General features: G+C 32.4%; 6 protein-coding genes and 1 long non-coding RNA gene across 8 annotated transcripts; 2 read left to right on the top strand and 5 right to left on the bottom strand.

Annotated features, from left to right (window-relative positions):
* Positions 1–1,861: 1,861 nt before the first annotated feature.
* On the bottom strand, positions 1,862–3,024 carry LOC108478846 (uncharacterized). Its single transcript, XM_017781301.2, has 2 exons — positions 2,412–3,024; positions 1,862–2,310 (listed from the first exon to the last, which is right to left on the bottom strand). Exons 1-2 carry the CDS (start codon positions 2,651–2,653, stop codon positions 2,082–2,084), a joined length of 471 nt encoding a protein of 156 aa, XP_017636790.1. The 5' UTR covers positions 2,654–3,024; the 3' UTR covers positions 1,862–2,081.
* Positions 3,025–3,162: 138 nt separating this feature from the next.
* LOC108479887 (equilibrative nucleotide transporter 1) lies at positions 3,163–5,625 on the bottom strand. The gene is made up of 2 exons (XM_017782727.2): positions 4,947–5,625; positions 3,163–4,186 (listed from the first exon to the last, which is right to left on the bottom strand). Exons 1-2 carry the CDS (start codon positions 5,479–5,481, stop codon positions 3,456–3,458), a joined length of 1,266 nt encoding a protein of 421 aa, XP_017638216.2. The 5' UTR covers positions 5,482–5,625; the 3' UTR covers positions 3,163–3,455.
* A 20,218-nt stretch (positions 5,626–25,843) lies between these two features.
* On the bottom strand, positions 25,844–28,248 carry LOC128285106 (uncharacterized). Its single transcript, XR_008275518.1, has 3 exons — positions 28,165–28,248; positions 27,607–27,693; positions 25,844–26,120 (listed from the first exon to the last, which is right to left on the bottom strand). It is a non-coding gene; the product is annotated as an uncharacterized LOC128285106 (long non-coding RNA).
* Positions 28,249–33,290: 5,042 nt separating this feature from the next.
* On the bottom strand, positions 33,291–37,333 carry LOC108477187 (benzaldehyde dehydrogenase, mitochondrial-like). The gene is made up of 11 exons (XM_017779656.2): positions 37,108–37,333; positions 36,853–36,990; positions 35,842–35,984; positions 35,607–35,760; positions 35,283–35,512; positions 35,013–35,102; positions 34,588–34,761; positions 34,369–34,506; positions 34,064–34,201; positions 33,915–33,976; positions 33,291–33,820 (listed from the first exon to the last, which is right to left on the bottom strand). The coding sequence occupies exons 1-11, from the start codon at positions 37,160–37,162 to the stop codon at positions 33,547–33,549; spliced, it is 1,596 nt and encodes a 531-aa protein (XP_017635145.1). The 5' UTR covers positions 37,163–37,333; the 3' UTR covers positions 33,291–33,546.
* Positions 37,334–39,270: 1,937 nt separating this feature from the next.
* LOC108476744 (sec-independent protein translocase protein TATC, chloroplastic) lies at positions 39,271–42,990 on the bottom strand. Its single transcript, XM_017779040.2, has 4 exons — positions 42,620–42,990; positions 40,590–40,891; positions 39,840–40,130; positions 39,271–39,675 (listed from the first exon to the last, which is right to left on the bottom strand). The coding sequence occupies exons 1-4, from the start codon at positions 42,891–42,893 to the stop codon at positions 39,466–39,468; spliced, it is 1,077 nt and encodes a 358-aa protein (XP_017634529.1). The 5' UTR covers positions 42,894–42,990; the 3' UTR covers positions 39,271–39,465.
* Positions 42,991–43,699: 709 nt separating this feature from the next.
* LOC108479935 (uncharacterized) lies at positions 43,700–48,982 on the top strand. 2 transcript variants are annotated; one of them, XM_017782799.2, is made up of 7 exons: positions 43,700–43,971; positions 44,285–44,427; positions 44,925–44,974; positions 45,079–45,662; positions 46,748–46,828; positions 47,957–48,019; positions 48,761–48,982. In XM_017782799.2, the coding sequence occupies exons 1-7, from the start codon at positions 43,918–43,920 to the stop codon at positions 48,815–48,817; spliced, it is 1,032 nt and encodes a 343-aa protein (XP_017638288.1). In that variant the 5' UTR covers positions 43,700–43,917; the 3' UTR covers positions 48,818–48,982. The 2 variants fall into 2 exon arrangements, with proteins under 2 accessions (XP_017638288.1, XP_052879404.1); XM_053023444.1 differs by lacking the exon at positions 43,700–43,971 and adding an exon at positions 44,009–44,158.
* Positions 48,983–67,854: 18,872 nt separating this feature from the next.
* On the top strand, positions 67,855–68,927 carry LOC108477570 (zinc finger protein 5-like). Its single transcript, XM_017780102.2, has one exon. The coding sequence runs from the start codon at positions 67,994–67,996 to the stop codon at positions 68,618–68,620; it is 627 nt and encodes a 208-aa protein (XP_017635591.1). The 5' UTR covers positions 67,855–67,993; the 3' UTR covers positions 68,621–68,927.
* Positions 68,928–72,089: the final 3,162 nt, after the last annotated feature.

The raw sequence follows: 72,089 nt of genomic DNA, 5'->3' as shown, positions 1-72,089 counted from the left end.
TCACTCATGTTTATTAAAAACCCTTCAAAACGAAGGCGACATTCGATGTTTGGTGATTGGTGATTTGAGAATCGTGCCCTATTGTGCTGGATTGCGCTTTTTCATTTGTTCAAAACAATCGAAGATTCCTTCGGAATTTCACTCACGCTTTCTAAAACTCTTTAAAACAAAGGAAATACTCGACGTTTGGCAATTCGGGGAGTAGTGCCCTATTGTGCTGGGTTGCAATTTCCCGTTTGTATCAAATAATCGAATATCCCTTCGGGATTTCACTCGTATTTTCTAAAGTGAGGCAATGTTCAATGTTTGGAAATTCGAAGAATCGTGCCCTACTGTGCTGGGTTTTGATTTTTCGTTGGACCAAATAGTTGGACATCCTTTTGTAATTTTCAAACTATAAACTTTCAGACGTCGAAACAAGAAGATTTTGGCAACCAACTCGGGTTACTCAAATGTTATTAAAAAAGAACCACATTTTAAAAATATTTTTTAATTTTAGACATAAGGACAATATCTAATCGATTTGGTACCAATTTTGGGCGTAGTGAGGGTGCTAATCCTTCCTCATACGTAACCGACTCCCGAGCCTGTTTTCTCATATTTTCGTAAACCAGGATCGTTGTTTTAGTAAACCAAAATGTTTTATTAAAATAACCAAATTTTTAGGTGACCCGATCACACCAAAACAAAAGGATCGGTGGCGACTCTATATTTCTATTTTTCAAAAGTCGATTCCCCTATTTTTCATTAAATTTAAAATTTTGAAAAAAGGATGGTTTCGACATCTAGAACTAAGTATTAATCATTACCACTTTAGTCCATTCTTTTTATAACATATCAATACACTTAACTTATAAAATAGTTCAGTTTAGTCCTTTAAAAAATAACAAGAAATCTTTTAAGTACTTGTCTTTTTTTAGCTAGAATTTTCACATTAACAAATTTTATTTAATCAATTTAATAAGCCCATAATTCATACCGTCCACTAGCATGAATATTAGTATGGTCTAATTGTTGTTTTAGACCTCAGGTTAATTATAAATTAAGTCCTCAATTTATTTCTTAATTAAAAATCTATAGCGATTGGGCTTTTACAATTTAATATCTGAATCCTAATTAAACATAATTTCGATTAAATTAACTATCCAAATTTCAATTCACCTATATAATAATTTCGTAAATATTTTATTAAATATTTACGAACTTATTTTACAGAAATGGGGTCCTAAAATCACATTTTCCAACACTACTAGAAATCAAATTGTTGCATTAGTCCTTATATACAAAACTAACAATTTAATATTACAATCTAGTTCTTTTTCATAATCTAAGGTTAAAATCTTTCGATTTCACACCCAATTCTTCAAGAAATAAAAAATGAAAACTTTAAAAAACTTTAACAGTTCTAAAAATTAGTACATGAGCTAACTAAATCAAGACCCTATGACCTCAAAAATATAAAAATTACATGAAAATTACTTAAATTTATTTAGCTAATAATAACCGAATGATGAAAGCTTTAAAAAAATTTTCTCCTTTCCTTCATATGAGTTTTCGGCCAAGGAAGGATGAAAAAGATGAATGTTTCTCTTTCCTTCCACTATTTCAGCTATTTATATGATAATTAAAAATTAATTAAGTTAATAATCATGTTTAGCTTAATTAACTAATCATTAAAATGCTTAATTAATATGCCAACATCTTCCACTATATCATGTTATAAAATGGTTTATTTACCATTTAGAACCTATGGTTAATTACCATTTAAGGCTTCAAGCCTTTTTGGTCAATTAAAACCTTATAACAATTGAACTTTTACAATTTAGTCCTTGTAACCTAATTAAGTAATTAATAGACAAAATTGATGCGCCAAACATCAATATTCTTTTATATCAACCCCATAAATATTCATATTTAATATTTACAGGTTTGGTTTACGAAAATGAAATTCTGAAATCACCTTTTCCGACACTATTGAAAATCAAGTTGTTACAATATAAGCATTATCTATCCGTTTGTTTCTTCCCTCGTATGCTAAATTTTGAATAATGTTGATCGAGTTAGAGCCCTCTCTCATGAAACTACCACCTCCCTCCTCCACAGCACCGAGTTTGACCGAGCTTGACGTCGAGCTTCCGCCCAAATTTCCTCCGGCCAACCCTGCTGGATTTTTTACTTCGGAAGCTCAATAAGCTTGTTGCTATTCGACTTGCCATGGCCAATGGTCTCGCAAATATAACAAATGAGCGGTAGCTGCTCATAACTAAATGAGGCTTCAGGAGGTTCACCACCAGCCTTTCCAAGCTTTTTCTGCCGCATAAAAGGAGTAAGAATGTTCAAACGAACTTGGATCCGTGTATAGTTATTCATATAGTTGCATCAGTTGGTAGTGTCATAATTGAGGAACTTACCCATAAGGTTGCCCATTACACGCCAAGCTCTCTGATGCGAAACCAGGAGGCAAGTCATGTACATGTACCCAAAAATCGGCATGACGGAACTCAATATGCTCTGGATTCTCCCCTTGGATAGTTGATGTATAAAAAAGAAACAGTTGTTGAAAGACAACGAACTCCCGAAACCATCTTCCCAGATCCACCGCATGGGAAAACTGTATCAAGTACAGGCCCGTATCCCCAATCGGTTTGATCATTGCCCCTTAAAGCAGTCTCCATAGTGACAACAAAGTTCTTTCCCTTGCCGGGAAATTAATGGTCCGCTCCTTGAGAAACTTCCTCACCGGACAAAGCTCATAGATGATATCATCCTCAAGATCGACGTCCAACTCTACCACTAATTTCGTGTCCTCCTTCTCAGCCAAGGAAAGATTACTGGAATCCAACTCCATGACAAAACACCACCCGAAAGAACAATGAAGCCTGAACAACTCATTCCGGATAACTAAGAAAAGAGGAGGGAGAGAGAGAGAGAGACTGTTGTTATATTTTACAAAAGAATTTAATTTTTTTCAAAATTTTATAAGTTTACGTTCTATTTCTTGCTTCACTTAAAAACGTAAAATTAAGTTTATTACATGACATGCAAAGAAAGTTAGCAACGAAATGCCAAATATATTGTAATTCCAAAAAAATCTATAAAAAGTTAGTAGCCCAAAAAGAACCCAACAATAAAATTGAATACCAATATCGTAGCTCACTCCGATTTTCCAATTTAAACTCTACAACTATATTTGCTGCAACATCATAGAAATTCAATGGAAGCAAACTAGACTAAAAGCAGATAATAGCCAAATGTTTCCATTTTTTCTTTTTCATGTTTGTAAGATACAGGCATACATTGAGAGCAGATATGCACACTTCAGGCACAGTATTCATCATACAAGTTGAAGAAAAACACTGCTACAAACAACGACTTTTAGATAAACTTTACAAAGGTAAAAACATCATTAGCACAAATTCATAGCCGCCACCTGTTGGAGAGATCTTGACTAATGGTCAGATGACCCAGAACCAAGCTATGACTGATCCTGATGCCAGACCAACTACTAGAAACAACACCATAACGATGCCAGAAGTCTCTGCGTGTTGTATCTGGACAGATTTGGGAGCCATGATCATTAACACACTTGTCAAGTAGCCATTAGTTAGCCCTAGAAGGCAAGTCAGTAACGAGACTGGAAACTCTGTTCGGAAGAGCTGAGGACCGTGCAAGCAACCTATGAAGAGAGGAAAGAACAGTAACCTCACAACACAAGCAGAAATCGCAACCTTTGCATTTTCAAGGAGATAGACTGCAGTCAACGATTTGCCAACCAGGTCAAACACATTGTAGCCTGTTATAAGGAGGACCGGATACCAGTCCTTGAGAACCAATGAGTGCACATCCTCTGTGATGTATCCTGGAAATATTGATAAAGTCACAACATATATGAGGACGATCCCAAATCCATACCACTTGACTGTTCCTACTATATTCCACAAGGTTGCTCTCCAAACAGGCCCGGTCATGGGACCTTTCTCTGCTTTTTCCTCCTTTACAGCCTCAGCCTTTAACTCCTCATAGTACTGCATAATCGGAAGTTTGTGTGCCACATTGTACAAGACTATGCATATGACCATAAACACAATGCTAGTAAAAAAGTAAAGGTAGGCACTCTTTCTTAGGCCATCAGCATCTTGTGGAAATACAGCTTTGGTTAGGATCCTTAGCATTGAAACAAGGACCCCTGCGCCCAACAATTTGACAAATTAAAATTTCATCAGACGAGGAAGCAGCACAGTTCTTCATATAATAGGATCAATACAAAAGATAAAAAATGAAAGAAATGAATTTTGTATCCAGGAATATTCAAGTGAAACTACTGACCACATGGGTACTAATAGTAACTAAGGTTTAATTTCTATTACACCATATAAAAAGCATAGCCATAGACCATATGTGGTAGAGGAAAAATGTTACATGTCGTTCAAGATTCAGAGTTCATAGTGTCATCAAGAGCTTTATTACGTACCTGGCGAATCAAGGCAACTTTCAAGCTGTTAAAGCAAAACATACCTTGAAAACAACTAACATATAATTAAGCTATCCTTAAGTCAAACCACAGGTTGGGCTACTTCAGCTATAATAATTAGTAATTACTGAACAGCTCGATGCCCTTAAGCAAAGTCTTGAATTTGAATCTTATGTATGGAGAAAACCGCATAGAGCGAGCTTACTCCCAAAAATGGAGTCAGACCTGGGTCAACTCTGGACTTAGCCGAGGCTCTTGTTGGTACCGGAAACCGGAGGTAACAGACCAAAACAATTACTAAACAGCTAAATTTCTGAGCCTTCAAATAATGAAGAACAAGTTCCTTAGAAATAGACCAATGACTCCTTTAAGTACCAATCTAATAAACTTCACCAACTTTCAAGAATTCATGGATCAACAAAATTAAATTAACATCCATATCTACAGTTAGTCAAAAATTTGTTCGTTAAATTACCAGAACCGCCGGATCCCGCAACGATAGCCTGCATGTAGCGTTCAGGCAATTCCCCAGCCGCTCCAATGAGCCCACCTTGAACAAGTGCATCGCCTATACCCGCCAGAGCGAGAAGACCGACCGTGACGTAGAATCCGTCATACAATCCGACCCGACCCTTAATATAAACCGCATCCATAACAGGCACGACGATCAGGGAAACCACGAAAATGCCCAAACCAACATTGATCCGCATGTAAGCTTCACTCTTGTGAGCATAAAATACAATGACCAAGAGGCAAGCGAGGCCGACGACCATGTAAACGACGGCGAAAACACGGTCGACGGAAGCTTCTGGGTAGAGGTAGGAAAAGTAATCGACGGCAGTGATGAAGCTATTCCATGGGAGGAGAAAGCCAACGCCCAAAGTGAAGTAGATGATGTAGCCCAGATTGAATTTGTCTTCTGGTTTTAGGGATGTGCGGAGGAGGAGGAGGACGGATTCAGAGTCGGGTTCTGGGTCTCCGCCGATTGCGGATCCATCGGAGAAACCCATTTCTGTTTTTGTTTGGTTTTGTTTTTTTTGTTTTTCTTAAAATGCAACTAAAATTGGAACGTCGAATTACCCTTATTCCCAAGAAACAGGTTTGGTTTGATATGTTGGTTGGCGGAGATTTTTCTTAAGTGGCAAATATGATGTCGTTTTTCTTTCTTTTTTCTTTTGGGTAGAATATCAAAATAATCACTTTTATTTGTTTCAAGTTATATTTTAGTCACTTATGTTTGAAATATTACGTTTTAGTCACTTACGTTATCGTGTTGTAACATTTTAGTCACTGAGCCATTAATTATCGTTAACAATGTAATGATAAGCTGATATGGTAAGTTAAATTATCGTTTCAAACGAAAATTTTAGCTTAAATTCTACAATTGGTTCCTATATTTTTTTATTTTGAGCAATTTAATTTTTTCCTTTTATATTCTTTAAAAAAAATTCATTATCTTCTACTTCTCTCTCCATTTTCTTTATTTCTTCATTTCTTTTATCATAGTTTTTCTATGTTTTCTGTCGAAACCATTTTTAATTTGAAAAATGGAGATTGACTTTAAAATGAAATATGGAGTCGCCACCTATTCTTTTTGTTTAGGTGTAATCTAATCACCTAATAAAACATTTTATTTTATTGAAGTATTGGTTTTGGCCTACGAAATTCAAGAAAACGGGTTCGGGAGTTGGTTACGTACGAGGAAAGATTAGCACCCTCGCAACGCCCAAAATTGGTGCCTAATTGATTAATTAATGTCCTAATGTCGAAAATTTGAAAAGATTTTAAAATATAATCCCATTTAAAAATGTTTTAATGTACTCGAATTGGATATTAAGATTCTATTGCTTCAAAGGAATAAAATATCACATCCAGTACGTTAGGATACGACAATTTAAACCCTCGAAACCAAGATCATCTCATGGTTTCCAAAACTCATGCATTGAAATTTTAAAAGGATATTCGGTTATTTGGTCAAACGGCAAATCGAAACCCAACACGTTAGGGCACGATTTCTCGAATTTCCAAACACAAAATATTGCCTTGTTTTGAGAAGTTTTCAAATAAGCGATTATAAAATCGACTCAAAATGCATTTATTCGGTTTGTTTGAAGTAAAAATGAAATGACCAATTTTAGACCAATAAGTTGGAAATTTCAAATATAATGCGATACTCGGAAATGAAAGGTAAAGTTACAAACATGGAATAATATACATGGATAAAATACTATACAAATGAATGACAATAGTATGAAAATAAAAATAAAAATAAAAAAGCAAATTAAGATACACACATTAGCAATAAGCTCACATCATACATTATGCAAAAACTAACGTTAACATTCAAGGACTTATGAATGAAAGAAACGATTTTAAAAGAAATATAAAGCCAATTAACACAAATAAAATGCAACAAGTTTTAAAACAATGATAAATGAATTTGAAATTAATAATGTGAAAAATAAGACATTTGAAATTATAATACATACAATAATTTAAAATTAATTTATATATAATTTTAAAATAAGTAATAAACGTTAAAGTTTGAAATAGATCAAAAGATAAAATAAATAATATACGAAGTAGTAATGTATAAATGAATTTTAAAACAAATATCAAAAGAAGAAAATTAAAGTAAGTAATATACAAAATAATATACATTAATTTAAATAAATAATATACATGAATTAAAAAATAGTTTAAAATAAATAATATATAAAAATAATAATGTATAAGAGCATTTAAATGAATATTATATAAATTTTAAAACAAAGAAATATAAAAGAGAATTTTAAAATAAATATCTATATAATAAAACAAATAAAAATATATACAAATGCAAGTTTAAAAATAACATACTAAAACAATGTAGAATTGATAACATAATTCAAAATTATATATTAAAACAGTTTTAAAAACTAAATAATAAATAAATTAAAAGAAATAAAGAATTACATAAACTAAAATAAACAAACTCCATTGAGATAAATACAAACTAAAAGGGTAATTAATAAATAAAATAAACCCTTGAAACAGAATTAAGGATAAAACACAATGCGCACAAATCAAAGAGGACTAAAAATACAAATGAACCAAATCTCGAAACAAAACGTTTAAATGCGGACTAATTTGAAATAGTCTGTAAATCCCAAGGAAAAATTAAAAATACAAAAAAACAGAAACAGCGCTTAATCAAATGACAGCGTGAAATATAGGGACTAAGAGCGCAAATATCCCTTCACCGCAAAAACGTGCAGATCCTGAGGGTATCTGGGTCGGGTCATCGGGTATGGCATAACACGGTGTCGTTTTGGCCATTAAAGTTCGGATCCAAAACAGCACCGTATTGTACATGCTATAAAACCCCGAAAAAATTTTAAAATCCTTATTTATTCATACTTTTTGAAAAAAAAAGAAAGGGGGGAGGATTTCTCTCTCGGCAATCCATTTTCGGCGATCGTACCACCGTCCGTCCGTCGCTGGCGACCGCCGTGCACGGCGGCCGGTGGTGCAAAAATGGCCCAATTTAATCCTTTTGCTCTCCACACCTTAGATCTGAGTCTCAAACGCTCAAAAAAACCCACGACCGTTGAAAGAAATCGAGAAAACCATTCGGTTTCCTTGTTTCCGGTCGCCCAAAAAGGTAAAAATAAATGGTATTTTTATATAACTATATATGTATGTATATTATATTCGGTGTGTCGAAACTATCCCATTCTTTTTTGAAATTTTACGTTTAATAAAAAAATGGGGAATCGACTTTTTGAAAAACGAAAATATGGAGTCGCCACCGATCTTTTGTTTTGGTGTGATCGGGTCACCTAAGAATTTGGTTATTTCAATAAAACATTTTAGTTTACTAAAACAACGATCCTAGTCTACGAAAATACGAGAAAACGGGCTCGGGAGTCAGTTACGTATGAGGAAGAATTAGCACCCTCACTACGCCCAAAATTGGTACCAAATCGATTAGATACTGTCCTTATGTCTAAAATAAAAAAAAATGTTTTTGAAATGTGGTTCTTTTTTAATAACATTCGAGTAACCCGAGTTGGTTGCCAAAATCTTCTTGTTTCGACGTCCGAAAGTTTATAATTCGAAAATTGCAAAAGGATGCCCAACTATTTGGTCCTACGAAAAACTGAAACCCAGCACAATAGAGCATGATTTCTCGAATTTCCAAACATTGAACATTGCCTCGCCTTAGAAAATACGAGTGAAATTCCGAAGGGATCTTCGATTATTTTGGACAAATGAAAAAGCGCAACCCAGCACAATAGGGCACGATTCTCAAATCACCAAACATCGAACATCGCCTTCGTTTTGAAAGGTTTTTAATAAACATGAGTGAAAATCTAAAGGAATATTCGATTGTTTTGAGCAAACGAGAAATCACAACCCAGCACGATAGGGCATGATTCCCGAATTGTCAAACACCGAATATTGTCTTCATTTTAAAGGATTTTAATAAACATGAGTGAAAATCTAAAGGAATATTCGATTGTTTTGAGCAAACGAGAAATCACAACCCAGCACGATAGGGCATGATTCTCGAATTGTCAAAAACCGAATATTGCCTTCGTTTTAAAGGATTTTTAGAAGACATGAGTGAAATTTTGAAGGGATATTTGATTATTTTAAGCAAATGGGAAATTGCAACCCAGCACGTTAGGGCACGATTCCGCGAATTACCAAATATCGTATATCGTCTTCGTTTAAGGGATTTTTAAAAGACATGGGTGAAATTCTAAAGGGACCTTCGATCACTTTGAGCAAATGAGAAATTGCAACCCAACACGTTAGGGCACGATTCCACGAATTGCCAAGAATCGAAAATCGCCTTCGTTTTAAAGAATTCTTAATAATTGTGAAACTAGCTTAAAACGCATTAATTCGATTTGAAATAAGACGAAATTAATCATAAAATTTGGATTTTATAAAACCACATTTCTAAAATCAAGTGGAAAACGATGAATGGGGTAATATGTGTACGCATGAAAATACGACAATGGAAAAAATGAAGACAATAAAATTTATTTAATCAACTACAAGAACTTAAATGACTAAGCATAACTAGCTTGGAAATATAATTTGATTTCAATCATGCATGGAGTATGATTAACATGACAATACAAAACAATGAATACAATATGCAATGACAATATGCATGACATAACATGATATGACTACTATTAGATACACAAAACAAAATGCAAATCAAAGACGTAATAAGGTATAAAATCATTTTAAGAACGACGAATAAATGGGCACATGAAATGTAGGTTGACAAATTTGTATATATAAAAAGAACTAGGGCTAGATATATAGTTTTTTGAAATAGACATTATAGAATGAAAGTTTGAATCGAATTGCATGTAAAGTATTTTAAACACAAGTACATTTAAAAAGTTGACACTACATGATGATTTAAATAATATATATAATATAAAAGAATAATAATGAAGATATATGACAAGACATAACACACAAAATAGATTTATAAAACATATGTACATGTAAGTTTATTGTAAAAAAACATGAAATTAATAACAAGATATATATATATATAATTTCTTAAAATAGTCTAAAAATTATGCATAATCTTATATCAAAACATTTAAAATAATAGACTATATATATACAAAAGCAATATAATGTAAAGATATACTCAAACAATAATAATTTTATAATTACAAAAAGAAACAATGAAATTTCCAAAATTATTTCATATATATAGAGAGAGAGAGAAAATACTTGATAACTCACAAAGCAAAAAGTGTTTTAAATAAAAAACTATTAAAGCAATAAGTGTATTAATATATATACATATAAATTTAAAAATAAATACATGTAAAACAACATAGAAATGGTAACATATATAGGGCTAAATTAATTTTATTATAAATTACACAATAGATTTAAAAACAACATGTTTGTATATGTATAGAGGAAAATACATGTATAAAATACACGTATTTAGTAACGTATAGATCAAATACGGATATCTACGAATGTATATACATGCATGATAATAACTTAAAACATTTTACGAGGATTATATGATGAAGTACAAGAATAAATTTGAAAAGAAATCATGTGTATAAAAATATAAGGTTGATAATAGTATATATATATATAAAACTTTAGTACAAACTATATATGTGTATATATATATATAATGGCGTACATAAAACATTTACATGAAATATACAAAACATATTAAAATAACCAATATATGAATGTATGAGTAAATTAGTTAAGATAAAATTAGAACAAGAAAATGGCTGATTTGCAAATAAAATAACCCACAAAGGACCAATGCGCGAAGCGCGCTAGCATATAAGGACCAGAACTAATAATAAACCCAGCTCTAAAACTCAACGCAGAGACATGGACCAATGTGAATTCGTGCGTAAACTATGGGAGAAAATTTTAAAAAAAGTAAGCACACACGCAAGCTGATTTGAACAGGGTGCTAATGGGGAGGGACTGATATGGCAAATAACCCTCACCGCTAAAACACGTGGCTCATCAGGGCAGCAAGCCGGATCGGGTCGGGCGTGACTTTAAACGACGTCGTTTTTCAAGCCATTGTATTTGGTTGAAACGACGTCGTTTTTTGTTTCCTTTATAAGGCTAAGAATGGCCTTCATCCAGCCAGCCCACAACCGAACCCTAGCCCCCCCTTTTTTGTTTCTCAGTCGGATCCTAAGGGTCTCTCTAAGCACTAGTGTCGATCTGCCTTCGCAAAAGAAGACCGGCGGACTCTAGCCCTTGGCGATAATCTCCGGCCTTGAGACCCCTTCTTCAACTTCACATCCGACGAAGCGAAGAGGGATCTATGGCAGATCCATGAGGTAAGATTTCTCCTTTCTTTTTTTTTATTTTAACACGATAATGGACGATAAAAAAAAGAGTTATTTGACAGAAATCCTAAAGCGACTATTAAACAGAAAATCACCTCCAAAAAAGAATTGCTTCTTGATAATGCTTTGTATTGCTTCTATTTTTATGCGTTTGTATTTCAAAATGTATCTACTGTGCGCGTAACCCATTACAAGTGATTCTCTGTAGGCTTTATAGCCGAGAGAAGAAGAGAAAAGAAAAAAAAAACAAAAACAAAATATACAATTTTTTTATCTGTTGTTTTCTTGCACGTATTTGCTGTTGTGGTTTGTCCCTTTCTTCGCAGGTACAGGCGTGCGCTGGCGTGTGTATGGGAGCCGAGCTGGCGTACGGAGGCTTGGCGTGGTCGCTGAAAGCGTTGTACGGCGTTTGGAGTCTGCAGGGGTTGCGGCGCAAAGGAGGGAGGGGTGACCTAGAGTTGCTGGAGCCTTTTGGGCCATTTGGGCCTCGTAACTTTGGATAAATGGGCTAGAGTATTAGTGTTGGGTTTTAATTGACTAGTGGGTTGTTTGGGTCTTTGGGCTTGTAATAGGACATTAATTAATGGAATGTGGTTTTTATTTATTTTATTTTGTTTTTTGGGTTTCCAATGGGCTGGGCAAATTGGCCTGCTTACACGGTGTATAGACTGAAAAAGTATGAAAATATACCTTTGAATAAACTATTTTTCTTTTTGCTATTTTGACTGATATCTATTGCGTTCGTAAGTTTTTCTACAGTATACAATCGGCCTCCCTTTTATAGCCGAATAGAAATTAAAATATAAATGCAAATTTTCCTCATTTTTTTATGCTATTGCTTTGCTGTATTTTCTTACTTTTTCTTCTCGAAGGTTCGACTGACGTGGAAGTGTATGGAGGCCGTACGAGGGCAGTGCATGGGGTGTACGGAGGCTGCTTGGTGGCTACTACAGTGCCTAGCAGAAAGAGAAACCCTAGGGTTGCTGTTTATGAAAAATTTTGGACCATTGGGCTTGTTTTCGTTACTGGGCCACTGTAATTTGGTCTGTTTGGGTGTAATGGGGTAAGGGGTTAAGTTTATTGGGTTCGTTGGGCCATTGTATAATTTTTATTTTGGTTTATTTTTGTTTTTGTTTTCTAGTTTTTTGGATTCTAACGGGCCCGGGCAGATTGGGCCAATTACATTTTCTATTTGTTAAAACTAGTCCACAAACTCGCCTCACTCAAAAAAATAAATTGTTCAAAAAAATAAAAGTACAAGGACTACTTTTAACAAATGGAAAATATAGAAAAACTACGTTAAAATAAATAGACGAAGGAGGAAAACAGAGGGAGAAGTAGAAGAGAATGAAAAAAGAAAAAAGAAAAAAAAAGGAATGTTAAAAGAACATAAAATAAAAAAAATTAAATTGCTCAAAATGAAAAAATATGGGGATCGATTGTATAAATTAAAATAAAATTTCTGTTTAAAATGATGATTTAACATGCCACATCAAATTACCATTACACCGTTAATGACAATTAATGGCTTAGTGACTAAAATGTTATAACTTGATAACGTAAGTGACTAAAACATAACATTTCAAATATAAGTGACTAAAATGTAACCTAAGGTAAACAAATGTGACTATTTTAATAGTTTGCCCTTTTCTTTTTTGCTTTTTAATATAAATACATAGAATTAGGGGTGAGTATTCGATTAGATCAAGTAAATTTTTTTTGAGTTAATCGAGTTGATGAGTCTTATTTTATCATCATAACTCGATTTGAATTTTTTTTCAAATCAAATAGAGTGAAATGAAATTTGAGTCAAGTCGAATCAAGTGAAATCATTCAAGTTAAATTAAAAATTAAGCATGTAAAATTAAAATTTTGTTACAAGATAATTATTTTTATGTTAGAGCACATAAATTTAAAACCATATATATTTGAAAACTTTTTCAAAGCAAATTAATAATAAAAATTACTTTAGTATAATAAACTTGAATCATTACTTAATTTATTTTTATCCCAAAATATTTTTAGAGAATTTTTAACATTCTTTATATATTCTTTAGATTTTTATAAAATTTTAAAATATAAAATTTAGAATTTTTATAAATATTTAGAATTTTAAAATTATTTTGAATATTTGAAAATTATTTTTTTGTAATTTTGTTGAGAGATAAACTAATTTGCTCATTTTCAAAATTGACAGAGATCAAAGAGGTATTTACACTAATATGTTATACTTAATTATTTGAATTGTAAAATTCAACTTGACTCAAACTCGAATTAATTATTCGAATTGACTCAAATAACGTGAATAACTCGAACAACTCAATTCTATTAATTCATATTTTAATTTTTTTATTTTCGAATTAAATCAAGTTTTACTCATGCTTAATTGGGATAAGTCATAATTAATAATGAAAGCGATTTTATTTTTAAGTGTTTATCATGTGCCTAAAATTTAATTAAACTTTTAGTATTGAGTTGATATTATAAAATTTTTGATATGTTTAGTAAAAACGAAGTATTGAATATAATTATATTGTTTGATAAAATAAATTTAATTTTTAAAATGATTTATTTTATTATTTAACATATTATTTGATATTATTTTGAATAATTTTGGATAAAAATTAAATAAATATGAGCTTTAATCATGTTTTTCTCCTCCTCCCTAATGCTGTAATGATAAAAGAAAGTTAAATATTATGAGTTTTTTTATAAAATAATATAAAAACAATTAATCATGAAAGTGATATTGAATTTTAATTCTTTACGAAAATAAAATATTTTCAACAGTAGCTTTAGGTGCCGCCTAATAGGTGGTTGGCTAAACCATTCTAAATTTTCCCTCACTCATCAACTAATCATGATGCTCTAAAAAATAAATTTTTAAGTGGTGTTGCCTAACACATTGGCAGCACCGATATTAATTTTTTAAAAATTACTTGTATTTCCTCTTAAATACAATACAAAAAATAAACGATAAAAAATACTCTCTTTTTTTGTAACTTGACACATTAATGACCCCAGTGTGATTTTTTATAATAAAAAAAACAATAACAAGGGGAAAAAAAACCTGAAAAGGCGAAAAAAATGCTAACATAAAGATTTATCTTTTCTCTACTACACCTCAAAATTTTCTTGGATAATTAAATTACCTCATGTTTATTAAATTTTCTTCTTCAAAAGCATTTAAAAAACATCATGTCAATTTTCTTCAAAAAAAAAAAAGAAAATGTATTTATAGATTCAAAAATGGGAGGGTTTGAGTAAAAATATATACTCAAAAAATGAGTTTGGACAAAAAAATAAGGCCTGTTTACATAATAGGTTGGGCCTTAGGTAAGGCTTTTTTGGCCTGGGCTCGACCTGAATATGCAAAAAAAAAAACTTTTTTTACTATTTTCTTGTTGTTTTTTACTGTTTTATTTCTATTTTGTTGTTTTTCACTATTTTGCTACTGTTTCACTATTATGTTACTACTATTTTGTTATTATTGTTTAGATATTGTATAACTCTTGGTTTATTTGTTAATTTTGTTACTATTTTAGAAGTTTTTGCTTGTTAAGTTGCACCTATCTTAGTGTTATTTAAGTATAAATAAATTTTTATTTATTTTCAATTTTTGGGAAACATTTATTTTAATGTTTTTAGTATTTTTGATATATTATTTTTTGTAAAAATAATACGAATGGTCGAGCCGAGTTTTAGCATTTTTATCTGAACTAGGCTTGGATAAAATTTGAGGTCCATTTTTCGGGCCGAGTCCGGACCTAGCAAACGGGTCTAAACTTTTGGTTAGATCTAGTTAAAACTTGATCCAGCTCATGGACACCTCTATTCATGATTACCATTATGTCAATTTTCCTAAAAAGAGAAAAGGTATTCATTGTTACATCATGTCAATTTTCTTCGAAAAATGTATTCGTGGTTACTACAAAAATAATAAAGGGTTGGATATTCTATCATATTTTGATTTGACTTTTAGAAATCTATGATCTATCGATGTATTTTCTCCCTGCTTTGTTCACTTTTTTTTATCAGACACTTTTTTTAAAAAAATTCATTGCGACACCATAATAAAATTATTGTATTTCATTTCTATCATATAAACCAGAAAATACATGTATTTTTTAAAAAGTTATACCAATGCTGCTAATATGTCAGACAATACCAGTTAAAAAAATATTTTTTTAACTGTATGATTGGTTGAATATGGGGAAAAAGTGAGAGTGGTATCGCCAACCTGTTGGGCGATACCTAGTGTTACTATAGAAAACACTCCATTTTCATAAATAGTCTAGATCCAGTACAATTTTTGTAATTAATCATTTTTATATTATTTTAATAAAAACTCAAATATACTATTTTATTTTAAAAAATATATATATTTAAAGTATGATTTTAAAAAATTAACTTAAAATTTGAAAAAATCTTTTAAATGAAAATAATATTTTAATGGTTTTTCAAACACATCTTTATTTTAAATTTATGATAAGTTACTAGATTTTAAATTATTTATAGGATAAATTGAAGTCTTTTTCATTTTGAATCATGACACTTATCCTTTATTCAACTTTTTTATATGGCTATTGTTGGGAGTTCTTTTACTTGGTCATTCCACGTTCTGTTAAAGCGAGAACGAAGTTTTTGCTTGGGTCGTGGGCTGTTTTAACCTTATGGATGTTTGACCTTTTTTGGCCTATTAAGGAGTGACATGTTTGATAAAACAACAGTTGGTTTTCAGCTAGGATTCTTTAGTTCTTTAACTAGTCAAATTGAGAAGTTTAAAGTGAAGACAATGTTTATCATTATTCTTATCTATTGAGAGAGTTTTGGAGCAGTTGAAAGACTGATTTACAAAGACTTTTATTTGATAAATACCCAGGATAATTTATGGGATAATTTCAAGTTATAAATAGGAGTTTAAAGCTTATTAAAACTCTGTTGGATGGACTCTTATTGATGCCTATGAATAGGTTGCTTGTGGCATTACTTAGAGAGTAGTTTTTTAGTGTCTTTGTTGACAACTTTAATGTGTTCTTATGGTTATTTTGTGACATTCTTTTAGGTATTCTTTGGAGGGTTTTATTGGTTGTATTGTGAGGTATTTGAGAGAATTATTTGTAACAATTTGACTTGGGGGTTGCAAATATCTATGTGTGTAAAAGGTAGTTTGGGCTTTAACCAATAGTTGTACCAAGAAAATTGTTGAATCAAATCATTCTCTGAGTGAGGCTCTGCTGATGTAAGATTGTTGTGTTTGAACTACACTAACAAACATTTCATGTTATCTCTCCTTACTTTGCTCAGTATGTTACTTTGCATTTAACCTTTTTGTTTATTTATGTTCTAATAACAATTGGAATGAAACTATTTTTCAAGCACAAACCAGAGTTTTTTTTTCTATTGGTATCAAAACAGGTTTCAAGAGTTGTTTAAAGCTGATCCTCTATTCGGTTTGCAACTATGGAATTCGTGAGAGAAAGTAGTTTGATTACTCGACACCTATTGCTACTTGATTATAAAAATTATGCATATTGGAAGGCTCATATGAGAGCTTTCATCATGTCTAGTAATAAAGTTTCTTGGGAAGCTATTGAAGATGGATGGAGTCAACCTATTGTGACGGCTGCTGATTGCACCATACGTCCAAAAGATAGAAGCAAATACATTGCTTAATAAAGAAAGACTTCTCACGAAAACTCACAAGCTCTAAATTATATATTTAGTAGAGTTTACATGGAACAATTTAAGATAATTTCTACTTGTGAATGAGCAAAAGAAGTATGAATTACTTTCAGGAATGCAGTTGTCCGAATGTTGAAGTTGCAAATTTTGACTACCAAGGTCAAAAATTTAAAAATGATTGAAAATGAAATCATTTCTAATTTTTATGCAAGATTATGTCCGAATGGTGATCATTTTTCTGAAGATAAATTGGTTCGCAAAGTGTTGAGGTCTTTACCAGAACAATTCACCATTAAAGTCATAGCAATAGATGAGGCAAAAGATATTACCACTTTCAAGTTGGATGAGTTAATAGGCTCACTCCAAACCTTTGAGCTAAATCTAGAAGAAGGAAATCATAATAAATTGACACCTGAAAAGGACATTGCCTTCAATATTCAATCTACTGTTCAAATAAGAAAGCAGACTAGGGAAGCTATTAATGAGATTAAAAAGAAATTAACCTTGCTCATAAAGAGCATGAAAAGATATTCTAAGAAGGGAAATAAATCATGCTTTAGTGGGACAATGAAGACTCAGATGAAGAGGGAGAATTCACAGTAAAAAAATAAGACTATTCGGTGTTTTGAGTGTAAATGGTTTGCCCATATTCAGTTAGAATGTGCAAACACTAAGAGAAAATGGAAAACTTTGGTCACCACTTAGTGTGATAAAGGGATTAATGATGAAGTGTCAAATTTAGAGGAAAAGGTAAGTAACAATGTGGCGTTTACTGTCAAATTTGATGATAATGAAGAAGACGATGATGATATTAGCTCTATTAAACATGCATATTTTCAATTACTAAAGAAGATGGAATTGATTTGCAAAATCAATGAAAATAAACATGGGGAAATGTGTATTCTCAAAAGTGAAAAAGAATATTTTGAAAAAGTATTTAAAAAACATCAAATTATCAACGAGGCCAACAAGGAGCCAGACGAATCCAAAATGATTCTTAAGAAGTTTAGGGGACAAAGTGCAAAGTTGGATAAGATGTTAGATACTCAAAGATTTGAACCATGCCATAATAGACTTGCTAACATTGATTAAGGTAAAGTGTAACACCCCTTACTCGTATCCTACGCCGGGACAGGGTACGAGGTGTTACTGGGCTTAAACACATGCATACAAACATTTTCGGGTCATAAAATTTCACTCCAATTTAAAACTTTCAAACTTTCTCTTAACGTCCCTAATATGGACCTACGAAGCTTAAAACACGCTTTGGAAATGGTTTGGGAATAAACCGAACACTTTAGAAAACTTTAAAAAATTTCAATGCAAATAGGGGCACACGTCCGTGTGGAAGGGCGACACGCCCATGTGTCCTCTCCATATGACCATGTTGAAGGCCCGTGTAGCTTACACGGCCTGAACCTATCGGGACACGCCTATGTCCCTATCCCACGTGGATTTTTTCTCAATTCGAACCTACAGGGGTTTTCACACGGTCATGACACGCCCGTGTCTCAGCTCGTGTATAAAAACCTTGACATTCTGCTTCTAACGTCATCAACTATTTAGGGGCACACGGCCAAGGCACATGCCGTGTACTAGGCTATGTGGCGAATTCAATTTCACATTTTAAGGTGCAGACTTCACATGGCCTGGGCAATTGCCCATGTACTATGGCCGTGTCCTTCACAAAGTTGAGACACACGACCGTGTCTTCACCCATGTGGTTACTACTGGACATTTTATTTTGCCAAATTTAGGTTCAGGTGACACATGGCCTGACTACACGCCCATGGGGCAGACCGTGTGTCACACACGGCCTAGACACACGCCCGTGTGGACAAAAACAAGGCTATCTACCAAGCCTTTTTGCCATCCTTACTTGCACCAACCTACATAACATCAAACATCCATACATCGATTCTAAGCTATTTTCTATCACATACAACATCTCCTACTTATCAGTACAAGCCATGCAATAACCACATCCATGGAAATCCTCATAAAATGCATTTAGCAATAATAAATATTAGTTATCATCCATTACCTTATACAAAATGAATCAACCTTCATAACAAGCCAACATATTTGGCTAAAACAATATGATATTTAGCAAAAAGACCAAGTCCCTATACATGCCATACTCAAAATGATAAATCTATCTATACCAAATATTCTGATTGATAGTGTGATCAAGCCTCCGATGTCCTTTGATCCCCGAGTTAGCTTGGCGATGCCATAAGAAAATAGAAAGGAGAGGGAGTAAGCATAAAGCTTAGTAAGTTGCATGTAAATAAGTAACAACATCAACCATACATCTTTAAACACATAACATATTATAAACCAACACAATATTCTTGATTTAACAATGGTAGATTTACTATATATTTACACATCACAAGTATAAGCCAAAGATTTCAAGATCGTCCCTACAATCATCGTCCCTACAATCATTCTCATAGATAAAACTTACTTAATTTCATCCTTACCATTAAGACATCGTAACTAAGCTCATATCTCATGAGTTTCGAGTAAGAACATGTTCCACTCACAACATGATTATATCCTTTCATATCTTTATCATAAGCTTAAAATAACCCGTGGAACCATTTGGAATACTAAGAGATACCCGATAATCCTCACACAAAAGGGTAAATTGCCGATTACATGTCCCAGACATGGTCTTACCCTAGCTCACATGTTGAGGCCGATACCATGTCCCAAACATGGTCTTACACTAGCTCTCGTCTCAATGTTGATGCCATGTCCCAGACATGGTTTTACACTAGCTCTCGTCTCAATACCGATGCCATGTCCCAGACATGGTTTTACACTGGTTCTCATAATGTGGCTGATGCCATGTCCCAGACATGGTCTTACACTAGCACACATATCAACGCTGATGCCATGTCCCAGACATGGTCTTACACTAGCTCTCATAATGTGGCCGATGCCATGTCCCAGACATGGTCTTACACTAGCACACATATCAACGCCGATGCCATGTCCAAGACATGGTCTTACACTGGCACACATATCAACACCGATGCCATGTCCCATACATGGTCTTACACTAGTATACATATCAACGCCGATACAATATTCCAGACATGGTCCTACACTGGCACACATATCAATGCCGATGCCATGTCCAGTCATGGTCTTACACTTGCTCTCATAATGTGGTCGATGCCATGTCCCAGACATGGTCTTACACTAGCACACATATCACCTAATTGTCATGGCATGGATATTCAATCTATTTCTAAGGTTCAGCCGGGAGTTTTTACTACATCAAGTCTCTTTGGACATATTTGTAACATTAATTAAACCACTCATTCAACATCGATTATTAATTGCATAATACAAAGTATGTTATTTACATACAAACGTACCTCGGTATGCAAAATATGAACAGCTAGTTTGATTTAGTCCACTAGCTTGGTTTTCCCCCGGTCTAAGTCCGGATTCCGTATTTCTTGATCTATAATGAAAAATTTATTTATTCAATCATCACATTAATCAAGACATTCCAAAATTCCTACTTTGTCAAAATGACCATTTTGCCCTTAGACTTTCACAAAGTTACAATTTTGCCCCTAGGCTCGTAAAATGATTTTAATCAAATTTCCTCCTTTAACAAGCCTAGCCAAATCTTTATTACTCTTATAGAAACTCAAAATTTTCAATTATTTCACACATTTACATCCTATTTTATAAACTTCACAAATGGTCCTTTTAGGTGTTTTCATGAAAACCCCTTTCACTAAAGTTGTTTATTTAACAACCATGATTCATTTTCTTCAATAAATACTCAGCAAACATCACAAATCCTTTCATGGTAAATCTCTAGACTATCAACCATTTTTCAAAATAGTCCCCTCGTTAGCTAGATTAAGCTATAAGGGTTCCAAAAACACAAAAATCAACAAAAATGACCATCAAAATCACTTACTTGTAAGGGATAGAAGTTGCTGAAATTTTGAGTTCTCAAAACCCCCCTCTTTGCTGAAATTTTTGGTGGAGGAGAAAGGAAGATGAAAAAGATGATAGCTAGTTTTTTAGGTTAATATTTTATTATCAATTAAGTCATCTAACATTTGACCATTCCATGAATTAAGGCTCCATGTCTAGCCACTAATAAATTTGTGGTCTATTTACTCATTAAGGACCTTTAATTTAATGTTTCATAGCCATTTAACACTTTCAGGAAGTAAAAAAAATCTTTCGCACTTTATGCGATTTAGTCTTTTTTCGAAATTAAGCAAGCAATCGCTAAATTTAGTTCACCAAAATTTTCATGCACTCATATAATCATGCTTTAACACATAAAATAATATTAAAAATAATTTCTCAAACCTCAGATTTGTGGTTCTGAAACCACTATTCCAACTAGCCCCAAAATCGGGCTGTTACATAAAGAACTTAAAACTCCTAAAAGTTCTATTAAAACTAAATAAGTGAGTTCTTCTTCTTTTGAGACAGACAAAAGGAAGAATCAAAATCATATTTGTTATCATTATGGAAAGGGTACATATTAGATCTCATTGTTGCAAGTTAAAGGATGATCAAAGGAGAAATGCAAAACATGCTGCAACATATAATAGAACAATAACTAGATGACAACACAAAGGTAACGTAATGAAATGAAAACCCTTATGTATTTACTATGGGAAAGCTAACTATATCAGACCCCATTGTTTTAAAATAATGAGGGATTGGAAGAAGTTCAAATATGTTGCACAACTTGTTAGAACAATGAATGGAACAAAAAGACTACAGAAATAGTTTATTTTGGGTAAGGAAGGATCGAAAACATTTGAGTAATGAATATTTGCATTTGATTTTGTTTTCATGTGAAACAATAATTCAACTCATGACAACCATGTTAAAAATCTATTGAGGATTGCAGAAATGTCATCTAGGTTTCTTAGAAAAAACTATTGTTGTTCTACAAGCTATAACTTTTCTTGTAGATAAGGTATCATTTGATCCCATCCCCTTTAAACAACTTGATGGAAGCTGATAAAGAATAAATAGAGTGAGGAGGAGTAATGATGCTAATTTGGTGATTCTGTTTACTTTGATTTCACTTATAGTTGATTTCTTATGGTTGCACTTTTAACATATTTGTCAAAAAATGGGAGAAAATGGTAGCAACAAATGACATGTTTTTTTTATTTGTTACGGTTGCTACATTTCACTTTGTCAAAGGGAGAGATGATATTGATTTTTTAAAAAGAAGATGCTAAGATGTTGCTATTTGTTTATGACATTGGTGCATACTTAATTGATTATGTGATCAAGTATGATTCTACCTCTTAGGGGGAGATATATTCTAACTCCTTTGCTATATAACTTGTTTGGAATGTGGGTTAACCATTTACTATAGGGTTTTGTCAAAAATGCCAAGGGGGATTGTTAGGGGGAGTTTGAACCTACTCGTTCCATATTATGTTAGAACGAGAATTGAATTTTCTACTTAGGCCATTGGCTATTCTGGGCCCATGGGTGTTTGACTTTTTTTTTCCTACTAAGGAATGACATGTTTGAAAACAACAGTTGGTTTTTGGCAAGGACTCTTCAGCTTTTTAATTGGTCATATTGAAAAGTTTAAAATGAAGACAATATTTATCCTTATCCTTATCTCTTGAGTGAGTTTTGGAGTAGTTGAAAGATTGATTTATAAGGACTTTTATTTGATAAATACTCAGGATAATTAATAAGACAATTTCATCTTTTAAATAAGAGTTTAAAGCTTATCAAAACTCTGTCAGATGGACTCTTATATCATTCTATAAATAGGTTGCTTGTGTTGTCACTTAGAGAGTATTTTTTGAGTGTCTTTGTCGGAAATTTTATTGTGTTCTTATGGTTATTTTGTGACACTCTTTTAGGCATTTCTTAGAGAGTTTTATTGGTTGTATTGTGAGGTATTTGAGAGAGTGATTTATAGTGATTTGGGTTCAACTTTGGGGATACAAATATTCGTATGTGTAAAGGGTAGTTTAGGTTTTAGTCAATAGTTGTACCAGATGAATTGTTGAATCAAATCATGCTCTAAGTGAGGCTCCATAAATGTAGGATCATTGTGTCTGAACTACGTTAACAAACATTGTATGTTATCTCTCATTACTTTGCTCATTGCGTTACTTTGCATTTAACTTTTCTTTTGTTTTCTATTCTAACAGTTGTTGGAATGAAACTATTTTTCAAGTGCAAATCAAATGCTTTTTCAGCTACAAATACTTAGATTTTTCAATAAACATTATTTTTCATTCATTCCATTGTGTATTTTTATATTCACATATGGTAACCACATATGGTAACCAAGGTCTAAAAACTACTAAAAGTCAAATTCTAACATTTTCTACCCATTTTTTCTCTATGCATTTTCAATGTTGTTTTAAGCATTGTACTTAATAGCGACAACACCACTTGCACCACTAGCGTGCAATCCAATCTTACCATACAATTACACATTAAACTTATTGTCTCCTAAAACTTTATAACATAGAAAGATGGAATTTCTATGTTTATGAACAATCATAATTTATTTAGTCATATTGATGGCTCTTCCTTTGCCTTTTTCCAAAACCATAATATATAATAACCAAAATGTATCTAATCCAAATTATCAAACTTAGTTCCACAAGACCAGCTCATCTAGAATACTCTCTTAACATCAATTAAACCAACCCTTGCTTTTATGGTTGTTATTGCCTTATTTGTTAACCAAGCTTGGATAACATTAACATTATGTTTGCTAATAAATCACAAACTAGACTTTTCAATCTTCATGATCAATAGCTCAAATTTAAAAAGATGCTCAATCTGTTGTTGACTACCTTTGAGATTTTTGCTCCTTGCCAAATTAACTTGCCATTACAAATGCCCTTATCAGCAATGATGAACTCAAAGTAATGATCCTAAGTGGTCTTGGCCTTGAGTTCTATGAGATTTTTGTTACCATTCACTCTTGCAACACACTTTTTGTTGGAAAAAATCCAGTTCAAAAATGGTTTTCTTGCACAGAGGAAAATAAAATTTTGAAAATTGACCCGATTTGTGATATTTATAGCAAGAAACCCTAGACCAAATTCGCACTTGTTTTTTCAAATAGGTGGGTCCTTATGTTCCCAGCTTTCAATCAAACGATCTTTTTCACTATTCTCGTACCACAAACTACTTCGAGTGTGGGCTCGAATGATTCAAATCAAAACACAGAACTAAAAATAATTTATTTTCTTTAGTGTGGAAATGAAAAATCTCTTCTCAAATAGAAACTGGCAGAATTTATTATTCCAAAAATTGTATTCAATAGTTGAGAATATTTTTTCTCTATTTTCAGGTAGAGTAACAATAACTTAAAATTGTCTAAATATCCCTATCGGTGAAATCTATTTATCGGAAGAGAAGGTGGAATCCTTGTTAAATTGTAAACGTTTATTTCAACTAGAAAAACAAACTCCTAGTCTAATTAGAAGTATAGGTGGCGATAACCCTGGTTAATATTACTAAGGTTTGCAGTTCACCTCTTTTAACATAAGAGGCTTTTGGGCCTCTCCCATATCAGGTCCAATTACAAGTACTTTCCTGGCTTTTAACCCAATATTTTATAATTTGATCCAACTCAATATTTATTTTTCTATTTCCCAAAATAAACATCTCAATATATTTCTAATTAAATAATTTTCTCAACAGATTCTAATTACGTCAAAATCAATGCGACTTTACGGTAAACGAATCTATGAGAAAATATATTTATTTTTCTGTATTCAATGGTTCACTTGACCAAATGATTTATTTCTATTTTCGAGCTTCATTTAATTCGAAAAACATAAATTCATTTTTCAAGTCATTTTCATTTTTCATTTTCATTTTGAAGAAAACCATAATCATTTTAAAATGTTTCTTATTGTTTCATTTTCACCATTTTTATTCATTTGATTCAACATACAATTCATTTTTTATTTTAACAAGCTAACGAAGGGAGTAATTAGACATATGCAATTGAGGCTCAAATGATTTATAATTAAGTTTCAATATTTATTAATTATAAATTCATTTAGTCATGAAGTCATTCCATTACAGTATCGTGACTGAGCTCTCCCTAACAACATACCATTATGAAAGCAACTCAATCAGTGTTCATCCAATGGCATTGTCATAAATGTGTTACCATCATAAGATATCTTTAATCTTTTTGAGATAATATTCGTTCTCTCAATATGATCCTATTTTATCTCATGGTAATCATTACATTTGCCTTCATAAAAATTCAATTATTATTAAATAGTAATCAAGTTATTCATCACAAAGATGAACCACATTTACTTTTTATCAATCATGTAATGCCAATGTGTAACACCCCTCGCCTGCATCCGACGCCGGGATAGGGTTCGAGGTGTTTCCTGACTTTTACTAACACTTCCATACTAAACAGGGCCATGAAATCTCAAATAATTAAAAACTTTTATTTTCATATACAATCTGTCCCATATACGGGCTTACGAGGCCCAAAATATACATCCGGAGTGGTTCGGGACCCAATCGAGAACTCATGAAAAACTTAGAAAATCTCTTGCATCAAGGCTTCATATGCCCGTGTGGGTATAGAGTATACGCCCGTGTGCTAGGGACACGCCCGTGTCCCAAACCTGTGTCCAAAAACCTGGACAAATACAAGGCTATTTTCCAAGCCATTTTGTCACACTCACAATAGATACACGCATACTTATACAATAACATACAACATGGCAAGATTAGGTACTTAAACATTCCTAACATGTCATGATTATGGCAATTTCACATGCAATAGATATTATAGATTTTACTCACATCTTTACCACATTCATACTATAATCATTATAAACTCATCACATGATACCATAGCACATGCATGCATAATTAAAATAGATTTACAACCCCATAATCAAAATAGGCCAACACATATGGTTAAAGCCATATCACATACTCTAATATTTAAACTCCTATACATGCCATAGGCTCAAAGTACTTGAAATCACTACACCAATAGCGTTAGCTTGACAGTGTGATAATATATCTGACAGCCTCCAACTCGAGCTAACCTGGAAACTCTAGAAAACATGGGAAAGAAGAGGGGGGGTTAAGCTTTCGCTTAGTAAGTTCATATGAAAACAATAAGCACTCATTAACTTGTTTTATCAATGTTTACAACATATTCTCAAGTTCACTACAAGCTGTCTTTCTGAGCAACAGTCACTAAATTATTTATATCTGGAGCTATGAAACTCCGAATTAAGTTCCGTTAATTTTATATGAAACTAGACTTATTTTCATTTTTTCCATAAAATTTTCAGAACTTTTGGTTAAGCCAAATAGTACAATTTATTCCTCAAAGTTACCCCTGATTCACTGTCTAACAGTTTCGACCCTTCTGTAATACAGTTCAATTATCTCATAGTACAAGACTTGAATAATGTTATCGTCTATTTCTCTTGAAACTAGACTCATATGTATACTTACTAATTTTTTTCTAGAATTTTTGGTTGGGCCAGTTAGTATAGTTTATTAGTTAAAGTCTCCCCTGTTTCAGGGTATGACCACTCTGACCCCTGTGCACTACAAACCGAATTTCTCCCTGTAAAAAATTCCAACGACCATGGAGTTTATTTTCCCTAAAAATAGACTTAATAAGGAATCCATGAATGTAAGGTATGACTCTTAATAATTTTTTTTACAATTTTGGTGAATTTCTAAAGTTAGAATAGGGGATCTCGAATTCATTCAGACCCTATTTCACAAGAATTCAAATATCACACAATATGGAATTCTTTTTCTTCCTCTATTTCTTTCATGTGAAAATAGACTCATTAAGCTTTAATCCCATATTTTATTCTGCCTCTAACTCATTTTCCACTATTTTTAGTGTATTTTCAAAGTTACACTACTGCAGTAACTCAAATCTGTCAAGGCTAAATTACTCATTTATGATCATTGTTCACAAAATTAATACAACATCGTTTGTATAATCATCACCGAGACATTCATATCACATTTTCATTTATTATCTTACCATATTGTTGTTATGTCAAGTTTTCAACCCGAGGGTTAAGTACATACCTGTTCAAAGTATCCATTTCACAACATTTACCAATACGTCCCTTTCATCTCGAGTATTCCTCCATTTGAGTAGAATTTTACCCGTTGAACACATCGGAATATAATTCGGATACATGGAAAGTTTGCACATAAGTGCCACATATGTAGCCAAGCTACCATGTAACCCGCCCATAAGTGAACTCGGACTCAACTCAACGAGTTCGGATGCTCAACCATCCTAGTGACATGTCACTTGTATCCTAATCTATTCCTAAGGTTCAAATAGGATTTTCCTCGAACACATCTCCTTGCCATCTTCCGTAAAATACCGAAACCAATACTCGGTAGCACTTTATATTTAACAGATAATACACATAACTTGCATTTTATTCGAAAATAACCACAAAGCATATATTTCATGATAGAAATCAGCATATCATATATTTAACATCAATAACTTAAAAATAACAATTATGCTACATTATTTACACATGAACTTACCTCGATACCACAAAGGTGAAAAAAAAAATGTAATTATCCCTTAATCGATTTCTTTCCATTCTAGGTCCAAATCTCGATTTTCATCATCTAAAATATCACATTCAACTTATTAAAACAATGTACTGATCAAATTAGTCCATTGACACACTTGGGCAATTTTTACAATTTTGCCCCTATATTTTGCTAAAATTACCAAATTACCCTAGGCTCGTAAAATAAATTTTATCACATTTCTTTACTCCTTGAGTCTAGATGAACCATTTTCATAACTATAGCAACTCATAATTTCAACTATTTCACACATTTACAACTCATTTTACAACTTAACAATCTAGCCCCTTTTAAGGTGTTTTCATGCAATTTCTTTCACAAAAGTTGTTTATTAGACAACTAGGACTCATAATCTTCCATAAAAACACAGCAAACAAAACATTTACTCTCATGGAAAAACTCTAGACTCTTCATCATTTTACAAAATAGACCCCTCATATGAAAGCTCATGCTTTAGGGGTTCCAAAAATGTAAAAATCATCAAGCAAAGACATTAAAATCACTTACAAGCAAGGGAAATATGTTGCTGAAATTTTCCAGCATCAAAGCCCTTTCTTTGCTGCATATTTCGGTGAAGGAGAAGAGAAAAATGATAGCTTTTTCTTTTTGATTTGTTAATAATAAAACTAGTCAAAATTGGTGACCAAATTTCACCTAATTTTGACTTTTCAACAATTTTGTCTCCCATGGCCGGCCATCACACTTTCAATGGCCTAATTTCACTTTAAATACCCCCAATTTAAGATACAAGGCAATTTAACACCTTTAGGTATTAAAACACAACTTTTACCTTTTACGCGATTTAGTCCTTTTTCAAAATTGGACTAGAAATTGCTAAAATTAACTTACCAAAATTTACATGCACTTATAAAATTATATTATAAAACATAAAATAATACTAAAATAATTTTCTCTGGCCTCGAAATAGTGGTCCCGAAACCACTGTTCCGACTAGGCCCAAAATCGGGCTGTTACACAATGAGAGGCTATCATTTACCCACGTCTCGGGCTATGAATTCTACTATTATGAATGACGCTACATATTAAAGAAGTCGTATACCCAATACACCAGTTTTTGGTTCCTTATTTATTTGAAATCATTCTTTTACTTACATCAAAGTATACAAGTAACACATACATGTAATTATATAGAGTATATTAATATAATCAATGAATTTTTTTTATTAACCAATTTGTTTGAAAAATTACAACTTTAAAAATGAGTATACTACACTCAAGGCACTAGATCCAACACGTTTCACATACAGAGCACTTTATGAAAAGTTAATTGATCATGAACTTTTCTTAAAACATGAAGAAGCCTACAAGCTTAACATTAACTCCTATCACTATAGTTGTTGTATAGAGGGAAATCACAATTCCTTCTTGATGGGGTAATGATCTCAAGCAGAATTATAAATGCCTATGAAAGCAATTAGCCATGGTTTCCCAAAAAAAATTTTGAGCAACAATCTTTCACTTAAACTCTCTCCATTGCGAATAATGTGATCGTCCTAGTCACTTTGCCAAACTTTGTTACATGTGTCTTGCAATCATCTATAAAACCATGTAAACTTTGTTGTCCACCTAATGCAATAATTAAACCTTTTTTTAGGTAGCAGCCAGACCCTAGTCATTGGCACATAGGCTACTCATCAAATTGCCTTTGATGCTTAAAGCCTAATAGTTGTGCATGTCTACTGTTTGTTGGGATGTTGGAGCATCAAACGTAATAGAAAATTAAAATATGACTATCCTACACTATGAATTCATATGCGAGATAATGAATCTGGGATAAAAAAGAGTTTGATATACCTTTTTATATCTAAGTAGACAAAGTCCAAACCTTCAGTTGATCCGAATGGATAATTTTGTTCCTAGTAGTATGCTCATAATGCAATGTAGAACTACAATCACAAATTTTCACTTTTCAACCTCTACTAAATGTTGGAAAAAATTCGGTTTAAAAATAATTTTCTTGCTCATTAAAAAATAAAATTTTTGAAAATTGAGCCAGTTTGTTATATTTACAGCAAGAAACCATTTACCAAAATCGCACATAGTCTAGATGGATCCTTCTCGTTCTTGGCTTTCAACCGAACGACCTTCTCCACTGTTCTTGTAACACAAACTGCTTTGAATGTGGGCTCGAACAATTCAAACCAAGAACAAAACTAGAAATAATTTTCTTTACTTTTAGTTTGAAAACAAAATTTTCTTCTCAATAGAAACCAATAAAATTGTTATTTCAAAAAATATATTTAATTCTTAGCGAATAAACTCTCACTATTTTCGGGTAGAATAACAATAACTTAAAGTTGTGTATTATGCTCTATTGGTGCCATCTATTTATAGGGAGAAGAAGTAAAACCTTTGTTGAACTGTAGAAGTTTATTTCAAATAGAAAAATGAATTCCTAGTCTAACTAGGAGTATAGGGGGTGACAACCTTAGTTAATAATACTAGGGTTTATCGTCCCTCTCTTTTAATATAAGGGGCTTTTGAGTCTTTCTCATATCAAATCCAATTAAAAGTATTTTCTAGACTTCTAACCTAATACTTTATAATTCAACCCAACCTGATATTTATTTTTCTATTTTGCAAAAGAAACATCTCAATTAATTTCCCAAGTAAATGATAGACTGTATCATAGACATGCCATGTTGGAAAAATGGAGTTCATTGATAGCACCCCAGGTTAAAATAAATCTTGATGCCACTTATCAGAAACATATGAAGATGTTCTGTTCCAGAATGTGAGTCGAATGATCGAAGGGAATGTGGTAGAATCGAAAACCATCATCAATAGACATATTGAATCCGCTTTCGCAGCGGAGGTGCTCGCATGCATATAGGCAATGCAGATGGACCTGAATCTGAGGAGTAGAGAGGTGACAATAGGAGGGGACTCCCTTACTGTTGTGAAAAAGTTAACAGTTGGTGTTTCTTTAATTTGATTTTCTATTTTGTTCTCAAAATATAAGGTACCTGGTGTTTCCTCATTAACTGGAATCCAACTGACGATTAACTACAAAAAACTAATATTAAGAGGTATTACATGGTTGGATCATAATACAGAAAGATGACTTATATTAGTAAATGAACCTAAACATGTCTTTAGTCTAATCGAAAATGAGCAAATCGATTGAAAGACTAATATGTTGCCTATCAAGTCCAATTGGAGAGATGTTTTCTTTTGAGCATCAAAGTGGATAACTCCTAGAAGATAAGTGACATAGATATGACTGACTGGATTAACAATTATCACACATGACCCAAGTAAAATAGATTTTAAATTCGTTTGTGGATTTATTCATTTGTGACATTCATAGTGTGATATACTTTAATCTTGAATGGATGGACTATGTATGCTTGACTTGTATACTTTGAAGTAAATAAAAACCTAAATTCAAATAAATAAATAATTTAAAATTGATATACTAAGTATACAACTTCTGTAATATGTAACATCATTCAAATAAATTTGATATTTTAAATTTTCATACAATTAATCCACAACGAAAGTGTCGAAGAGAGAGCCCATTATTAAATAGAAGCAAGTCATGAATTTCTTTTGCATTTTTTAATAGATGAGGTGAAGGTAGCTAAACAATGGTTTTAGGTCGACAATGGGTTTTTGTTGTGTTACAGATTTTCCCTTTATTTAGGAAAAAAAAAATCGTTTGGTTTTTGAATTGTGTAGGTGAAGAAATTTTGGGTTAGTTGAATAATATGAACTTTTTAACCTCAATATTACATTTTAAAAAATTAAATACTGAAATGGCGATGCCAATACTATTATTTATCAAAACAAGGTGTTTCAAATACTTCAAATAATTTCAAATAGCCAAGTTTTAATATTAAGGGTTTTCAAATCATTACATAAATTTTTAATCCATTTCTCTCCCAATTATTTTTTAAGTAAAAATTTTTATAATATTTTTATCAATATATGAATAAATTTCTTTACTACCAAGTGGTTGATAGAGGTGTTACAGATTTCTTTTATAAGCATTTGAATTAAGATCAAAATTTGGGTTTTACCTCTTTGCTTGAATAAAATTACTAATAACGTGATGACTAAAATAAATATTTTTAATTATAAAGTAAAAGGATTAAATATTAAATTTTACTAAAATATGGGAACTAGAAATAAAATTTAACCTTTTGTTTTATTTGATGCGGAAGGAAATGGAAATTATTAGGTGGAGAAGGAGATAAGGGAATCTGACAAAAATGAAGACATGGATCCCACGTGGGGAGATTTATATCTAATTCAATTGATTCTTTCTCCAAAATTCCAAATATACTTTCTTTATTTTATTATTAAAGAATTTATTTCGTTTCTTCGTCCTCTTTCTATTTTTCTATCTCTAGTAGTTTTCTTTTATTCCAACTGAAGTACTAAACTCACCCACATTACAGATTTATAATTTATTTTCATAAATAATTTAAACGAAAATTATGTAGCAAGGTGAAGTATGAAATTGGGTTTAATTGAGGTTGAGCTATAAAATCTTCAACATTTGAAAAATGGGATTCTTTATACTTGATGGGTCTGTCTTTAAGTATTCTTTTTAGCTATATACATTCATTTTCAGAAAATTTTATGGAAATAACAAATAGATTGAATTCCATTTTTTGTTTATGAATGAACAATGATCGAGCACTGTGAATAAGATGAGAAGAAGAAATTAAAGGATTTCAAGTTATGATTTATTTTGAAATTCATTTGTTTCCTAAATAAAACACCATTTTTCATTTCATATGAAAAAGTCCAGTCACAAAGCTGCCAGCCTAGACCTTGACAATATAAATAGATGGGGTACCTCATATGGACTTAAAAGATACTTATCGTATAAGCAAAGGGCTTTCCTTTACTTTAGGAAAAAAAATTATGCCTCACAATTTAAAATGAAATAGGTGTCACATGGTATTTGATGTTGACCATGAGACTTTATTTAGATTAGTTTAAAGGAAATTTTGGAGTGGAACCATAGGTTATAACTGGGAAATCCTTTTACCTTTGTCTATTTTTGTTAAAATGTTTATCTTTAATGTAATTTTAGGCGGAACAAAATAATTGCATTCAGGATCCCATTTCAAATGTAAGTCAGGATATAAGAAGCGATGGTTTTCAAGGATTCTGGATGTTAAAAGAGAGGAGTTCTTTCAACCTTATCATACAGAAAATGCAGCAAAATTTAGTGTTTGGAAATCCAGGTATCTCCTGCCTTCATTCTTTTATATGCCTTGTCATGTGTCAAAGCACCTACTATTAAAATTGATAAATTGTTCCTACTCTTTGGTGGGGGCATGACAAGGATCAAAGAAACTTAATATGTGTAGTTGGATGCAATTATGCAAACCATGAGATAGAAGCTGCTTAGGATTTAGGGGACTTGATTGCTTAATGAACCATTTGCATGTTGCTAGCGGAGTATTATCGTAGTCAATACTTTCTGGATATATTCAATCCAAGGGATCGATTTCCTGAATACGGTTAAGTGTCTTTAAAAGTATGTAAGAATGGTTTGGAAAGATCGTGGTTTGCTGGAGTGAGCTAAGAACACCAAGTTTCTCCGGATTGATTTGTGTGGAAACATGACTATTCCCTGTTAAAGCTGCATATGGTTTTCTATGGGAATATTGTGTTTTAAAGGGGGAATGAAAATTGCATAAAAAAATAAAGAAGCCAAATTCGAAGCCTTGGGTTGACGACTGGACAAGCTGACAAGAATTATAGTTTTTTTTCCGTCACAATCAACATTTCACCACTCCATTCCATAAATCTATGATAAACTAACAATTTCTCAGTCATCTTTATTCCTGCAATATTCACTAATCAACGAAACAGATCTAGCATTGTAAAAGGTAGCTTGAAGGAATTTTAAATCCATGCAGGGTCCTTCAAGGGAGTGACAACGGCCTTCACTTGCAAGTAATTGCTGAGACAGTGAATACCCTTTTCTCTGCCTTGTCCACTCATCTTGTACCCACCAAATGGGATCGCTGCATCAAACACGTCATAGCAGTTTATCCACACTGTTCCCACTTTCAGTGCTCGTGTCAAGGTGTTTGCTGTGTCTATGTCCTGCGTAAACACACCCGCTGCCAGTCCATATGACGTCGTATTTGCCCTCCGAATAACCTCGTTGATGTCCCTGCAGTTAAGGAATGTGTTATTACCATCACCCTCCAATTCCCTTTACCATTAACATATACACCATAATAAGCCAAGGCTGATGATTTGCTCACTTGAATTTCAGGATAGACTGAACTGGACCAAATATCTCATCCTTCGCAATCAACATGTCCTCCTAATAACATCAAATAAAGAGTTCTACTAATGAGCAGTTTATCTTCATTATCATGTTTTTCCATTCAAGTTGTGAATGTAATAATACCTTTACGTTGGAGAAAACTGTGGGTTGAATATAGAAGCCCTTGTCCCCTATCCTCTCCCCTCCGGTCTCTAGAGTTGCTCCACTTTCAACACCTGATCTTATGTACCTCATGATCTTTTCAAACTGTTCTGAATCAATCTGGTTCAAGTATGGGTCGGTATATCAGTATAACTAGCTACCATGGAAGATTGGGGGTGCTTGAATATGATTTAGCATTGTTCTATACAATGACTGATTACATGCAGAAACAATTAACTTGGATGAGGTCACAAATTGAAGGCTCTATATGTTGGTGGTTGATTTACCTGAGGGCCTTGTTCAATGCCTGCTACAAATGGATCGCCAACACTACGTTTCAATGCACGTGCCTTTGCCTTCTCTAAAAATTCATCATACACACTCTCATGTACGTATGTACGAGAGCCAGCACAGCAACATTGTCCCTGCAAAATGGTTTAGAACTATAGTCAATAAAAAGGAACCCAAATTTGAAACTGACTTTGGCACATTTTCTCGGACGTTACCTGATTGAAGAACAAAGCAAAGTGGGCAAGCTCAACCGCCTTGTCGACATCAGCATCCTTGCATACAATAAAAGGCGATTTTCCTCCGAGCTCCAATGTTACGGGCTTAAGGTTGCTTTTTGCAGCCAACTCAAGGACAATTTTTCCCGTTTCGGTTGATCCAGTGAAAGCAAGCTGTAAATGGTTACCATTGATCTCTTAGGGTTCACTATAAGAGTGATGTAATGAAATATATATTTCGTTGACTACTTTTATTGCGTTCAACTGAATCTGACAGAATATATAGGAATTTTAGCACACCAGTTCAATTAAATTTTCTTATTTTGACTAAGCTATGTCTGCCAAGATCTTTAAAGTTACATGCAGAACAGGGACTGACTAGAGTTAGTGTAGGAGTGACTAGTTGTTTTAAGGATGTAAGGTACCTTGTCGACTTGCATATGAGTAGCAAGAGCAGCGCCAGCAGTTGGACCAAACCCTGAAACCACATTGAGAACACCTGGAGGAAGTCCAGCCTGTTAAAATGTTTCCAAGTGAGATTGAGAATTTAATAATCACGTTATAAAGAAACTGTGTTTACATCCTAAATTATATAATAACAACATTTGCAGACACCTCAAGTTTGTGCCATGGATGAAATCTAAAAGAAAATTACGAGGTATTAAAAACCTCAAGGTCAATAGGAAAAAATCTACCTCGTGAAGTAGCTTGGCAGCATAAAGAGCAGACAATGGTGTCTGCTCAGCTGTCTTAATAACGACAGTATTACCACATGCCAAGGCAGGTCCAACCTTCCAAGCAAACATTAGAAGAGGAAAATTCCACGGAATAATTTGACCAGCAACACCAATTGGTTCATGTATGGTTTGCACAAGGTGTGGACTATCAGCTGGAACTGTAAGACCATGAATCTTGTCCGCCCAACCTATATCAAACATTGCATAAAAAGCAGACAAGGTACTAGTAAATTATACTTGAGATGGAAAATTGCTAAGTGCATTTTCAGTAGTTTTACTGACCAGCATAGTACCGAATAAGACGTGAGATCATGGGTAGTTCAATCTTAGCAGCTTGTTCGTATGGCTTTCCGTTATCCCAAGTCTCAAGTGTTGCAAGTTCTTCGGTATGTTGGTCAATAAGATCAGCAAATCGGAATAATATCCTTGATCTCTCCTGGAATACAATAGCCAAATTTCAAGGGGGTTGAAGATATTTTAATATATATGACAAAGGAAGTAAAAAGGATGAAGTTACATAAGCAGTCATCTTTGGCCAGGGTCCTTCATCAAACGCTTTTCGAGCAGCAGAAACTGCTCGATTTATATCTTCAGCATCACCTTCAGCTACATGAGCAATCACATCTCCTGTCCTGGGATCATATGTTGGGAAAGTTTTGCCTGTTGGATTGGGAGATTTGGTGAACAACTGCCTCAATAATAACTATCATAACATGCCTACTCGGCACATACATGCACAATTATTAACCTTCAATAGATCATTGTTTTGGTTAAAAAACCTTTTCAAGTGTAATTTTCAAATCAAATTCTTCTAAGACTTGTGTTTACTTCTCAAACCGAAGCCTCTTATAAGTCCATTTGTTATATTTTAATGAAAACTAAATATTTTTTTGACTAAAAAAAGAAAGTGTAACAATATCGTTTTTGACAAAATACGAATTAATTTGAAAATATTTAAGTCAAAATTTCTTTTCATCCTCCTTAAAGTACATAGGGAAAATTTCTTTTCCACCCTTTCTGCAACTGAAACTATGATTCGGACCTCCCCTCCTTTGGCAATCGTACGACAGAGTAATGTTTTCAGTGGTTCCAAAACGCTTAAAAAGATCCATTATCAAAATCTGCTGAGGACAAGTACTATTTAACTCCACTCGTTTGATTGTGAACAAACCATGAGACCGATTGAGATGCAACACTTGTAAATCTTGGGAACCGAGGGTCATAACAGTGGGTTGATTCTGTCACGTGAACATTCAATTGGAGAAGAAGAGGAGTTGAATGGAGAGAGAGAGAGAGAGAGAGAGGGGACGATGAAAGAATAAACGGGGGAGAGGAGAGAAAAGGAAATTCATTTTAATTGAACTTTTGCCACGTGTAATAATTCTATTTGTTTATCTTAATCATAAAGTTGCTCCATTTTTAAGAGAGAAAAAAAAAAAAAAAAAGTAGTTCCTCCTAGTATTGATTTATTTCACCAAGGGTGTAAAAACAAACAAGAATGTAAAATGGTAAAAGAAGGAAAGCAGACCTGAAGCAGAATCAACAAAGTTGCCATTAATTAAAAGCTTGGTGTAGTTGACCTTGATAGAAGGAGTGAATGGTTTCTCTAAAGCGGCAGCGGTGGTGTAGCTACAAGCCACTGATCTGCCCACTCCACAGATCCTCCCTGTTATCAACATTTCATAATTTCAACAACTACGGCTATAAATACTAGTATCCAGTAAATGATATATGAAGTTGTTTCCATTTGAAACAAGTGATGAATTCGAATAAAAAAGAATACCTTTAGAGAGGAGAGAACGAGAAAGGAAGGAAGAAATTCGGGAAGCCGCTGTCATGGTCGATACAAATGATGTACAATGGGGAAGGAGATGGCGCAAGGAGGTTTAAGTAAGGGAAGGGTGAGAGAGGAATATTATAGTTTGACAGGGAGGTGACAGTTGGATCACATTTCTCAGATTTTCTTGGACATGTATTTGGTGCCACGTTAAGTTCCCAGCTTTAACTAAAATATAAATAAAAAAACTGCAAATCTCCATAAAAGTTGCAATTAGAAAATGTGTTTGGGATCAGCAGGGGCGTGCGTTGAATTATACAGTAAAGTGAAAAAGGTAAAAATCTACATATAGTCCTTGTAGTTAAGTGAAAATTTTGAATTTAATCCTTAGGGAATAACTTGATAGTGGATATTTTAGGAGGCAAATTAGATGTCAACAAACGTTGATATCAATTACAAAGAAAGGTTACTTTGATCAATTATACATCAACAATAGTTTGAGGGTAGGGAAATTCATTTCATATGTTCCTCAGTAATTTGATATCTGCTAACACCCCGTACCCTTTCAAGGAGTAGTTTATTCGCCTCATGGACATCTAAAATTTAAGATGCAAATTAGGATAATAGTAGGTGAATGTAATTGATAATTTATTTTTAAAAAATTAAATAAAGCTAAATTTCAAGATAATTAATATTTACTATTTAGAAAATGTTATTTATTACGGTTAGGATTTTTCATGCTATTTTTAAATAATAAAGATTAACTTTATTATAAATTAATTTTTTATTAATATAAGGCTTGAATTGATCCAGTAAATTTTATTCAGATCCAACAAGTAGTTTGATTAATAATAGTAGTGACATGCTAGCATGGCCAATGCAATATCAACATAATCTAAATTATATCATATCACAGATAAAAAAAATTAAAAATAAATATATTTATAATTTTATCATTAAACAAAGTTTCGGAGTTTGTATATTAAAATTGAAGGTTGAAACCTTAATAATATATTTTTAAGTTGATTATTTTAAAGACACTATATAAATAAATATGTTTGTTATAAAATGATATTTTTAATAATATTGGATGTTGGGGAATCATTTCAATTAAAAGTTTTATATGTAGTTGTTCAATTTTTTTTTTATGTTATCCCATGTTTTAATAGATGCCTTTTTAAACTCGCGTGGAATCCATCATTACTTTTATTAACTTGAGAAACACACTACAATTACTATAAGTATATCCTTCCGTGATTCATTAATGAAACTCAGAGTTTTGTTCCATTGATTGATTATAATATAATGCTAAAAGAAACATTGGTAGATCACAGTTTTTTGGGGGGCTAAAATTGATCTATTCCCATAAAAAATGGGCTTAATCATTTAATTAATTTATAAATTCCAATCAAAAGAATTGTGGAGTTTTAAACATTTATTATTTTATATTTGAGGAGACACAATCCCGAGTATCAAGAAAAAAAAAAAAAAAGTAAGACTGAATTAAATTAGGACAAGTGGGTGAGCTTCTTTAAATGTTTAGATGTTATTGAATTATTATTAGTTTCAAAAAAAGAGAGTTTATTTCGCACGATTAAATTTAGAAAATATCAATTTTATTTAACCAGTTTTAAAAATATAATATAAAAAATAAAAAGAATAAATTACTTGTTTATCCCTTGATCTTCGCTGTTTAGTATGAAGTTACAGATGATTAGATTACAACCTCTATCTGCTCTTCTTTTATTCAAAGCAAAGCTTCATTTAAATACGTTTGAGGTATACTGACTCTGAAACATTCTCCTCTTCCCACTTTGGTTCAATCATTCAGCTGAGCCTTTATGTTTTTAACACCTGCTTTTAGTTCCAGCCATTGGATGTGCTGGCTCATATATCGCCGTTAGATCAACCGACTATTTGCTTTGACTAATTTCTATATGTTATGCAGTCTCGGTAGTGACCATTGTAGCGGGAATTCCTCCACAAGTGTGATGAACATTAGGCTAGCAATAAACGAAGACAGCAGCTTCGGAACCCCTGGAGCAAGCAGTCTGGACATATTAATTTTTTGTGAGGATGGGCTGCTTGTTTCTGAAACAGACTAATACTTGACCCACACCATTGCTTGTTTTCCTAAGCTACAAACTCCACATGTCACACAATCCTAAATTTGTGGAGAAAATATAAACTACAATCAATGATAAAATAAAAAAATATATAATGATACAAATTCCATACAAAGAATTTATTGGCTGATCTTGCAGTCATCCTTATGACTATTTTTTAACAATATACAAAACGAGCATGCTTGCCATGCACTGGCTGCTAGACCAATCCCAATTTAAGTTTTGAATGGTGTAGTGATCACCTTCCGGTAAGCTTAACAACCCATGCACCGCCTAAGTAAAGTCCCAAAAGTGGTGCTGCCAGAAGCATCTGTGTAAGAGGATCCGTTGATGGTGTAAGTACAGCTGCTGCAACAACTGCACCAACCACTACATACCTCCAAATGGAAAGCATCTGATCCCCCGAAACAAGACCAAGTTGTCCAAGAAGAAATTGTATGACGGGAACCTGCAGGATAAATCACATGCAACCATCTTAGCTTCGAGGTTAACTTCTGCTCTCCCCATGAGACAGTATCAGTGTAGGTTCCCCTAAGAGTAGTAGGAAGGAAATATGCAAGGTGGATAATATCTGGTCATGTGCTACCCGCAATACAAGTAGGAAGGAAATACCTGGAAAGACAAGCCTGTGCTGAACATGAGCACTAGTACAAACTCAAAGTACTGATCAATGGACCACAAAGATTCCACAACCCCTTCCGCGTACGAAACAAAGAAATTTAAGGCTGCTGGAGTCAGAACCAAGTAGGAGAAAGCAATACCAGCATAGAAAAGAACTGAGGAGCCCAACACAATAGGCCCCAGAAACCTTCTCTCTGCTCTGGTTAAGCCTGGAAGAACAAAGGATATGATCTCATACAGAATTACAGGGCTTCCTAAAAGAAGGCCACAATATCCCGACACCTGCAGAATGCCATGAACTAAATCAATTGTTATGAGTAGTCCGAGTTTTTCTTTAAACTCAGTCCCTTCTCTTTCCCCCACCTCCCCCATTTTGTCTTTTGTAAGTTTTACGCACAAGGTAATGACCAACTGGTTTATCTAATCAAAGTTCGAAAATATTAATAAAGCAAGCAAGCTGCAGGTTAAAGTTAATCAGGGAGGATAGAATCAAAACTGTAATTGCAATGTCACATTCTTCGAAATGTAACGCTCTACAGTAATTAATCCAAAACTTTTACAGCGTTCCTTAATATAAGAGCACATCATTCCAAATGTATCTCCTATGGTGCTGTATTAGTTCCAAAAATAAATAAACATGAGAGAGAAGTTAGTACTCAAGACATGTTATGATATTATATAAACTTTGCAACCAATAACTAGCATTCATAGTGTAAAACAAAATAAACCATTCAACCTAACCTTTAAAGTTGTGAAGAAAAACTCTCCAGGAGCTAGTTGCAGAAATCGTACACCCTGTGCTTTAACAGGAGCTTCAAGAAACACTATCAGTTCTTTTGAAAATGCAAAGCATCCCAATATAGCAGCTCCAACAGCCAATACAGACACAAATATCCTCTGTCGTAACTCTTCAAGATGATCAAATATGGTCATTTCTTTATCATCTGGGAGGAGATCTTTATCGGGATAAAGAAAATTATAAAGCGAACTTCCTTCATTATTCTGCTCAAATGGTGCCTCTTCCGGTGAGATATTAGCCACATCTATATCATAATCAAAGAAGTGATGTCAACAGTTTTTTTTACCCAAAAGCATGAACTTCTATTCAGATCCTGGAAGTACTATCATCAAGAATTAGATAAAGAAAACAATATAATTCCCAAACAATCTACTGATGCAGCTAATGCCTTTCCAATAATTTGAAATTAAATATGTCAAAAACATGTATCACACTAGAAGAAGGGGGAAACAGTGTTTTGGTAGAATTTGCTAATATTTTTGGTCCTAAAATGAAACTACTAAAGTCCCCACCTCCTCCCCTCTTCTTCTGGTGTGTGTTTGCACAGCCATTCTCTGTTTTCACAAAAACTTTTAATCAGGTAGAAAATGAAACAGAATGGGTACAGCAGATTATGAAAACACAGAAACAAGCTATTTTTCCACAGATGGCAAATATGGCAGGGTCATCACTCCAAAAATATCTATCATCTATATTTCTCTTGAAAGTAAGATACTAGTTCAAACGAGACAGTCAAAATTTCTTTTATATCTCATATCATTAACTTTGGAGTTCGCAGCAAGTAGCTATATATTCTTGGTTGGTAAATCCACCCATTATCAACCAGCTTTCTGGTAGTATTTCTTGCTACAGTATCCAATCCAAACCTTGGTTTATTACTTCCCTGCTTGCAAAATTCACACACAGGCCTATTGGCTTCAAGTTGTTCCACTAGACCTATATGTGACCAAAGTGTAGTAAATGCTGGTATCCCAGATCAGTTATTTGAGATATATAGTGGCCTTGTGTTGCCTTACAATCTGTCACCTCCCTGCAGTTTGGTTATTAATTGGATGCCTTTAAAAAAAGCTCTATGTGAGTAAAGCATATTCTACAAGAAAGTAAAAAACAGCTGTGCCAGAAATAGTTTCTGTAACTAAATTTTTTACGGACAAATGAAGCGTGGTATTATAAATTCCCAAGGTGTAATCATTCATTTATCCTCTCTGGCATTTAGAATTACTAAAGAATCACCAAACAACACTCTTATTAATGCCACCTTCTATGCTTCAAATATAAAAAAATGAGTTGGTGTTCTAAGGATTTAGTATCACCTTTCGCAGAAGGATTTTATCTAGATTAAAAAAAGAACTTATATAATTGGCATCACCTAAGAAAAGGGTGTGAAAGAAATTCATTTCCTGCAGTATTCTCATATGATTGCAACCAGTTGCTTATAATCCCTACTAGCATGACGAAACTCATGTCCAAGCACATAACATTAGTTAACTCTTCCTCTCCCACTAATAGCCCCTATGCTGAAACAAACCGCATCTTTAAAATGTTATACATCAATAATCTAATCCATTAGCATCAGGAGTTAACATTCATCCAAAAGCATGACTTATTTAACAATTTGAGGGTGGCCAAACCAAGCATGAGTTATTTAAGAAACTTCCCCTAAAACAACAGCCTTCTCGCCAACATATATTTACAATAAAATCTCCAATTCATAAATGAACACGCAGTTACACTCCATAACATGATGCCCAATCCCTCTTGCAAATTCCAATTCCACATATATATATAGTAAAATATCTAACTTGAGTCCAAACATTCAATTTTATTTAAACAGTAACCAAGCTAAAATTTCATTTCAGAAAAAAAGAGGAGCAATTCAGCCTCAAAGAAATAAAAACAATAAGGAACAAAGAAACCAGGCTTTAAATTACCAAAAGCAATTAGGAAATTAAAAAAAAAATTAGGTTGATACCAGGCCTATCTTCAGTGGCAGAGGCGCTTCTGGTTTCACTGAAGACTTGTTGCCGATTCTCTTTGACATCATCGTCAACGGCAGCGAAACAAACGGCTGTTCTAAAACCTTTCCCGCGCCGGGAAGCAGCGAATTCCAGCTTCCCTCTCCTTGAAAGCCTGAATTTGAGAGAGTTGAACTCCAGCTGGGTCCTGGTTGACTCAACGAGTTTGAAGCAGCATCTGTTGAGCTGCAAATGGGAGATTAGAGCAGCGCTGGTGTTTGCGCTTCCCATCGTCAGATATTTCTTTATTTCTTTTTGGCCAATGCTTTTTCTCCTTCTTAATGGTTGGTTTTTCTTGTAATTTCTAAATTGCTTCCCCTACCATACGTAATAAATTTTTTATTTAAATATGTGTCAATATATAAATTATATAAATTCATGAGTAAACTACATTATTAGTCACTAAACTATGAATAAATTTTTGTTTTGGTCACTTTATTAAAAGAAATTACAATTTAATCATTAAAGTTTTTAAAATTATTTTTGGTCACCCAACTATTAAATGATATTTTTTATTAGTTCTCAATTTTCATACTTTCTATCAAACCCTGATTATATATAAAATAATAATACTCAATTATTTAAAAATAAAAATTATTTTTCTCTTGTCTTATCAAAGAAAAGTCATATCTAAATAGAAGAGGTAAAAATAGAGAATCAACAATTTGCTCAATTTTTCCTATGTATTTTTGAAGAATGAGTATTGAATATTTTATACAAATAATATAAAGAGAAAATTTGAAAAGTTTAAAATAATTTTCCCACATTTTTCACTTTATCTATTTGGAAATTTTTTTGTTTTATTTTAATTTTAATTTTATACTTCTCTAAATATTTTAAAAGAATTTAAATTTTTTATCATTTTATATATAATTAGGTTAAATTGATAGAAAGTATAAAAGTAAGGACTAAAATTATTATTATTATTGACAGAAAGTGTCGCTTAACAGTGGGTGAAAAAAACAATTTGAAAAACTTTTGTGATCAGATTGTAACTTTTTAGTTAAATGACCAAAACAAACACTTACACATGTTTGATGACTAATGGTGTAATTTACCCTTTACAGGTGACCACTTACAAATCCCTTACGATCCATGTTTAAAATCTCTCATTGAGGAGTTTTAGGGTTTCTGTTTTTCTACGCTTTCCTTTCTTTGAAAAGGCGATGATAAGCATCATTTTCGTTGATCCGTCAGAAGTTATAACCGAAAGAACCGATTAGTCGATTTTTAACTTGTCTAGGTTTTTTTTTTCATGGCAGAAGCTTCGCGGGGCCGTGTCACTATTACTCTCGGCCGTACCGGCCAGGTATTTTTATTGTACTTTATTTTCCTCTTAATAGTTTTTTTTCTTTCTTTTTCGCTATTTTTGGTGATGTTGCTCAAGTATGTATGGTTGCTGCTGAAATTTAAGAAATAAGCTTGAAATTAGTAGGATTTTATCCTTTGAACATAAATTGTATCCAGTCTGACTTCGAACGATGCAGTTAAGCATAGTAGGTTTCTCCTTGTTATTTATTAAAGTCTTAAGCTCGTTCTTCAAAAAATAATTGATGGTGTAGTTCCCCTAATTTTTTGTTGGCTTGTTGTGAGTCTGAACTTGATCGATTGTGTTGGCGTAGGTGGTGAAGAGGGCTGGCCCTGCATCCGGTGTTGATCTTTCTGATTCTCATCCTGTTTCTGGAAGTAAGCGATCTGTAAGGGATAGGTTAGGAGGCAACACAGATAGTTCTTCCTTGCATGGAAGTCAGCTAAACAACAAACGGTATATTTTAAAGAATTTTACTGTAGTTTTCTCAGCATTTCTGAGTCTTGCTTTGCTATGTTGGTGCTTGCGCAATGGCTATTTAAGTAATGTTCTGTATATCCTTGTGGAATATAATGATGCTGCTGTTATCATATCAGATGCAGCTCGCATATTTACTTTAGGTGTTTGTTCAACTGATAAAATGTGTTCTGTTGTATGGGTGGACTTGAGAGTGACCATTAGACGTGAATGTGTTTAAATCCTTTTTTCTTCAATAGTATTTGTATAATTCGGAATCCAGGACTGCATCCTGTTTCCATTTTGACTGTGGGATATGCGTTTGACTAGGATTCTCTAAGAAAAATAAATGATGCTGCTACATAGGCTGTGAGAAGTAATTCGTTGCCCTACCTTTGGCATTTATTTTCTATGTTTGTGAACTTTCAACCCTATTAGTTTATCAATGAAGTTTACTTGTGTTAAAAAGTTATTGTGCTGGTTTGCCTTTTCTACAGACAAAGAGGAGATGGTTATACTACAAGTTTGAATGGCAATGGCTTGAATGGTAGTGAACTTTTGCCTCTGTGTTGCAACATCTTGCTTTCCTGATTTATGAATTGTTTGTGAGATTATTAATGTCACTTCTTTTGGGAAATTTTTTTTAAAAAGCTGTTCACATTGGTAAAGATGATCTCCGATTTAAACTCATGCAAAAGAATGTGTTTAGACGGGCTCAGAGTGATGAAAACAGGAAGGACATGGACCTTCGTGAAAAGTTGTCAAGAATGGGACAGCCTTATGAGACACATCAAACATCTGAGTCAAGGGAGCGAATACCTGAACCAAGGGAGCGAGTGCTAGAGTCTAGGGAAACTAGCATCTTGGGCAGATTTCCTTCCACAAGAAGTGTGGATGATTTGCCTCGTGTTACCACTTCAAGAAGTTCTTATTCTCCTTGGACTTTAGATCATTTAAGGCAACGATCTCCAGACAGATTAATGGGTTCTTCTAGGGGTTTATCTCCCCCAAGAAATGCTGAAGATTTTCAGAGAAGGCAGGTAAACAGGACATATGATGATGTCAGACCAGTTTCATACATGGGAAAAGATGTTATTGATGCTCCAGGTGTGAGTACAACATCTTTTGTTACAAAGTCCAGATTGCCAACCACTTCAGCAAAGCCCATGCCACCGGGCCCCCAAATTCCAAGTCCAATTCCTCCAAGCAGCATTGTACAAAAAAATTCATACTCTGTATGTGCTATTTGCCATCTACATTTCATGCTACCAGCGAATTGTGCAACTAACAAGTTTTACATATTTTTTTTTTACCATATTCTCTTGTGAACATCTGCTGCTTATGCTCATAAGTTCAGACTGTTCTTTACTGTAACTCCTGGTGTACTTTGTATGATAATTTATCATGTTTGCATTTTTGAAATGGTCAAAATGTTTTAATCTTATTCTTAGAGCCCCATGCTTGGAAGCTCAAGACCCATCCTAAAATATTTCTATTTGAGGTGGATAAGAATATGGTGGGAAGCACCCTCCATCTTTCTGTTTGTTATCCAAATTGTCTTTTGGAAACTGTAACATTACCTTTTTTAGGTGACATGCATGTTCTTGATCTCATTCTTAGAAGGTTCTGCCAACTGTTGGTAACTATTTGTATGGTTACTCTTGGTTCTGAGCAAGTGGCAGTTCTGAACCCTCTTATCTTCTGTTTGTTTTCCAAATTGTCCTTTGGAAACTGTACCATCGCATATTTTAGGTGACATGAATGTTCTTGATCTCATTCTTAGAAATTTCTGTTAACTGTTGGTAGCTATTGGTGTGGACCATGTGGTTGCTTTTGGGTATGAACAAGTAGCAGTTGAGGTTTCTTTCTGATTGTATATAAGATGCCTAAGATAGTGTTCTTACATTTACGAAATTTCCAGTAGTAGGTGCTACATGTTCCTTTCAAACCCCTCTTGACTCTATACCTTTTAACTACCTCTTCTTTTCATATTAACAAAGAATCTTCTCTATGGAAGCATTATTTATTTCTTTTTCTTTTTCTTTTTCTCATCAAATCTGCATCATAATGTCTGCCCCCTCTCTTCTTCCTCTATTCCACTACCTCTGCTTTCTTCACTGCCTTGATTCTCACAATATTTTTGCTAAACTTCCAACTCCGTTTTATCAAGCGCTCAATGTTGTTTGCTTTACTGGTCATGCATAAAATTGTGTTTTCCTGAGGACTTTTCTTTTAAAATAGTTATACGTGGACTTTGGTTTTTAAAGAGCAGTGCTTAGATGAATTTCTTACCTTTGTTTTTTGGCCGGCTGCCATATAGGGTGCTGAACAACAAACTGTTGAAGGCTTGCTACATTCATTGGGGCTTGGAAAGTATACAATTACCTTCAAGGCAGAAGAAGTAAGTAATCTGGGTCCCTAGATTCTCTGCATAAGGATAAATTGTTTTCCTTTTTTTGAAAGAAAAAAGGTGTTCAGAGATGCTTTGGAAGACTAATCAGCTAAGAACAAAGATGCATTTTCATTTGATATGTTATTTCTTCATAGTAATTTGTTGCTTGTTCTTTGTTCTTTGCTAATTTCTGTATGTCATTAGCATAGTGCAAATGCAAGATCCTAGGATGTTTCTTTCATCTTCACCTAATTGCAGATTTGGTAGCATCCGGGATTTCGCATAAATTTTAATCCTTAAATATATCACTTTCAGGTCATATATTTCTAGCTTGATTCTTGCAGAGGTGGTTATTAATGTAAAGATGTCTTCACATGGTCCAAATAAAAGTGAATAATGGAAATTTATAGAAGCAAAGATTAATCTGTATGTTTTATGGCCCAAAACTGGAAATCCAGTGATTAGATCTAGAGACTTTCAGCATGGAGCTTACAAGTTTAAGCTTAGGATGAGGAATGAAGTTTATCAGTTGAAAGATTTACATCTTATTATGTAACCTTCTTTATGAGTTCCTTTTGTATTTAAAAGAAATAAAGGATGATTCATGTACCCTCATATCCCTCCCCATGCCAGATTGACAACCCTCTTCCCAAAATAATGGGAAGGGTTAGAGGATATGAAAAACCAGTATTTTGTTATACCTTGATAGTAGGCAATTGATGCTTGTGTTTTGTGCTGCAGAGATGCAGGGACGTATTTTTATTTATTTTACTTCGAATAAAATATCAAAATCTACTTTTACTTGACAAATGTCGGATATGGTTATTCTGCCTACTATGGCTGGTGTTATTGTGTTTTAAATGATTGCAAGTTTGGTATTGGTGTTAAACTTGTGAATGTCTTATAAAACAATTGTACGTATCTTCAAGGCGTTTGAGTATTGATGTTTCCAAACAGATTGTACATAGAGAAATTTCCTGTTTGGTGTTGCTGCAGCTGTTCTATCTTCCTAAATCTGAAGATTTACGTAATAGTTTTAGGTTTCTGAAATATCATGGACAGATGTGATTTTGATTGGTGAATTGCTTTGTTTTTATCTGTAGCTCAGCTGATCTTTAGGTTTGATAATTTACTCAGGTGGATATGACTGCATTGAAGCAGATGGGCGAAAATGACCTTAAAGAGCTAGGAATACCTATGGTAATTTAGCTTCTTTTATGTATTTGTATGTTGTTTATTGTTAATTTTTTGTTCTTTATATTCTTAATTGATGAGCTGAAATTAATAACCGATGCGAATATAGAAAACAAGTTTCTGATGTTGAAAATTCTAGCATGTCTTGTACGTTCTTCATTAATTTCAGAACACATTTTAAGTGATCTTTAGCATAGGCACAGAGCTTTGACCGATTTGAGCACCCAAGTACACATTGCCTAGATATTTTGCATGAATTTTGCTTACCTGCTGCCTAGGCCAAATTCATTCTAACTGAAGACATTCAGTTTTGTTCTGGCAACATGGTTGCCCAAGAATATAAAGCTTCCTGTGAAGTTGATTGGATGGATTGTAGTTGAACATTTTCAGAAAGCACTATGAATCAGCGATTTTCCTTGCTGATAATTTGTAGTTCTACTACCTGATTTATTGCAGAGGAGCCTGCTAATGATTGTTTTGACTTTGAAACGGCTGCAGTATCCAGGTGCTTACCATGTTACAGATGAGAAGATTTACAATCTGTCTGCTAACAATAAATTTAGGGGATTCGGTAAAATGGGCTGTGATCAGGGTGTCTTCTAGATTCAAACCCATAATCATCATCTTTTTATGTGAATATATTGTTTGGAAACTGTTTGCCGTTCCCTCATACGTGGGTGCAAAATGAAATCTTTAAGTTTACATAATATCCTGAATTGTAACTAATGAAGGTGATTTGATTGGCAGGGCCCTAGGAAGAAGATACTTCTGGCTCTGCTGCCCCGTTCCAGAAGGCAGCCATGATTTTTACTTTCATATATTCAAAGGAGAACCATTGTATCTGTATTTGGTGGGTTAAGGAGTGCACATTTTGTAAGGTTGATCAATATATTTGTAAGTGGTGGCAAGGAATTTGAGATGCCTAGAAAGTATTCATCATCAATATCAAAATATTTTTAGCGTCTCTAACATGCTACCTGCTATTAAGTTTTATTACTACTACTTGCGGGTACCATACCAGTGTTTGATCAAATACAAAAATGAATTGTCTTCACTGGAAACAATAATAGAAATGCGGTTCTCCGCAGTGGTAACTCACAGTTTAGAAGCTTTGTTACCAGAAATGAATTGGTTCGTACCATTTCCATCAAGGAATTGCCATCTTGAAAGTGTTTTTCAAATTAGTACGTATAATTTGAATCAATTCAGCAATATAAAGAAAACACCAATTAATAAAAGCATGAGCTTATAAGTTGCTTGCAGCTACCAACATGAATAAACTGTATTCTAATTTTGGTGGTAAGACTGAGTTGAGTGGGTGAAGGGTTCACGAACCTGGTTTCCATAGCTTTACTTTCTCTAATCTTTCAATATCGTGCATTTTGGTAATTTCAGCATGCTTTGATGATTGAGACTGGTTATTGGCCAAAGCTAGAAGTAAGCAATCATGTCCTTATCATCAGTTAAGTAAATAAATTATTTCCTCAAAAGCCCTGTGCTTTATCTCAGTTTATTTTGGTCAATATTGTAGTGCTAATAGTGATGGAAATTTTGGAATTCAACTTTGAATCCAAAGTTGTTTAGTTCACTGAATTGTCAGCACAATTGGTTTAAAAATTTTAAAAACAAATTCTAATTGCTTTTGTACTCTTTAATTGATGAAGCATTTAATTAATTAATTTTATATCTAAAAAAGTATCATTAAATTGAATACAATTTTTATTAAATATTTAATTAAATCATATTCTTAATTATTTTGATTAGAGTATTTATCGATCAATTTATTGGACTGATATTTAATTTTTAACTTTGCTCCTACTACATTGTTTTTGTCTTGTTGAAGTGGTCTATACTGTAGTACTTTTGACTTTATTTATGACAAAATAATCAACATGTTTTGACATTTCTGTACGAACCAAACATAAAAAATCTCAAAAAATCAAAGCCACCTTGTTTTACTAGGTAAGAGCTTAATTTTATCTTTTTCAATTCTTTACTATTCTCACAATTACTTTTAATTGTATCTTTTTCCCTTGTTTTATTCTATTTTGGATGGCATAATTTATACTTAGTTTTATACCCTTTATTTGAATAAGGACACATGATAAGTTGGAAGGTCGCCTGAGCAACAAACTCGCCAATGGTCAATCGAATGGTCACCCTTAAGCTTTAACTTCCGTCCCAACCATCTAGAAAAGTAAGAACCATTTGTTGCTCTAGACCCCAGGCTTCTGTTAAGAACATAATATTATTGGCCATCAAACCTCACGTGAGTTCAACTGCTCCGTATCGTCAAGTCAAAATGAATGGCAAGGTTTGTCCCATCATAGACATCGTTGTCCCACCAAAGACATTCATTCCACGCATTCCGCAATGATGGCCAGATGCCATTCTACACAAGATCCCGCCTATAAATATATATGGGAACAATTAAGAAAAGATTAACTTTCCAAGCATGCTAAGCCTAGCATACTCCTTGTTTCACGGGGCTAGACTTTTTGTCTCGTAATCCGTGCGGCCTTAAGTGATTCTATTGTTATAAATACGCCTAAGTCAGTTTAACTCTAACAAAGTGAGATTCTCACAAAATTCCTCCAAGGCACCAATTTATATAGCGAAAGCAACACAAACCAAAAGAATGCTCAATAGAACAGGATAACCACAGAAAAACAATGCAGGAGAGGTGTTTAAGTAAATGCTCTTAATTTAGTATTCTCTCTCAAAGAATACAAAACAATGGGTAATTTGCAACTGAGGGGAAGACTCTCTATTTATAGTTGAGTTCCCCAAAATCCAACGGTTTAGCTAAATTTACATCGACAGACGAGATGGAGCCTATGCTTATAATTAAGGGATTTACAAGATTTACATAATCAAATGAAATTTAATCTTATCATATATTTCTAAGCTTAGTTTCCCTATTTAGAAAGGTAGCTTACCTTTCTATATTTGTTTTATTGGGCCATCTGGGCTTCAAACAGACAAGCTTCTTCATCAGTTCTTTAAATCAGACAAGTTTTATGGGTTAAATTATCCCCATCTAACCAATAGATCTCCATGGGATACATTTTGTGCGATGGTCATAGGCTTTGCACCTTGGCCCGTGACATTCTCCCCTACCCATTCTCATAGCGCCCTCGTTGCACTCTCGGAATGGTACTGACTTGATTCACCTCGAAACTTTCTCAACACATTAGCTTTTTCCTGACTAGTCTCATTATCGGGTCGTCCCACCCTTCAAAAATTTTTCCTTAGCTTTCGTCGCCTCTTAGCTTGCTTCATTTCACTCGTTGGTACATCTCGTTGGCAAGAAGCCATCGCTCTCACTTGCCCCAATTCTGACTTGCCTCAATCAAGATCCGCTTGATCTACACAACTAGGCTTTCGTATACTCACGTTGAATACAGGGTTGACCTTGAGTTTTCCCAACAACTCCGGTTTGTACGCCCCTCGACTTCTCTACTTCAGAACTATGAAAGGGCCCCTATATTCTCGCCAAGCCAACAAGTCATAATACAAAACACTACCAAAATGTTTGAAATGTACATTACTCACAATATTTACTCACCTCAACTGTCTAGTTTGCATCGTTACTTTTCCCTCGAAGTCTGATGCACAACCCGTGTTAATGTCCCTCCCATACGAAACATCCTCGGTTAGTTAGATTGTCGATAACACATTGACCCCAACTTTCATATCTTTATTCACTTGCATAACGATTCATGATAACAAACTATCAACGATATGAATTTAATTGTCCCAAAGAAAAAATCTGCCTGAATCCTGTCAAGAAAGTTTAAACCAAGCACAAAATCGTAATCATCTAACTAGATTACCTCAAAATCTTCATTGCCCTTTTATTCATCGATTTGTAGTTCCACGCCTTGAGCTACTCCTACAGTTGAGGCCTCCTCGAAATTTACCATCTTGATCTTCTTATTCGATTTCCTAATCGAAAGACCAAGTTTTTTCGTAGCTTTTTTCGATATGAATAAGTTTGATGCTCTCGTATCAACAAGAGCACTCATCTTCTAGCCTACAATGTTGATGTTCACAAACATCAAACCTTCCTCAATGATATTCCTCTCTGCAAGAGTAGGTACCATTGAATTGCTTCAATGCTTTCTTCTCATTAGGCTCCGCTTTCTCCCCTTTACTAGTCACAGATGGTTTAACTCGCTCTAGAAAATTTTGCATCCTATATGGACCACTAAAAAAGAAGCATTTCACTAGTTTCTTCCCACTCTCATTAGTCCTCTTGGTAGCGTCTCTACTCATGATTGCACCAAGCTTCATGGGCGCTTCCTTTGGCTTATCATTCCCTTTGATAGCCAAAAACAAAGATATCTTCGAGCAATTCTTAATCATATACGATCCATTGAGGTAACATATTATCTTGATCCCCTTTTCTTTCGGGTTGTTGGGTTTACGCTTTCTATTTCGTGGTTTCCCATTACCACCATCGCTACTACTATTGTTGCCATCATCGCTATATCCTTCTTCATCTTCCTCATGTTCTCCCCCACCATTGTCCTTTCATTGGGCTTGGAAGACTCAAACCTATCTTTCATTAAAACAAGTTCAACTAAGGACTCCGCTACCATCATGGCTTTGATATGTTCCTGGATTCCTCGGTTTTGTAAATTTTGATTTGCGCTTGGCTTCAACCCATCTATAAAGGAGAAAAATGCCTCATTCTCGCTCAAATAAGAAATCTAGAGCATAGTTCACTAACCTCCTGCACATACTCCCTAACCGTGCCTTGTTGTATAAGCCGTTGTAACTTTTTCCCGAGCTTAATCCTTGGCATACTCTTGGTAAAACTATCATTTCAACTCATGTTGGAACTCTTCCCAAGCCTCAATCTCACTATGCCTTTTATTCGTGGAGCTCCGCCACCATAAAAGCACAAAATTAGTAAGAAACATGGTAGCAATATTTACCTTAATAGCATCGTCCATAATGCCATTGGCACGGAAGTATTGTTCCATCCTCCACAAAAAGTTATCCACATCGCATATAGATTTTGTCATCGCAAACTCTTTCAACTTCGGAACGTCTACCTTACAATTGAGTGTTGCACTCGACACTCCATTACCCATGGCTGCTCGACACAAGGCAAGCTCTCCCTTGAGCTCCTCTATTCTTGTGCTCAAAGCATTTGTCGTGGCTATTATTTCCTCCTTTAAAGCCATCACCATGGCCTCGAGAGTAGCGTTCCTCTCTGTCAACATATTCTTCGTGGAATTAAGTACCTCATGCACCTTTTCCACATTGGACTTGTGAGACTCCAACACAAACTCTTTGAGTTGATCCTCCATTGAATCAAACCCATCGGTGTGTCCCACAACCACCTTAAGTGTTTCACTCACATCCCTCATTGACTTCTTGAGATTGACCAATCGATCCTCTAAAGCCAACAACATATCCTTAAATAAGATTGGTTTTTTAGCCCATCTGCGAGTCTCACTTGGCTCACTCTGATCAGCAACTTTTTTCGACATCTCTACAGTGCCTTTGCAACTCTAGCTCGGATACCAACTATCATGAAGCTAGACCTTTTGTCTCGCAATCCGTATGGCCTTAGGCGATTCTATCATTTCAAATACGCCTAAGTCAGCTTAACTTCAATAAAGTGAGGATTTTCGCAGAATTCCTCCAAGACACCAATTTATCTAGCGGAAGCAACACAAGCCAAAAGATTGCTCAAAAGAACAGAATAACTACAAAAAAATAATGTACGGGAGATATTTGAGTAAATGCTCTCAATTTAGTATTCACTCTCAAAAAATACAAAACAATGGATGATTTACAACCGAGTGAGAGGCTCTTTATTTATAGTTGAGCTCCCCCAAATCCAACGGTCTAGCTAAATTTACATCGACAAATGAGATGGAGCCTATCCTTATAATTAAGGGATTTACAATATTTACATAATTAAATCAAATATAATCTTATCAGATATGATACCCCTCAATATTCTAAGATTAGTTTCCCTATTTACCAACGTAGTGTAACTTTCCATATCTACTTCATTGAGCCACCCAGGCTTCAAATAGACATGCTTCTCCATCAGTTCTTTGAATTGAGCCAATTCTTGTGAGTCAAATGATCCTCATCTAAACGATAGACCTCCATGGGATGCATTTTGTGCAATAGTCACATGCTTTGCACCTTGGCTCGTGATCCTTGCACTTAGTTTTCATACTTTCTTCTCCCTTGCTCTTTGTAACCTTTTGCTCTCTGCCTCAACTCGGTGAATCGGCTTTTGTAATAACCACCACATCTTCTTCCATACCTCTTCCTTGTCGCATTATATCAACACTTAGTTAAGCTCATTTAGCTCGAAATAGGATTTTTAAATTTTGTCAAATTTATTCATATTTTGTAAATGATTAATCTAAAATTATTTTAGACCCACCTACTTTTTTTTTTCAAAAATTTAAAAAGTTAATTTACCCTATTTTCATTTAATATTTAACACCTTTATATATTTTTCTTTTATTAAAATTTTAAATATAACTAATGAACATAATTTTTTAATATTTACATTATAAAATTATGTATCATTATAAATTTAATTTTTATGTGATGCAAATTATATAATATATTAAAATAATATAATATAATATATCTCAAATTAACAATAGGCGAAGTTAAGCTAGAGCTTTAAAAGTTGGAGTCTAACTCATATCATAAAAGATAAAATTTTCTTACTTAAATTCATTAATATTTTCATTTAAATACTTTTAAACATCAAATTAAAATTTAAGTTTGGAGGAATTATTTCACCCTGTTCATGTTCATTAAGTATTACACCAACTAGGCCGATGAATCTTCCTGTGCCTTCCAATATCTGCAATCACCATGTCATGGCTTGCACATCATTCGACCAAGTTTTTTTTTTTTTTTTTACAAGAAGTTCTCACTTTTCATTACCAGAAGTACAGTCCTTGTAGGGGTTCTAGTGTGAGTTCCTTAATATTAGGTGTATCCCTACATAATAAATTATATATATATATATATGGATAGTAATGGACAGGATAGTGATGAATATTGCTTAATTTAACATTGTTTAATAAGTAGCATGTTCTACTCCATCATTTGTCTCACTTCACTAAAATTATTACTACCTTCATGGATGTTATGTACATACATTTGCACCTCTCTCTGCTCCACTTCAATTTGAAATTTGCTATTTATCTTTAATATTTTCAATTTTTTAATATTAAGAAAATATTTAACTATAATTCTTCAAAAAAGTTTTAAACATAATATATATAGATTTATATTATGTTAACATATGTTTACCATTTTAATAGTTTATATATACAATGATAATTTTATATACTAGAGTGAGTAGGGGTGAGGTAAGCAATTACCATGATCGTTCCATATCCATCATCTAAAATAAAAAAAATCTACCCTGTCTTGCCTTACCCCTCCCTGCGTCCAGAAGTGGATTAGTTTAGAATTCATTAAGCGGTTTAAATTTTACCATCCTAATTAAATGTTAAATTAGTTAATGTATTAGAAATGTTTTAATGTTTTAAGTAACTCATTCATTTTAAAAGAATTACTTAAACTTTTAGAAACCGCTTCATATTTTAAGTAATTTTGTGTTTTTACAAATTACTTAATTTCTTAATTTTGGTTTCACATTATAAGTAACTATTTTATATATTAAGTAATTCCTCAAAGTTATTTAATTTTTTTATAAATCCTTTTACACATTAGGTTAATATGTATTAAGTATTGGTATCATGAACTTAATTTTTAGAAAGCATGTATTAAGTAATCCTACATGTATATTTAGTATTTCTTTCAAGCTTTATGAATTATTTAATTCTTTAGAAACATTTTCATGGTTTAAGTAATTATCCATGATTAAAAATTACTTAATTTCTTAGAAACCGCGTCATGTTTCAAATAAAATTCATGTATTAAGTGATTCTTCCATCATTTATGAATTACTTAATTTTTTAGAAACCATTTCATATTTTATCTAACGTTTCATGTATTAAGTAATTGTTTTGTGATTTACTAATTCTTTAATTTTTTTAGAAAATTTTTCATGTCTTAAGTAATCTATTGACACATTTGAAGGCAATGTTCATTCTGTAGTTGTTTTTGTAGTTGAAACATTGTTCACAATTTCAAACACTATTTCATTGTTATATTTACCCTTTTGAAGAGTTGATAGATTTTAGAACAAAAGTATTGAGCTATTTATTTTTGATGATATTGAATTAGTAAAGCCCAAAACATGAAAATCAATTAAGTTGAAATTACAAACTTAAAGAGTGGTTTCTTGTGGATTAAGTCAAATTACTTGCGGAACAAGTAAATTCACTTTCTATAGTTGAAGACATTGGATTACATTGAAACTTTTAGGGAAGTATTATCTTAAGTTGATTTTCAGCTTTACTTTATAGAAAAGTGATTAGATTATAACTCTTATGTAAGTAAAACTTAAGTAGTATATAAGCTTAAGTTTTGCCTAGGTTAGAGAGTAACCAAGAGATTGAGAGTTTGATAGTGCACAATTTTTTTTTAAGTTAGGAATGTGTATGTGTGCATTATTTCTGTAAGCAATTAAGAGAGTCTTTAGAGTTGCAAAGCTAAGCTTTCAAAGGGAAAGTTTAATGGGAGAGTGATTTAGTCTTTGTACAATTGTGATGTTGCTAAGTTGGTGAGTATTAGACTAGTGTTAGAAAATAAATCATTGCTTGTACTATGAGAAAGATAGTGGATCATTCCTCTAAGCAATGCCTCGCAAAAATGTAGGTTGAGGTCGAACTGGGTAAACAACTTGGTGTTTACATTTTTGCACTTTTGATTTCGTGGTTAAAACTATGGCATAATTTCAAGTACCATTTTAGTCACAATTTTGGTTTGCCAAGCAAGGTACACCCCCTTGTTTCTACATAATCCTTTCAAGTTTTACAAATTACTTAAGTTCTTATAAACTTTTTCATGTTTTATGTAACCTTTTATGTATTATTAAGTAATTCTTCCCTGATTTACGAATTTCTTAAAAGCCACTTTGTGTTTTAAGTAACATTTTATGTATTAAGTAATTTTTCCATGGTTTACAAAGTACTTAATTTCTTAGAAAAAATTTCATGTTATAAGTAATGTTTCATGTATTAAGTAATTATTCCACGATTATGGTGTATAAATTACTCAATTTCTTTGAAATCTTTGAAAATATCATTGTTTGACACCTGTCCAAACACAATGTCCCAATTGATGTTCCAACACAGTTTTGGGACAAGACTGTTTTATAAAGACAATTAAAGAGAATAAGGTTAAAAGAGAAATAGGCACATGAGATTTGTTAACGTAGATTGGATAATAATCTTATTCTACAGAATCTTATTCAGTGAATGATTTATTCAATAATAGATCTGAAAACATATTGTCTAAAGCGATGTCAATATTCTGTTAACATTTAACGGTGGAGTAATCAATTTGATCGATCTCTTTAACAACAGTGAAAAAATTAACAAAAAAAAAAAATTGGAATGATTAAAATAGGAGTAACCCCTATATAGAATAATTAACGAGATAATTTATCCAATCTTATATTAAGTAATTCTTAACTTGCAACTTGGTAATTCGGCTTCTGTAGCCTTTATAATCATTTTCTTTTTTTATTCAACGGCTAAGTTACTTTTACCTCATGGAAAACTGTTTTTAGAATTTTCTTGAACGTAAAGATATATGTACTCGTACAAAAGTTATCCCCTAAATTAATGTGGAATTTGAATTAAGTTTTATGAAGACAATAAAGTACTGGACTAATCAAAATTTAGCATGTTATTTTTGTCATATTTAGAGTTAATTAATTAAATAACCATGATAGTTTATTAAAAAAATATTATTATGATTTTATTTTTATCGAGAGATGAGGTAAGTGTGAACTTAGGCTCCGTTTATTTAATAGAAAATGACCTTCGGAAAATGATTTACTTTTCTAGAAAAGTTAATATTTTTTGATGTTTGAATAAATCTGTAAAATATTTTCATTGTTTGGTAGATTTTTTAAAATATTTCATAAAAGTTGTTTTCAATTAAACAAACATACATTTGAGATTTTCTTATTTTTCATTGTTTAATTGGATTTACTTTTATCTATAATTTTATATTTTACATTGTTTTTGCATATATTAAAAATATTATGTTAAATTGATTCATTACAACGTCATACTAAGTGAGTATTTTTATTTAAAATATAACATCAACAAAATTGACAAAAAAAATTAACGATATTGGACTTGATTTTCAAATTTGAAAAGTAAAGGGACTAAATTCTTGAAAATTAAAGTACAAAGACTAAATTAGAAATCATGAAGTGTACATAAACTTATAACATATTTTAACCTTTATACTACAAAACATTTATTATTAATATATTTATAATTGTCATAAATATTTATTATTAAAATATTAATATGGAATATTTTCAATAATATGTGAATAATATTATTTAAAATTATTATTTATGAAATTTATTATTAAAATAAAATTGAAATATTAAAAAATTATTAAAATAATAAATTATATTTATTATATTAATAATTTATTATAAGACTAAATATAAATAATTAAATATGTATGTTTAATAATATTGAAAATATAATATTTTAAATATTTTTAAAAATAAAAATAAAATTTATTATCAATATAATAATATTAAGCTCGATTTAAATTATTTTTATAAAAAATAAAATTATGTATGGATGATCTCTTTTCCGGAAAATGACTTACGCTTTTTAAAATGGTAAATCATTTTACAAGAAAAAGGGCTTATTTTACATTGACCTGTAATTTATTTTCCGTTGACCAAAGTATTTTCTGTCTAACAAACATAAGAAAATACAGAAAATATTTTCCGTAAAACCTTTTATATATAAACAAATTGAACTTTAAAAATGGATGTTAACACATACTTAAGCAATAAAAGCTATTTACCACAATATCAGTGGCTAATTCACAAGCTATTATGATATTAATTTATGGTTTTTATGTTATTTTTCATGTTTAAATTTTAAAGTTGCGTAAGTTATATAGTTTTTATATGCTAATAATTTATTTCAGAGTAATTATTTGGTATATTGAGGATCAAAATAATTACTTGGCAAGTTAGATTAAATTTTATAATTTTTTTAATTTTTAAATTTAACTTAAAAATATATAACAAAATTTCAATTTTACTTATACAATTAAAACTTTTCACCCACGTACAAAGATGGTAACCAATTGACTGATTCAACCAAATACAAAAAAGATTCTTGAAAAACTACAATATTTGTCCTTCACCCCTTCCTATTCTTTCACTCTACCTCTAACATTATTGGGTAAAAATCTTTTTAATTAAATCATATATTCCGATTCACAATGCTCCAACTATCACAATGAATTACTTTTGATTAGATAATGAATTACTTTGGACTTGATTTTATATTTTACTTAAATTTGTTTCTGTAGAAGATTTTTTGATGGTATTAAAAGAATGCGAGAGAAAGGTTGGAGCAAATCCAATAACATTGAACGTAGCGACATGTGGTGATTTATAAGTTGAAGAAATGAAAATATAGCTAATGACAAGGCTAAACCAAGAAAATAAATTGAGAGAATTTTAGAGAGAGCTTTGAGAGTTAGAATGTGAAAGTGTCGAAAAGTCCTTTCACTAGTTGTGAAGAACTCCTATTTATAGAAATTTGAAAATAGAAGTTACAAAGTTAGGTAATTAATATGAGTAATGAAATTAATTTTCAATTACATTTGCATTAATGATTAAAAAGGAATAGTGAAAGGTTTTGTTGATGATGATGAATAATGAAGACGATTCACTATATTTTTTAAAGGAGGGAAAAATAGTTGGTGATCTACAAGGTCAAACTTTCCGAAACATCTTAAGAGTGATAACACAATTCTTTAACATATAATATTATTTATTTAAAGTTAATAATGGTAAAAACTCTATATCTACAGTTATCATCAAATAGTTTTGTATTATTCTAAACTAGGTGCAAATAGGTACATCAACCTTGCCTATAACATAGAATATACAACAGAAATGCCTAAATAGCTATTTCAGAGCAGGTACAGAATGTTAGATTTGTAAAATAAATCTAAAATAAAACTGAATGAACCAAGATTTATCATGTCAAATCATCAAGAATAATACTAGATGCTGAAGCATACCTGAATCCATGAATTCCTTGAAGTTTTACCAGATCTTGGGGATTTGATCTTCCAAATTAGTACACAAGAAATTCAGAAAATATCTGCTCTCTCTTTTCTAATGATGGGATATTAGAAAAGATATCTTGTGTATAATTTGGGGACCATAACCCTAATATTTATAACCTTAGCATATTAGTTCTAATCAAATTCTAATTAGCCTATCATTAATTAGAATTTGATTAGAACCCAATTACTAGAGTATCTACACATATTTGACCCATACTTTATTTAATAATTAAATCCCAATAAAATTCTAACCAAATTAGATCACTTTTAATTTGGGCTAACCTATCATGATAGTAAATAATAACATGTAATTACCTTTATTATACATGTGATGTCCATATTTCCAACAATCTCCCACTTGGACCACATATATATACTAATTACTCTATAATTACATGTCATTATTTAACTTTATGAGCTCAAAATTTTACTATCATATCCAAAAGGTATCCCAAACAATCTCGTCCATTAATTATGTTAACATAGAACCAATGCGACTTTCATTACATATATCGTAACTAAATCCATCCATGATCACGTATATTAACACAATCAAATGACATAGATCAAGTATGGATGTGTAGTATGGAAATTACATGCAATATGATCTAAACATGTCTATTTTCAACTGGTCCTCCTTAGTGAGATCAAACCTTACCAAAATCAAAGAGTGAATAAACCAAATAAACTTTATTTCTACAGAAAATAAACTTAATATCTTTAAACTGAAATAACTGAAAATGTGTCTATAACATAAAAGTATTTAAAAATACAAACTCCCACTAAAACCAAATATCCTTTAAATGACATTACACCCATATGAGCAGTGTGCTCTTATAAAACCTTAGGTGTAGTTCCTTAGTAAGCAGATTCACAATCATGAAGTTTGTTCAATATGCTTTATAAACACCTAACCACTCTGAACTTTTACTTTAACAACCAGAAACTTAAAGTCTATGTGTTTTTATTTTGACGTACTCCTGTTGCTATTGGAATAAAAGACTGCAATTTATTTTCACAATTTGCACCTTAGTGACAAAATCTTGTATCCATATTCCATCGAAATCAGAGTCTATATACCTGATGATCTCTAACTGATTAAACCTCCGTTATGTGAGCATGTAATCTTTATTCTCTGAAAATACCTTATAACCCTCTTGGATGCTATCCAATGGTCTAAACCAGGGTTGACTAAAATATCTGCCTAACATCCCAATAGTGTACACAATATTCCAATGCATACAAACCTGAACATACATTAGACTTTCTACTGTTAAAATGTAAAAAATCTAATGCATTTTTTGTAATCTCAAAGTCATTCTTAGGGTATTGATTGAGGCTATACTTATTATTGACAAATAGTATCTCATTAATTTATAAAACCAAATATAGAACCCTACTCCCACTAAACTTATGGTATATACGATTATCAATAAAATTCATCTCTAGACCGAATGAGATAATCATTTGGTAAAATTTGTACTATTACTAATGAGAAGTCTGCTAAAGCCTATAGATGAATCTATTTAATTTACAAATCATTACCTTTGCATCATTAGACACAAAGCTTTCTAATTGCTCCATATAAATGTATGATCAATGTTACCATTGAGAAACCATTAACTTAATATTCATTTGATGTAGCTTAATGTCAAAATATTCCACTAAAGTCATTATAACCATTTCTCTAGTGGACCTTTTTAATGACATTTATTCTTGAGATTGTTGAGTTTGTTCTTCTAGAACAATTACCTTATGTTAAATAGGGAGTTGTACAACATTGTCTTATGGAGGTTCTAGATTCACTTCTTAATCAATAATAGGTATGAGAACCTAAACATCATCAAAAGCGATAGTAGGAACTGAGTTAGAATCCAATTCCTCCTCAAAAGCAATGTCTCTAACCTTATTTCTCTCTCTAAACTTAATATCCTAAAAGAATGTTGCAATTCTCATCTCAAAAATATTCCTAATTGTGGGATCATAAAACTCATAGCCCTTAGATCGCACATAATTTTCTTGATCCTTATACTTTATAGACATCAAAGAAGTCAAAAGTGATGTCATTTCAACATTATCGTTTTTAGCAAAATGTTTCTCAATTTCGTCAAGGAAAATTTGGCTTGAGTAATCTTTTTAGATTATTTTCCCCTAAAGGCTTCTGAAATGTTGTGCTTCATGATCATTAGACTTTTGCAATTTGAACGATCCCACCTCTCAAAATCCCTTTTAACATAGGGGTGCTTTCTGCAGTGAGAGGTGCGATTTGTTCTTCCCTTAGTGCAAGGTCTATGTTCATAGAGCGAAGCACTATAGGTAAGTGCCTTTTTCTATTCATTGAAATTAGTCCCATTAACCATGGGTATAGGATTTATATTAGCAGATATTGTGGCAATAGAAGATGAATTAGCTTAATATAGAACAAAAAATAAATAAAAATAAGCTCACATAAATATTCATAAGTAAACAATAAATTCAAGATAATAGCTAATCCCATCTCAAGATACCAAACACAACATTAATATCAAGTCTTTGGATAGTAATATTAACAGTAAGCGGTACTCTTGTTGTAGCGATCAAACATTGACAATAAATTATGTCAAACAATTAATTAATCTTTGACTAACTTATTGCTTACATAAAATACCTTATAATTGTCACACATTTATCACCACAGATGTCGTTGAAATTCTGCCAATATTAACTTACCTTTGGGTCAATTAATAAACGCATGAATTACAAAAACATATAATCATCTTGATATTTCAAATAAACTAATCTACACAAAAGAAGTCACTTTGGTAGCATTTTGTTTCAACTAATCTATTTAAAATATTAGACATCCTTAATTAAAAACCAAAGCCAAAATTTGAATTTATTTGTTTTAAAATATTTCTTTTAATTTCATCTTTCAATCAAATTAAAAGATACTAGTATATATATGTATATATAGTTATCCCAAAACATACAATGATGTTGGCAAATATAATAATAGTTGAATAAATCATAAACTATAAACAACTTCACAAAAGACTTCAAATTTAAACCAAAATAATTTGAATAAAGGTAAATCTCATCTTAAGAGATAGGACACTCCATTATTTCATCTTTGGATAAAATATTAACTTGTAAGTGGTATCTTGGTGTAGTAATCAAACATTGACAATAAGAACATGTCGAACAATAAATCTTCCTTTGGGCCGATTTATTACTCACATGTAAAACCGAATAATCGTCACATGTTTATTACCATAGTTGCACATGTAATATTATTAACCTTCATTTGGGCGATCAATATCAACATAACTTAAGTTATATGCACAAAAACTTTTATAATTTAAAATAAAATAATTTATACAAAAAAATCACTTTGGTGACTTATTACTTCAATTAAGTTATTTTAAAATATATATAAACATACTAATATTCAAAATTAAAATTTCCCCAATATTCAAATGTCAAAACTATTTTTTATTGCTTTATAAACTCCGAAATATCCCAAAATAAGGTTGTCTTAATAATGCAATAAAAAACTAAAAACCTTAATTTTTTACTATTTCTTTTTTTGTCCAAAACCATTTATATCAAAACCAAATATAAATAATGTAGTGGTTCAAAGCCAAATAATTAACAAGCACATGTATTCATAATTTTGGCATGGATAAAAAATACAAAAGCAATTCACGCAAATACATGTATTCATAATCAAATAGAAAAATTTTCCTTGAATTTACCATGTAAATCCAAAGTTGTATTTATGATTAAACAGATATTCACATGAATACTTGAAAATATTTTCAAGCCAATAAATCTCAAAAACCAAAAATCATAATAGTTGGCATATATCACAATTCATACAATAAAGCATAGCATTATAACTTAACTAAATATTTGAGATCATAATATGCCAAAATCAAGTACTCAAAGGAAAATAATGTGAGTTCAACCTTAAAAAACAATGTAAAACTCTAATCTTAATAGATTGATACATAAAAATCCTTTGAACCAAATCACTAAAGAATAGCACTACGCATAGATTCTATGCAAAATCCAAGAATAACTTTCTCGTTTATTTTCTCATATAGCCAATTAACAATGAATTTACAGAAGTCAATAGACATATTTGATACTTTATTGCCTAAAATAGGTGGAAGCATAACTTAATTCATAAATCGAATTATATAAAAAAAATTTTCTTCAAACACATATCATAACTAAAATCAAATTTCATTAAACAATCATCAAACCATTTCGACCAAAGTTTATAGCCATACCGATAAAATCAATCTCAATTCATGCAAAATAAAATCATGCATTATTCCCTTAACTTCATGGATACATATGTATATAATATATTACCAATTTTACTTTGCATCTACATATAAATCCAAGACTGAATTTATAATTAAGTGGATTAGCGTAAAAAATCTTTATATGCATGAATACTTTTAAAAATTTTGTAACCACCAAATATATATAAGCGTATTTATATATATTTTTAATAGAATTTTATCCCAACAATATACCAAAATACTAAAAACTCCCGAATTTGATACTCGATAACAAACAAGGATAACATAAACCAGATCAATCAAAAAAAAAAAGAAAAGCTTCACAAAAAGATAGATAAAAGGCAAAATCACCGGTCAACAACAATATTAAAAGGCAAAGATAAAACATGAACAATAATAAGAAAAGTAAAATTCATAGGCAACGAAGGAATGATTCAATCAGTGAGTTAAATTGTCTTAATTATAAGACACCTTGAGTTTTTAGGTGCAACAATGGCCTATCAACAATGCCCAAAGAAGTATCCAAGCCAATGACAAAAGGTCGAATAATTAATCTGCATCTAAATTGTTAATTTCGAAACACCATTGCTTGCCCAATTGCTATACCAAACCCTAAAATCTTGAATCCAAAAAAATTAATAGGGATATGATCAAAACACCAAACTAAAATATTAAACCCATGAAATTTCATTGATGGATCATTTTAAAAAGAATAGAACTTTAATCAATTCTCAATAATTCGACATGACAAGGCTCTGATACCACTTGTTAGATTTGTAAAATAAATCTAAAATAAAACTGAATAAATCAGGATCTATCATGTCAAATCATCAAGAATAAATCAAGAATAAAACTAGATGCAGAAAGTGTACCTGAATCTATGAATTCCTTGAAGTTTTACCTGATCTTGGGGATTTGGTCTTCTAAATTAGCACACAAGAAATTCAGAAAATGTCTACTCTCTCTTTCCTAATGATAGGATATTAGAAAAGATATCTTGTGTATAATTTGGGGACCATAACCCTAATATTTATATCATTGGCATATTAGTTCTAATCATATTCTAATTAGCCCATCATTAATTAGAATTTGATTAGAACTCAATTACTAGAGTATCTACATATATTTGACCCATACTTTATTTAATAATTAAAGTCCAATAAAATTCTAGCCAAATTAAATCACTTTTAATTTAGGTTAACTTATCATGATAGTAAATAATAACATGTAATTACCTTTATTATACGTCTAATGTCTAAATTTTCAGCACAAAAGCCCTGGAACAAATGTTTGTAGCTAAAAATAATTAATCAATCAAAGTTATGGTTGTGTAAAGATGGATGGAGGCAGGAACTTAGGGGAAGGTTGATGGTATTGGTAGGGGGCACCTTATAGATCCTATATTGAATTTTAAACCCAAACGAAACCAATCAATCAAACAAACCAACCCACCCAAGTAGCCACCACCAACCATATATATGTAACTTCAAAATGCTTGATGACATGACAGCATGCCTCCTTGGAAATCTTCTCCCATACCAACAAAGTAATTTTTAAATAATAGATAAATACAAAAAGTGGGTAATTGATTAACAATAGAATGAGATCAGATTTTATATATAGAGAGACTTTGAATTAACAGCACAATCTATTAACTTTTTTTAACGAATCCCAAAAGCTACAAACTGGTCCAACACATGTGCTTTGATTATTTGTACAATAATACTATATTAGTTGATTGCTTCATCCACTTGAAAACATATATGTATATATATTATGTATATATGTGGTGTTACTATAAAACAGCCTTTGCCTTCTCCAAGAAGATGTGGCCAGTCCTCATCTCATGTAACATGATAGCATCTTACATTACTATATATATTAGGCATGCCGTCTATTTGAGTTTGGTATTTAAATCTTTTTATCGAATCTATTTCTTAGATTTTATTCCATAACCAAAATTAATTTTTATCATTATACTCCGTTAAAAAAGATAGTTAGAATCAATCAGGAAGAACTACATCACCACATAATTGAAATATAATTAAATAAAAATAATTTATATTAATATTAAATAAAAATAAAAAATATTTCCAATCCCTTCCTCACTATCCCTCTCCTTCGTCCGCATCCCAATCATCCCTTTTTGTAAATAGGGGGCTCTCCAATACTGTCGGCGACGTCGTTTCCATCTCCTTCAACCAAGCAAATTCATCCCCTGTTGTAAGAATCGAGTCCTCTGTCAAATTAGCAAACCTCTCTTTGGTCCTTGATTCTTGTTTCGTGTCGACTTGCAACATGGGGAAGAGGGAGAAAGGAGGGGAAGAAATTTTTTTAATTTTTTTATTTAATTATATTTTAATGACATGGGGATTTGGCTCTGGCCTTTTCTTAATGTAGTGTAACGGCGGCCAATTCAATAAATAGCAGAAAATATAATTGAAGGGCCTGCTATATTAATATATATTTGTTTGTGTAGCATCTAGTCTCTTAATATTCTAATCCCATTCCGAAACATGGTCAATATGCAGACAGATTACCCCATATTTGTTTATTCTAAAAGAAACTTGGGTGGAGAGGATATTGCAGAGAAGTTTCATCAAGTGCCGAATAATGGCATTTGTTTAAGCATTATTTGGATACATATAAGTTTTTTATTAATTAAGAGCTTCTATTTGTAAGTTAATTTGTTATAAGCTTAGAGTATGGTGAAACCACTTGTTGGTTTAACAAAATAATGATGGGAATTATGGGGTTTTTCTTTTTCGGCCATCCAATAGTGGGGTTTAAGTACAGTGCAAGTTAGAATTAAGCCCATGTTTCTTTGACTTTTTCTAAATTAGATATACTTTAATCTTCCTTTCCAAATTGGATTAATTGTTTAAAAATGTTCAAGTGATACCATCATTGATGGTCTTTTTCATCTATATTTAAAGTTTACTCATCATAAAATTCTTCCCTAGAATATTTAAGCACATTGTATCATCTTTGATTGAGGAATTTTCAACTTCATAAACACAAATTTAATCATTTTTGAAATGTGATATCCTATATATTTAAAACTCAATCTTGACATTTACTTCTTCTTTTCTTATTTTCAAATTACAGCCTCTTTTGTACTAAAAAGATTTTCTAAGTGGTATGTATCCCTTCCCAAAGTTCACTTATTTAATAATTTGTAACATAAAGTATTAATGCATGGAACGACTTCTCTCATCTGACTTTTCTAGTTGTTTTGCCTTTATTATATTCTTGCTTGCTAGGATGCTCATCACTATTTAATATGCATTGCGTTGAATTGTGGGAGACCATAGAATTACTATAAAACGGGCAACTACAATCCAAACAACTCATATTCCATATCGGTAGAGATACATTTTAGCAACATTTTGCTTCTAATTTACCATATTTCACTACATATATAGAGATGGCAAAAGATGCCTGTAGTGGCGCTTATCACACTTGTGACAGTGGAAATGGCTATTCTCAAGCAGGATCCTGCGGTGGTAAGAAGCTTAAGTTGTTTGGTTTTGAGCTTAGCCCTAGTAAGAACAATGGCAACTTCCTCAAAGGTTGCGTTGAAGGCGATGAAAGCATAAGTTCATCGAGCAGGGCTGCCGGGGTAGACGACGGAGACAGTACCGATGAGAAGAAATTCGAGTGCCGATATTGTTTCAAGGAATTCGCGAACTCGCAGGCGCTGGGAGGTCATCAAAATGCTCACAAGAAAGAGAGGATGAAGAAGAAAAGGTTGCAGCTTCAAGCCAAAAGAGCAGCCAGCATCAACTCTTATCTTCAGCCTTTGCACGACAGCTGCTATCCTAATCACTTCACTTTATACCAAGAGCCTCCTCAAATTAGTTTCGACCAATACCAACAAGAAACACGTCTTGGTGCATCACAAATCATCCATTTCCAACAAGATTCCTCCATCTTCACCATAACACCAGCTGACAGCACCAAGCCATCAAAGCAATGGTGTAAATCCTTGGATCTTCAGTTGGGCCTCAGCTTGCAGTCCACAATACATAGTTCCTCTGGAACTGGCATATAGCTACGGAATTTCAATGAATCAGAGTAAAGGTATACAGTGTCATGTTTTCTCCAATTTTATGAATTCTTTCTACCTTTTGAACAAGAAAAGAAAAAGGAAACCCAAATTCCATCTTTGAGAAAGCATCTCAATTTTATGACGACAAACGTCATACATACACATGCTGTATTGATACTTTTCACATGTAGCCAAACATAGAGCTATCTGCAGTTCTAAATTTTGGTCACAAATTACATCGCAGAGTGTTGCGAAAGTTATGTAAAGTTATATATAATCTTTCAAAGATTGAATTCTTTTTTTAAAATAATTTTAAATTTATAAATATTCTAGTTATAAATACTATGCCTCACTTCTAGTAATTTTTATTTTAAGGTTCAAATTCTATCATATGCAAATAATAAAAGTAATTAAATTAGTTATACAAATCAAACTATCAAAGCCAGTGGTGGGAGGTGCATAATACTTGAGGCTCAGACATAAATTGTAACCCTAATACCCCTCTTGCAGTAGATATCTGTATTCCAGAATCCTTAATGGTATTGGGGTTGTGAATTCCGTGTATAAAGATTGAGGCTGCTATCATTTAATTGCATAATTGGAAATTTTTTTGTGTTCATCAATAAACTAGTTCAATGGGAACTTGAGAACTGCAAAAGGATCATTACATGACCAGAGATGCAATTTGTATGAGATCATAAAATTGGTAAAATCACATCTCCAATTCTTTTCAATTCCAAAATTAAGTAAATTGATCCCTCTTGATAAAATTAGAGCAATTTAATTTCTGTTAATTTTGAAAGTGAGCAACTAAGAACAATTGAACAAATGATGCTGATAAATTTGATAAATTAGGTCCAATTGACAAAATGTATAAACATTTAAGGCTAAATTTGTTATTATACTAATCAAAATTATATATAATTGAGAAAAAATATTAATACCGAAATTAATTATTCTTAATTTCTTACTCTTAAAATTCACAGGAACTAAATTACTTTAATCCTTTAAAAAATTAATTTATTCAATTTAAAATTGAAAATAATCGAATACCTTTTTGACCAAAAAATTTACATGCTTGGATACAGAGGATTGTACATACAAACTTTAAGCTTTCAGCATAATGAAAATATATTAATTATATATATATATATATATATATATGGACCAATACTTTCCCTCATGGATTTATTTATTTTATCTTTTCTTGATATATATATTATCCACCCACATCTATTTAAAAATATAATAATACCTAAACCTCATGTGATGGCTTGTTAAAGTTGATTACTATTTCAGTTGTAGTTTGATTTTAAGTCACACTAGTCGCATTGGTTGTTTAGGCTTTGCCCTATTATTATAATTTACCAAATAAAAACAACATAATATAATATATTATAATTTAAAAAATGAACTTTTAATTTAAATATTTTAATCCAAATCTAATCCATATTTTAAATAGATATAATTTTTTTGTACAATCCTATTTTTTAAATCGAATGTTGTTACCGAAATCTCTCAATTTTATGCAAACCTTTCATTTATAAGTGTCCAAACCAAATCCTAAACTGTCCCTAAAGTGTGGTGGTAAGTTAGGTACCTGCTTTATTATTTTCCAGCTTCTGCCCAGATAACTTTCCATAATTTGGGAATCTTATCAACAAAGAAAAAATACATCCCCAATCCCCATCAACCCACATATCCAAAGTCTTTGTTTATAATCTGCAGAATAAAGTTATTGGGGGCAAAACTGCATTGCCATTACACATAGCAAGAGGCAAAAGAAACAAAAGTGTCATTAGCAATATTGGGCCACAACACAACTACTAAAAAATGTACAAAAGGAAACATTGTAGCTCTCACAAAGCACAGCCTTTCTCCAGGGAACCTGTGCAATAAGCTCCATGTGCGCAGCTCTGCAAATCTCAACAATGTAATTAATTAAGCAACCTCAGCTTAATATAAAAGCGGCAGCTTCTCAAAAATTTGGAAGGCACTCTTCCATTTCTTTATGGTCAAATGAGAAGGAACACTTCTCAAATGTCAATCATAGGGCAGAATTATGTAAAGAAATTGCAAGCATACGGTAGATGAAGATGACATGCCTCACAATAGCTTTCCATCAAGATAATATGGTAAATAACTGAGAATAAAACTACCAAACATTACTTTTTCAAAGTTTAACAATGCTAAATGCATACAAACATAGATACAGAAAGTGTTAATATAGGGTTTTCTACGAGCAATAGCATGCACTTATTCGTCGCGGAGAATTCCCCAAGAGAAATGCAAGGTTGGAATAGGGAGAGAGATGTACAATCGACTGCATGTGGTATCCATATGTTAAAATATATATAGAGGAAGAAAACCTGAGATATAATATCATTTATCTGCTCAGTGTGGGAGAAAGACAGTGGATCAGCGATATCTACATGTACCATTACTCAAACTTAATGGAATCATCTGAAAAAATCAATCATTAGCACTCCCAACATACAATGAATAAGACATAAATAATGGGTTGTTGAGAGATGAATAATGGACCAAATAAGTCAGAATCAATATGTATCCTGATTGTTGATCGATTCTTGATTAGTGTTTGTTATTAACAGTACTCTGGCCGTAGAGGAAGTCTGCTTAACTTGTTTAGTTCATTTTTGTTTAGTTCTTTGATATTTTCTTAGTGTTTCTTGGTTAGTGTTTGAGTATTTCTTTAATTCTTGATCATAAATCGAAGTCTTGGAAGAATCATGATGGTGAATGACACAAACAATGTTCAAATAGATGTGAACAACATCAACAATGTGCAGTTGAATGCAACAATCAGTACAAAGGTGTTAGATTATAATCCGTAGTATCTTCATCCTTTAGACACACCAAGTACTTTATTGGTTTCTCATCAATTAACAGTAATAGAGAATTATAGTATATGGAGTAGGTCAATACGTATAGCATTATTGTTTAAGAATAAATTGGGGTTTGTTGATGGTACTTGTCACAAAGATGTGGTGCTAACATAATTTGAATTCAAGGTAAAACTATTAAGCGAAAAAGCATACTAACATAAATATATATAGCTATATCATAGCATTATAAAATAACATTTTACTAACTCATGCTTTAAACACAAAACAGAATACTGTTATACTAGATCATTCTACACTCTAAGTAGCACAATCATATCGAACACACCAATAGCGCAACCCTCCAATACACCGATAACAAAACCCTTGAATACACCAATATTTTTCATTAGACATTTGTATATCGCATTTCCCAATTCTCATTATATAAACACATATAACCATCACATCATATATCCTTTTGAAGCCATTTATAATATTGTCAAAACATAACCTATTCATAAATATCATCCTAATAATATCACCGAATCAAATTATTACCTAACACATACCAATCACTTTCATATTTGTCAAGGCATGTTAATTCAAACATGTAAATCATGTATGGA

This window comes from Gossypium arboreum, chromosome 12 (genome assembly GCF_025698485.1).
Source record: "Gossypium arboreum isolate Shixiya-1 chromosome 12, ASM2569848v2, whole genome shotgun sequence".
Classification (NCBI taxonomy): domain Eukaryota; kingdom Viridiplantae; phylum Streptophyta; class Magnoliopsida; order Malvales; family Malvaceae; genus Gossypium; species Gossypium arboreum.
This window is presented reverse-complemented; position numbering and strand designations above follow the sequence as displayed.

Bases quoted from the DNA above. Each gene is read 5' to 3' on its own strand.
- LOC108478846 (XM_017781301.2), bottom strand. From the start codon at position 2,653: ATGATCAAACCGATTGGGGATACGGGCCTGTACTTGATACAGTTTTCC. The intron at 2,311-2,411 runs GTAAGTTCCTCA...TTTATGCGGCAG, and splicing joins TGTAATGGGCAACCTTATGG to AAAAAGCTTGGAAAGGCTGG.
- LOC108479887 (XM_017782727.2), bottom strand. From the start codon at position 5,481: ATGGGTTTCTCCGATGGATCCGCAATCGGCGGAGACCCAGAACCCGAC. The intron at 4,187-4,946 runs GTAATTTAACGA...TGTTGGGCGCAG, and splicing joins TGCGGGATCCGGCGGTTCTG to GGGTCCTTGTTTCAATGCTA.
- LOC108477187 (XM_017779656.2), bottom strand. From the start codon at position 37,162: ATGACAGCGGCTTCCCGAATTTCTTCCTTCCTTTCTCGTTCTCTCCTC. The intron at 35,103-35,282 runs GTAGATTTTTTC...ACATTTTAACAG, and splicing joins CTGCCAAGCTACTTCACGAG to GCTGGACTTCCTCCAGGTGT. The intron at 33,821-33,914 runs GTGAGCAAATCA...CCTTAACTGCAG, and splicing joins CAGTCTATCCTGAAATTCAA to GGACATCAACGAGGTTATTC.
- LOC108476744 (XM_017779040.2), bottom strand. From the start codon at position 42,893: ATGGGAAGCGCAAACACCAGCGCTGCTCTAATCTCCCATTTGCAGCTC. The intron at 40,892-42,619 runs GTATCAACCTAA...ATTATGATATAG, and splicing joins TGCCACTGAAGATAGGCCTG to ATGTGGCTAATATCTCACCG. The intron at 39,676-39,839 runs GTATTTCCTTCC...TTTATCCTGCAG, and splicing joins GCACAGGCTTGTCTTTCCAG to GTTCCCGTCATACAATTTCT.
- LOC108479935 (XM_017782799.2), top strand. From the start codon at position 43,918: ATGGCAGAAGCTTCGCGGGGCCGTGTCACTATTACTCTCGGCCGTACC. The intron at 43,972-44,284 runs GTATTTTTATTG...GTGTTGGCGTAG, and splicing joins CTCTCGGCCGTACCGGCCAG to GTGGTGAAGAGGGCTGGCCC. The intron at 46,829-47,956 runs GTAAGTAATCTG...TAATTTACTCAG, and splicing joins TTACCTTCAAGGCAGAAGAA to GTGGATATGACTGCATTGAA.
- LOC108477570 (XM_017780102.2), top strand. From the start codon at position 67,994: ATGGCAAAAGATGCCTGTAGTGGCGCTTATCACACTTGTGACAGTGGA.